This window comes from Arachis hypogaea, chromosome 2 (genome assembly GCF_003086295.3).
Source record: "Arachis hypogaea cultivar Tifrunner chromosome 2, arahy.Tifrunner.gnm2.J5K5, whole genome shotgun sequence".
In the NCBI taxonomy this organism is placed as follows: domain Eukaryota; kingdom Viridiplantae; phylum Streptophyta; class Magnoliopsida; order Fabales; family Fabaceae; genus Arachis; species Arachis hypogaea.
The window spans coordinates 96,542,708-96,614,796 of NC_092037.1; the positions used below are offsets into that span (position 1 = coordinate 96,542,708).

Below are 72,089 nucleotides of genomic sequence, written 5' to 3' on the forward strand. Positions count from 1 at the left end.
TAAAGAACATAATGTTACATACCCTCCTTTTTGGCTTTGTGCATCCCTTCTTCTTGTGTCCCACTATACTACAGTTGGAGCATCTTTGAATTTGACCCCTCCGGATAGGTGATTCTGGCTTTTGTTCTCCTCATCTACAGGCCCTCACTTCTTCTTCTTTATAGGTCTGTGACTTGGCCTCCTATAGGGAGGTGGCATGACATCATCATACTGAGTTCTCTCCCGTAAATTCGGTCTATTAACAAGGTGTATCACCTCCTGGTAGCACTTCAGGTAAGCATCCTTCTTATAGGAATCATCCACATAGGATTCCAAATCAAGTCCTTTGAAGCTGATGGCATGAGGACATGGAATGCCATTCATCTGCCACTTCCTGCAAGAACACTCAATAGCATCCAGATCCACAACAAATTTATCTAATCTACACATAACCTCATATTTACTAGCAACTGACCAGTATGGCCTCCAGTCCCTAGCTAAGCTTTCCCGTTTCTCCAATTTCTTCCTAATTATTGGCATAATGTTTTTCTAATAATTCTAAATTCTATCTCTATTGGCAGCCCATCTAGTTATCAGTACACCCTAATATCCTCTAACATGGTAACACTAGGTTTTTCTCTTGCCTCTACTATGACAGCATTGAAACTTTCACTCATATTATTAACAAGGGTGTCACATTTTGAATGAAAAGTAAACTTGGAAAGGACCAAAACCTAGATGGAATGCTGTTCATTGACAGCTCGCAGACATTTCATTTCCTTCTCCCAACCCTTTCAATGACTTGCCTTAGCACACCTCCACATTCTGTTCTTCAGCTCCAAACCCAAAAATTTCTTCCTGAAATTGTTATAGAGATGCCTGACGCAAAATCTGTTGTCCACCCCTGGAATGACCTCTTCAAAAGCCGACAATAAACCCTATAACATGAAGGTGAGCATGCATTTGATTAGTACATAAATCATTGTTTCATTAAGCACAACTTGAATTTGTTTAAGCACAAGCTTAGTGTAAAATGTAACATTACCTTCTGCTGATCAGACATAAACATCCATTTTTCAATTTTCTCTAGACCCAAATTCTCGACAAGATGACGCAGAAACCAGACCCAGGAGTCCTTTGTCTCGACTTCCACAACTACATAAGCAATTGGAAGAATATGGTCACTTGGGTCTCTTCCAATTGCAGACAACAGTTGTCCTCCTTGAGGAGTTTTTAAGAAGCATCTGTCCAAGCCAATAAGCGGTTTACAGTACTGAAAACTTTTCTTGCATGCATCAAAGCAGACATACAATCTTTGAAAGACACAGTAATTTAACAAACTTGGATTCTATCTCTCCTGAGCAAAATCCGGGGATCGAATCACTTTCAGGTACACTGATGATCTTGGATTTGTTCTTAGCAGCTCACCACAGTAATCATTAATTCTCTTATACTACTCCTTAAATGCACCCTGGATTTGGCTCAATGTCTCTTGCTTGGTTTTTGCTGCCATTGCCTTAGTCACTATCATATTCCACGTTTTGTAAACCTTTACCACTAGATCCTTTATCTTGATTCTTGGATTGGATTTCACTTTCTTTTTAATCTGGTTGCCTAGCCATTGAGAGTGCATTATTCTAACCTTGTGTGTCTGCATGCAGGTATGCTGCAAATTCATGCTTCTTAGTTGCCATGTTGATTCCTCTCCAACCTTGTGTGCATATAGCCAAAAGGGACAATCTTTTTGACAAACAGCCTGGACCCTTACCAAGTCACACTTCTTAAACTTAATATTACTAGCTGTCTGAACTGCATAGGCTGCCATCATGTCCTTAAATTCTTGGCTAGATTCATAAAGTGTTTCCACCTTCTATTTGTAGTTTCTCATATCTTTTTCAGGTTTATGGACTGAAAACCTCAACCCCTCATAATCAGCATTCTCCTCTGCATCATCTGCCCCCAAGTCATGTCCTCCAATCATATAATCGTTCTCCAAGTCATCACTGTCTGTTGCTTCCTCATCCTCTAAGTCACTTGTCACAACCCTCTTACCCTTGTCCGCAGTAGAGTCCATTGGCACAGATTTTTCTTCATCAAATCCACTATCATAGTCATACTCCTCCTCACTGTCAGTGAAGTTGGGTCATCACTGTCTTCACCATTAGTTTCATGGTCACCTCCTCCAATCTGTCCTTCCTGGCCTCGCTCTACTCCAACACCCTTATTTTGACATTCGGTTTCAATCGCATCGCCAATAGCATCAGTCTTCTCTTGACCTCCTCCAAAAACCACTATCTCAAGACCACCACCATTATATTCTTCACTTTCGACGCCTCCAGCATCTCCCCCCACGTCAATATAACCAACTTCCGGAAACCCATCGGCATCCCCAACTTCATGCACCACAAACAAATCAACAAAACCCCTAAACTCGACTATGTTGCACATCTCAATTGCATCTGAGTCACCTTTCAACAACTTCAAGTTACTCTCAAAATCATCCGCGTTTGAATCTTTATACCATAATGCTGTGATGGGAGACTTCAAGTATTCAAACTGCCTCAACTCTTCGTATGCCTCAAACACAGACCACCGATCACCGTCAATGCCTTCGATGACTGTAGCTTGACCCTTCAAATACTTGAAGACACTGACGATTGGATTTTTGACGGTTTAGAAATTCACTAATGAAATCTCGTTGTAAAGTATAGTCTCTAAACCAACAATAATCCTCTCATACAAAAATTTGTTTGTCACAAGTACAAACCCCTAAAATCTATAAACCGAAGTATTTAAACCTCGGGTCGTTCTCCCTAGGAATTACAATAAAGTGCCTTGTTATTGGTTAGAAATGTGTTTTGGGGTTTTGGATAAGAAGCATGAAAAGTAAATGGCAATGAAAATAAACTAACAACTATAAAAGGCTCTTGGCAAGGTATGAAAATTAGAAGTCATATCCTAGTTATCCTTCTCAATTGTGATGAGAATTGTTCATTGCTACCACTTAGTTAACCCTTACTAAATAAAGGAAAGTCAAGTAGATGAATTGACTTGAGCCACAAGTCCTAGCCAACTCCCAAGGAAAGACTAGCTTTAGTGCACTCCAAACCAATTAGCAATCTCTCCAATTATCAATCAACAAAGGAATTAGATAACTCAAGTGTCACTAATTACTCTACCTAGGCCAAGAGGAACAAAATCTACACTATATCTAGAAGAGGCATTTCAACAAACACATAAAGTGCAATAGAAGTAAACATTATTAAATGCAAGAATTAAAGGAATCTACAACTACAAAAATAAGAGATCAACAATGGAAAAGCAAAGAAGAACAATTATTATGAATTACCTCTTATTGAATTGAAAGAATGTAGAAAGAACAATACTAGATCTACAACAAAATGTAAGAACAACATAAAGGAAATTACAACAAAAGAGTAGAAGAAGATGAATCTAACAACAAGGAATTGAAAAGAGAGAGGTAGAAGAAGATGAATCTAAATCTAAATCTAAGAACTAAACCTAATCCTAATCCTAATTCTAGAGAGAAGTGAGAGCTTCTCTCTCTAGAAACTACTTCTAACTAATCCTAATGTGTGTGTAATGAACTAATGAGTGGGAATCCCCTTTGCTCTTCAATCCTTGGCTTTAAATAGCATCTTTGGCGCCAAAGTTGGTTGCAATTGGGCCCCACAACCCTTCAGAATTCGTTGGTCACGTTTTCATTAAAAAATCATAAAATGGCACCGACGCGTACGCGCACAGCACGCGTACGCGTCCATGGGGTAATTCGCAGGTGCGCGCAAGCGCCAGGTGCGCGCGCGCGTCCATGGGCGATTTCAACTTCTTTGACTTTTCATGATTTCTCCACTTTGCATGCTTTCCTCTTCACTTCTTTGATCCATTCCTAGCCTTTTCAATCTGAAATCACTAACAAACATATCAAGGCATCTAGTGGAATCAAGGAGAATTAGATTTAGCTATTTTAAGTCCTAAAAAGCATGTTTTCACTCTTAAGCACAATTAAAAGGAGAATATACAAAACCATGCTACTTCATTGGATAAATGTGGGTAAAAGGTGATAAAACCTCTTAAAAATCAATACAAGATAAACCGTCAAAACGGGGTTTGTCAGACACCATTTTCATATCCGAATGCACCCCCATAATGCACCCTCATGTTAAAGAGTATCATCTTCTACTCAAACAATCCTATTAGTCAACACATTACATTACTAAACAAAATAACAAGAAAAACAAAAACAATAAGCACAAACCCTAGAATTATACAGAGGTTCGCGCAGCCTAGATTAAACCCTACACCAGTTAGATGCATCAACGAAGGCAACATTGCATGGATAGCAAGCTTACCTCAAAAAGGGTTATCTGCAGCAACGAAGGCAATTGACTAATGCAGCAACACAACCTCGCTCGAACTACCAATAACGGAAGGTCTTCAACCACTAGCCTAGACCGTTCTCGTAGGAACGCTTTCGTAGGGTTTGACACAAACATTTCAGAGACCAATTGTTTTCTCAAAGACTGACTTACTTGAGGAAGGTGAAATGATTTGGCGAGGATGACATGAAGGGAAAGAAACCACTAAGGACAAAATTGTCTTTAAAATTTATTTTTTGGTGCAAATGACGATTTTAAAACAAACTGGAACTTTCGAAATCATTTTGTAGGCAAAAAAAAGGCCGGGGACGAAATAAATTTTTAGCCTCTACGTTATGGACCAAGATCGTACTTAACCCATTTAGTAAACATTAATATTCTTCATATTTTATTCTTCCATGGTATTTGACGAGTTAAACCCCAAAATAGTCCCTGAGATTGGCGTTTTACACTAAAATCGTCCCTGAGATTCCAATTGCACCACTTACGTCCCTGAGATTGAAAAAATGCACCATATTAGTCCCTGACCTATTTTCCATTAACGACGTGATGACATGACATGATGACGTGGACTATAAGTGACACGTGTCACTTCATGATTTGGCCACATGTAATGGTATGATGATGTGGTGACCAGTGACACGTGGCATACTAGCGTGGATGGTTATGCCATGTGTCACAATGTTATTTGGCCACGTGTCCGGTTGTGTCACGTGTCGCAGCAGTATTCGTCCATGTGTCATCCATTATGCCATTGTTGTATATGCACCAAATTAGTCCCTCACTTTGCATTACGTGACTCATTTTAGTCCTTGAAATTGAATGTCGTGCACCAAACTAGTCCCTTCACCAATTTTTTCTCATTTTTTCTATAAATTCAAAATTCTCAATATTTTTAAATGTATTAATTTCAATTCTATTTTTTCACATGTTCTTCAAATAAAAGTGTTTTTATAAAATATTTTTTCTCTTGCAAAATACCCTAATCTCCGACTTGGAGTTGACGTGAAGGCTTTTCAAACACCTTCATTACCATCTCCGACCTCTTTCAGTACTTTTATAAAATATTTTTTTCTTGCAGATACCTCTAATAGCTGCCGTCTTGGAGTTGACATGAAGGCATTTCAAGTTTCCTCATTACCATCTCCGACCTCTTTCGTCTAGACTACAGAGGTCAAAGGTGGTAGTGAGGGTGTTTGAAGTTTCTTCAATTTAGCTCATTTATATATAACGAAAATGTGTATTTCATAAGAAAAAAATGTTTATTTTAATGATTAATTTCTTGTTAAAAACACATGTTTTTTTATGAAAAAAAATGTGTCTAATCAATCATATAATTATTTTTTTATAATAACATACTTATATATTACAAAATTTACCAATGTTAAATTATTAAAAAAATTATATAATTAAAACTAAAATCTTAATATTTTTTATAAAAGTACTTGTATTTAAATGATATATGAAAAAATAGAATTGAAATTAGTGTATCCAAGATATTAAAATTTTAAATTTGGAAAAATGAGAAAAAAATTGGTGAAGGGACTAGTTTGGTACACGACATTCAATTTCAGGGACTAAAATGAGTCAATTAGTGCAAAGTGAGGGACTAATTTGGTGCATATACAACGATGGCATTATGGATGACATGTGGACGAATACTGTTGCGACACGTGGCACAACCGGACACGTGGCCAAATAACATTGTGACACGTGGCACAACCATCCACGTCAGCATACCACGTGTCACTGGTCACAACATCATCATACTATTACACGTGGTCAAATCATGAAGTGACACGTGTCACTTACAGTCCACGTCATCATGCCATGTCATCATGTCATTAATGAAAAATAGGTCAGGGATTAATATGGTGCATTTTTTTCAATCTCAGGGACGTAATTGGTGCAATTAGAATCTCAGGGACGATTTTAGTGCAAAACGCCAATCTCAAAGACCATTTTAAAGTTTAACTCGTATTTGACCGTCAAATTTTCAATATTTATTTAAACAGATGAGTGAGCAAACCATTCGACATAAATATTACTTCATACTTAAACTTAAAATTCAATAAACAAATATTTTAGACATTTATTTGTATCTTGGAACCTATAATGTTACGGGGGATTACCACAGTTCCCTATATAATTTCAAGATATTATTCTTATGGTGTATGTAGGTTAGAAATTGTATCATGACTTGTTAATTAAAAATAGGTTTAATTATTTGGTCGGTCCTTATAGTTTATTGAATTTTAAACTAAATTTTTATGTTTTTTTTAATTGAATCCCTATATCGAATCAAATTTTATAATTAAATTCCTACTGTGACATAAATGTTAGAATTAACAAAATATTTTGTTAAACAAAACGAATATACCTAACACTAGACAGAATATTTTCTATAGTTTAAGTGTTTAACAGAATATTTTGTTAATTCTAACGTGTTTATTATGGTAGGGACTTAGTTACAAAATCTGATATGGTATAAGAACCTAATTAAAAAGAAAAAAATATAGGAATCTAATTAAAAAAATATATATAGGGACTTAATTAAAAATTCGATTTTTCTTCTGCATTCACACCAATCCGCCTACTCAACTTCTTATATTAAAAGTTATTGGTGTATTTGTTTCAATAATCCTGTTGTCCCTTACTATTATGGAAAAAAAATCGGATAAAAGATGCACTTCTTTGGGAATGAAAAAAAAAATTAATCTACTTTGATAGATTTGGTATTTTGGTTTACATTTTTTTGACTCCTTCCCTTTTGACAAAGAAAAGGTTAATCCATCATTTTTTTTATACATCCTATTTTTTCTTTTTCTTTTTTTGAATGACCGACTGAATAACTAAACCTTAAAAATAAATTGAAAGTGAATCTTAACCTATTAATTAGATCAAATTAAGGTATCAGTATCTTTATATAAAAATGGTTACCTTAACAAATCCCATATGTTAATATATATATACAAGATGAATATTAATGGGTGAATTCTACCTAATTTTTCCTAAAATAATATATAATTAATTCTTTATAATGTGTTAATTTTTAATTAAATGTTATTTTAATCGGATAACTAACTATACTTATAACTTGAATTATTTTAATTTAATTAGAGTTAATATCTTAACCATAATAGAACCATTTTATAATAAAGTTACTATTTAAAATAGATAATTATATAATTTCTTAAATATTAATAACTAGAGCCTATTTTTTCCAAATCATTCTTTCCCAAATAAAAAAGGAAAAATTGAAAAGTTTCGTTCTCCAAATCAAGTACTCTAAATCTCTCTGTAATGGCTTTCACTTCTTTCCATTCCTTCATCATCGTGACGTCTTCCAAGCATCACCATTTTATCGAATGTCTCATTCTCTTTGACATTGTGCTGTTACCGTCCTCCAAAGCATCATTGTTGCCGTCGACACAAGTAGCGCCGTTGTCCTGACGATCTCCTTCCCTCTCGCTATGTTTCTGTCTTTTCTCAGCCCTTAACAAAAATTTTATTTCATAGCCATCTTTCTGATGACTATGATCGATGCTACAATTCAATTAACGACTCATAAATATCTATTATTCAACTATCATAGAGCATTATTATAAAATATTAGAGCACAACAATTTTTAGGGACTACATGTTTAGAATATTTAATCACCCAACTAATAAATTACATTCGTGATAAAAAATTTTGTATTATATGCAAAAATTGATATATTATGAATAAAAATATTTGTATTATGTATAAAAATTTATATGCTATATCAATAAAATTTTTGTTCACATAAATTTTTACATATAATACAAAAAAATTTTGCTACGTGCAAAAATACGTAAAAAAAAAACAATAACATATATGCGTATATATATATTTTTTAAAATTTGTGTTAACTTAATTAGACTTTATTACAAAAATATTTGTATGTCATCACTACTTATTTTATACCTAAATCAACAAATCACATCTCAAAGTCCATTTCATTACATGTAGTTTGTCATTTATTAATTCACAAGCTTTAATGATGCATTAGAGATCTGGCGAGTTCACATGTTTTTAGATATAACAGATAAAGCTTCATTAATATTGCGGTATTTCCACTATTGCAATATTATTTGAATTATAGAAACTGCTACTAGTTATTAAATATGGTTCTAAAAATTGAATTAAACAGACCGAATAAATCAGTCTAATTAAAAATCAACGATAAAATAGTTTAATTTGATGTCTAAAATTGTAAAAATTGTCTAAAAATTGTTGAATCAATCAATTTCAAAAATTGACCAATTAGACTAGATCAGAAACCGGCCTATCCTTTAGAAACGATGCAATTTTGCTTAATTTAAAAAAAAAAACCATCCCACCCGAGTCACGCCTCTCTCCCTCCAAACCCACCCCTCCTTAGTGAGTGTCACTCAACACAGCAAAGAAAGGGAAAGCAAAGCCATTTCTCTTCAAAGTTCAAAAATCAAAACCCAGATTTTGTTCTAGCTCGACACGTCATCCATCCATCCATGACTTCTCTATTCGAAGCTTCAAGTTGCTCGCCGTCGCTTCACCGTCGTCTTGCTATTCGCCGTCATCTCTTTGTCGTATTGTTCTCCGTTAAAGGTTAGTAGCACTGCTTACAGTATTTTTTATTTTTTTCTTTTATGTTCTGTTAATTTATTCTAAACATCTGATTAGTTATTTTTCAATGTAAAATCATTGATTTTGTGGTATTGTTAAATTATTGCTAAAAATGAATTTATTATGTTGCTGCTGATTTTTAATTTTTGAGTCTACTATTTTTGAATTTTTGTTGATAGATTTATTGATTTTAGGACTTAGGGTGATTATTTATTGCTATTTTTAAATTTTGTTGCTAATTGTTCTTTATTTTTTACTCTGTTTAGTTTGTTGTGTTATTGATAATGGTGTTTTTGATTGAGTTGATGAGAGCTGCTATTTTTCATTGTGGTGCTGCCTTATTGATTTCAGTTATGGTCTTATGGATAATTATTTGATCTACTGTTTTTAACTTTGTGAATAATTTATTGATTTCAGTTATGGATGATAGTATTAATCAAGAAGCAATTACTCTGTGAATAATAATTTACTTGTCAATTCTCCTATTTCAAATGATATATACTACTAATCCTAATCCTCCTAGTTCTAACGATAGTCAGTTATAAGGTTCTTTTAATTTACGAAAAAAAACAATTTAATTTAAAAATTTGTTGCTCTACAAGTAGTGAATAGAAAATTATAGTATCAATGTTTATTTTGTCTCAAGTTTTTAATGGAGGCAGAATTCATAGAATGAAAAAACAAATTTTCATATTGATATTTAATATTTAGATATTTTTTTACTATTTAACTTTTGAATTTATATTTTGATAAAATTATATGATTTTGGTTGATAATATTTCATGTAGTGTTTTTAAATTTAAAAAATATTTTAAAATTTATATTAGACTATAATTATATTTTAGAATAATTATTTATAATTTATTTATTTTTTATTTTAAAATAATTTTTTCAATTGAACTACTATTAAACCGAGTAGTCCAATAAATCACTAACTAAAACATTTCTCAAAACCTTGTTATTAAAATCTTTCTTTTAAGGATATGCCATTCATTTTTAAAAAAAAGGAATAAAATAAAATATTTGTTTGTATGCTAGCTAGGGTGGTTACATGTCTATCGAAACAGTTCTAGGTTGGGCACACATGGTTCGGTTGGGCACACATGGTTCGGTTTTTTGTCCAAACCAAAAGCAAAAACAAATTGATATAATAGACACCTAATTAGAGGTTTAGACCTTAGTTTTGGTTTTTGGATCTAAATGGTTATATATATAGAAATTTATATATTTTTACTTAACCGTTTAAATATTTCGAATAAGTGATTTTGTAATATAGTGATTGAATTTCTATGATTAAAAAAACAGAAAATTTGATCCTTATCATTCAAGAAAATAATTTAGTATAAAATAAAATAAATTTATATAAAATTCACATTAAAAAAGAGAAAAATCTGAAATAATAGGGAACTTTACCGATTAGGTTAACATTAATTTCATAATTTTTGGAACCACATAACATATATATTTTTTATTGAATAAATCTCTATATCTAAATAAAATATTTAATCAAATCTAATTAAGTTGTTATAATGATTTTTTAAATTATATGCCTTTTTTTTCCGTTTTTTTTTTCTTTCGTTATCGTCATTACCAACAACACTAATATTTTACTAATATTTTTATTGATTCTGATTTTTTTTTGTACCACCATTTGTGTGTTAACTGAAATCTATTTGACGCTACTGATAAGTATTGACCAAATTTTTAGCAAAGAATAATGAAATTATTCATTATCACTTTATTCAATTGCATTAGATTCCACTACTCCATTCTATTCAATTAGTTCAATTTTGAACAAGCAGTCAAAAGGACTCCATCATCAATAAAAGTACATCGAATTCTTTGGATACAAATGAACATCAAATAAACTAAAAAATGAACTTGGTCAATATTTAATAGTAGCACCAAGTGAACCTCAATTAACACACAAATGAATCGAAATTAGTTCAGTTTTGAATAAGTAGTAAAAAATACTCAATCATCAACAAAAACACATCCAATTCACTTCTGAATCCAAATGAACATCAATTAAATTAAAAAATGAACTAAAATTACTTGAGGAATAAAAAATTTAATCAATACTTATCAGCAGTATCAGGTAAACCTCAATTAACACACAAATAATCCGTAATTAATTCAGTTTTGAACAAACAATAAAAAAGACTCAATCATCAACAAAACATATCGAATTAATTTCTGAATTCATATGAATCTCAATTAAGTTAAAGAGAAAAAGAAAAAATGCAACAACATACAACAGCAATAAAAGAACAATGATTAAGAACAAATACGCGAACAAGAACAAGAAGAAGGAACGTGATAAAGAAGAAGAAAAAATGCAAAGAAGAAGGAGGAATACGAAAAAGAAGGAATGCGAAGAGAAAGAAAGAATAAAACAAAGAAGAAAAAGAAACGCAAAAACGAAAAATGATATATTTGTGATAGTGAAGTATGTGTATATATACTGATCGCTGGTGTAATGAAAATTATTTTTGTTAAATTTGAGTCAACTTAATTAAATTTGATTGTCAAAAGAATTTAAATGTATAACTAGATTATTTTTTATTTTTCGTAATGTTTTCTTAACATCTTTTTTAAACACAAAAACTCTAGAATCCATATTATGGCACGTGATGAAATGTTGCTTTCAACATTCAAGAAGATTGACCAAATTATTGAATATATAATATAATAAGTATAAATTAATTAATAAATTATTTAAATTTAAAAATATTATTTATTATAAAATTAAATAAATAATTTTTAAATATAATTTTTAAATATATAAATAATAAATATTAAAATATAATTAATATATTAATAATAATAATCTTATGATATACAATTAATATTATGATTTAAATAATTTTTATAATAAAATAAAAACTAATAAATATATTAATATATAGTAAATTTTTTTGAGTAACAACTAATTTAATTTTTTTTATTTTTAAATTAAATTAATAATTCTATTTGATATCTTTGTATTAAAATATATTATGAGTAGATTATTAATACTAAATAAAATAAAACATAATAAATAATATTATTAATCTATTAATAATACATATTCTCATAAAGTACAGATTAATGAAAAAAATTATCAATGTAAAAATAATATAGATTAACTAAAATTTTAAATTTACTAAAATTTAATTAAATTTACATATATTTTAATTACTCAAAATATTATTAATAGATTAATAATATTATTGATGCTTTGAGTTTATTGAGTTTATAAATAGTTTCATAATATATATATATATATATATTATTCTTTATTTTATTTATTATTAGTAGTCTATTCATAGTGTATTTTAGTGTAAAGATATCAAATAGAATTATTAATTTAGTATAAAAAATAAAAACAAATTAAATTTGTTATTACTCAAATTTTTTTTATTATACATCAAATAATGTGTTTATTAGTTTTTATTTTATTATAAAAATTATCTAAATTATAATACTAATAGTATATCATAGGACTACTATTATTAATGTATTAACCGAATTTTAATATTTATTATTTATATATTTAAAAATTATATTTGAAAATTATTTATTTAGTTTTATAATAAATGATGATATTTTTAAATTTGAATCATTTATTAATTAGTTTATACTTATCATACCGTATATTCAATAATTTATTAAAAAAAATATTAATATAATAAAAAAATTAAAAAGACATTATTTAAAGAATAGAGACAAATAAATTCCCAACCAATTTAAATTTAGAGATAATTAGGCCGGATTTATTTGGTTAGGGATTTAGTTATACTTATTATATTATATATTTTATATTTTTTTTAATGACAATATAATTTTAGAGGAGTTGAATTCCAAATAAATAATAAAATTTGAATATTAATAATAATGGTACTGATAACTTTGATTTGAACACTCTGCCATTTTAATAAGTCAAACATAATCTTAAAAGAATCTATCTATTATGTATTTTGAGACCATATATGATAAAATTATTATTAATAGAATATTTTAAATATTTTTAATAAATATATTCAAAATTTAAATTTTTTATATTTTTAATAATTTTTTAATTTATAATTTTAATATATATTCTAAAAACACAAAATCTTTAAATCCACTTAAAATAGCATCAGTAATTAAGAAAAGACCTATACCACCCACTAAAATAGACGTGACGGTACAAATGTATTTTGTTAGAGATATTTAGCAACACCATAATTTATTTGAATGTAAAATTTTGTTCAATTTATTCATTGTTAGTTTTTCTAGAGTCTTTAAACGAGTAGAATATAGCAATTACAAATTTTTGTTAAAAAAATGAAAATTTTAAATTTTTAATCTATTTATTGTGTCATCTAACACTTTTTTTATTAAGTATTAACGAATAATAGGGTTTCAATATTAATAATAAGAGTTTAGTTATTATGCGTTTTAAAAATATATGTTAATATTTTAAATTAAAATATTTATTAAAAATATAAAAAATAACTTTTTAATATATTTATTTTATATTTATTTAAAAAATTTAAAATTTTTTATTATTAATAATTTTATCATGTATTTTAAATGTTAGCTCAATCTACCATCACATAAGTCAAATATAATCATAAAAAATTTAAAATTTAGAGGATTTAAATTTTTTTTAGTTTTTCACGGTATCCAACAGATCAAAGACTAATTTATCACAGATTCGAACTCTATTTAAAGATTTATCGCTAGCTAATGGATTGTTCTATCATATATTTCGGGTGCATAGTAATAGTAACAACAATGATAAGAATAATTATTATTTCGGAAATGTAGGGAGAAAAAAAAATTAAATAATCAAAATGTATTTTATTTAATATTTATTAATTTTTATCAAATAATTAAGATAAGTTTTGATTATTTTTGGTTAATTTTTTTATTATAAAATATTTTTGTTATTATTTTTATTATAAGTTAAATAATAAAAGTCAATGATAAAACAATTTTCATTTCTATTAATGTCAAAAAGATAAAAAAAAAGGTTAGAATTTGTCTTATCTAATATTTATTAAGTATTATGTAATATTTAATAAATACTAAATAAGATAAATTTTGCTAAATTTTTTTTGTTACTAAATATTTCTATTTCATTTTCGTATAAACAATGAATGGCCAAACATACATAATTCTATATTTGATGGGAAAAAAAAGTAACTACATAAAATTTATAATTTATAGTCATAAAATTATTAGTATCTAAATATATATTTTGTTGGGTATAAATAACAATCCAAAGACTACTAATCAATATCCAATGTGTGTAATACCTCTAATTAATGACAATAAAAATACTTTAATATTAAAGTTAATGTAATTAAACATTTTATGATGTGGATAAATTATTAAATTCTAAAAATTGAAAATAGAAAAATTAGTAAAGACATATCGATGAAATCATAAAACTCCTAAATCGATAGGTGAAAAGATTGGTACCTAAATATCAAAGGGCAGAGAAGTGAGTTTCTACGGCGGTTTAATTATTCTGTTAATTGTTATAGTTTTACAAAATTTTTAATTAAATTTTTATATATATTTTTTATTGAGTCTTGGTATTAAAACTTTTTTATAATTAGGTTCCTCTAATTCTAATAGTAATTAACTTAATTATATAAAATCTCAATTAAAAAAAAAATAATGTAGAGATTTAAATAAAAAAATATAAAAATTTAATTAAAAAATATATTTAAAACAGAGACTCAATTAAAAAAATATAAAAATTTAATTAAAAATTTTATAAAATTATAAAGACTAATAAAATAATTAAACTTTTCGACGTGCAATTCTTTCATCGGACTTACTTGAAGAGAGGAATATGGACAGTAATCATCATTATACGTGGAAATTGGGGGTTACAGAAAGGAGCAGTGAGGTCCTTATCCTCGTTGGAGATCTGCAATTGTGAGAGGTGTGGCGGCGGTGGTTGTCAGCGTGAAGGGTGTGTGTCATCAGGGATAAAAACAGAGCCGCTCATATAATTAGTGACGGTGATTGTGATAGTGCTTTGAGTGTATTAATTAATTGTCTATGAGATTTTTGGTTTTATAAGTGTGAAAAGCAGGACCACTCAAAATTAGCAAAAGATTGTAATCTGTTCTTTCCACATCAGGGTTGTGGGGACGATTGTGCAAGAATTAATTTATTTAGTTTTAAAAAGATGATTTGTCATTCTAATATGAAAAAAAAATTTGTAAATTATATTAGTGAATGTTTTAATATATGATAACACTGAAATATGAAAAAAATGTGTAAATTATATTAGTGAATGACTTAATGTACGGTTACCGAAAAAATCATCTTACCTTAATCTCCATCCATTTTTAATTACACGCCTGTATTTATAGTTTTCTTTAACAAGTGTCATTTATCTATTTGTTAGTCAACTCCTTAATTAGACTTTAATCATTATTGTTGACCACCTCTCTTTTAATCACCAGAATATATATATGTTATTATCTACCGATTTTATGTGGGGAGTAGAAGAAATTAAAAAGTTTTTAAAAAATATTTATAATTATTATTGTTTATTTTTATATAAAATATTATTAAAAAATTTATTTTTAGTAGTTATTTATTTTGTTTTTAATTGTAATAAAAATAATCACTAATATATTTATTTGTAATTAGATATAAGGGTGTTATATATATTCTTTATCGTTAAAAGATTTTAGCCACAATTATATATATAATTAATGATAAATATTTTTTTAGTGACTACAAACAATATATAATTATCATTATGACATATATAGTAATAACGATAAATATATAATTATTATAATAAAAAAATATAAGTTAAATATGATTATATTATTATTATTATTATTAAAAAATTGTTACTAAATGTAATTTTTTTTGTAAATTAAACGTTAAATGATATTAAAATAGGCTCTATAAAATTATAAAGATCATATATAGCTTTAATTAATTTGTTTGCTATTTATGAAAGTAGAGTAGTTGGCTCAATAAGTTAACTAGATAACAATTCAATGAATTTTAATTGTACCAAAAATATCTCTGTGAATAGTGAATGAAGTGACAAAAATTAAAAATATATTTCCCTATATATATTTATGCAAATTAAAGGACTATGGGGGAAGTAGAAGCCACCATTGGAAATCACAAACATGGATTACCTTACACTACTACTACTCATCTTATTCTTTATTATCTCAACCCTTTTCTTCTCCTTCATCCAAACCTCTAAATATTCAAAGCTTCCACCAGGTCCTAAACCATATCCCATCATTGGAAACATCTTAGATCTTCTTAATAGTTCTAATTCTCTTGAATCATTCATCAACCTCTCTAAAACTTATGGACCTATAATTACCCTAAAATTAGGCACCCTTACCTCCATAGTGATTTCTTCTCCACAAATAGCCAAAGAAGCACTCCAAAAAAATGATATCATCTTATCTAATAGAACAATCCCTTATACCTTTTTGTCAACAATTGAGGATCATTGCAACAAGAACTCAATTATATTCTTACCTTCATCAACCAAATGGAGACTCCTTAGAAGAGCTTGTGCAACAAGAATATTCTCACCCCAACAACTTGACTCCACACAAATCCTAAGGAAGAGAAAGTTTCAAGACTTGGTAAATTTTTTGCACCAATGTTGTAAAAAAGGTGAAGCTTTAGATATTGGTGAGGCTATTTTTAAAACAATACTAAATATAATATCAAACACTTTTATTTCTAAGGATTTTGTTCATTATTATGATAATGATGAGAAGTTTAAAGTGTTCAAGGATATAGTGTTTGGTTTGACTGAAGAATCTTCAAGGCCTTGTTTGGGAGATTTTTTCCCTTTATTAGGGTTTCTTGGTTCACATAGTGCACGTGCAAGAACAAAAGATCGCTATGCAACGTTGTATGCAGTTTTTGATGGTGCCATGGAAGAAAGAATTCACATGAGGGATTCAAAAATTGATTCTAGAGAGTGCAATGATGCATTGGATTCCCTTTTGGATCTTGTCAATGAAGAGAGTTCTCAATTGAATCGCCATGATGTTGTGTCTTTATTGATGGTGAGTATTTTAATTAAATTTTCATACCATATATATATATATATATATATATATATATATATATATATATTTCAATTCATCCTCTTTTATTTGTCACAAATTAAAGAATAAACCTTTTATTTAGGTTAATATATAGGAATTATTCAATTAATTAAAATTATGTACAAAAGTTAAACGTGTATCAATTTTCACAATAACCTTAGTTTATAAAGTGGTATTTATTTAGTTTGTGATATATGAAGGTTATAAAGGAATGTTAACAAAAATGATATTTTTGGTATTAAAATTGGACACCAAACTTTTTACGAAAAGAAAAATTATAGAAATTAATTTTTAGTTAGTTAATACGAATAATTTAAGGTTAAAGATTTATAATTTAGGATATAAAATTAAGAATTTATGATTTAAAATTTAAAATAAATAAAATAATTTTTAAAAAAATTAATTGACTAATATTATTAAAAAAGTTACTTCTCCTAGCATTGTTCTTATCAAAATAGGTATATAGGTATTTGCTGTATTTTTTTATGGTAGGTATCTTAAGTAAACCCATTCATGATCTCAATTGAAGGTTAAAGCACATGTTTTATCAATTGATTTTTCAGACAATTGTTAAAATTATAAATTAAAAAAAATTATAAAAAATATAAAATTTAAAATTTTAATATATTTATTATGTATTTATTAAAATAATTTTTTTTTAAAAATTTCTAATAATAATCTTATAAATATGTGTTTTTAAAATATATGTTAACTAATTTATTTATTTATCTATTTATCATTGAAGTTTGATAACATCATCTAACCAGAAAAGGCTTCATTTATTATTTAATTACTTTGGATGCCTTGCTGTTGTTGAATGACAATGCTAGACTTAAAATCCACATGTCAGATTGTCAGGATCAAACTTAATTCTCAAACGGTGTATGTGTCATCAATAATTTTGGAATCATATGCATATCAATTCAATTTCCCCCTTGCATGGTATTTGTTTCTGGCACCCTTATTTTATTTTATTTTTATAAAAGTATATTAATATACCGGTATTTTAATTATATTTAATAATCGTGATTTAATTATAAAAGCATGAATTTTGCTAGTAATTGGGTATTTATGAAGATTAATAAGATAGAAATGTTTAAAGTCTTTAATTTTTTGTTAACCGAAAATGTTCACCTTAGTATTGTTAGGAAAATTCTAAAGGTAGGTATTGACTATTGATAGTTTGATACCCTTGTTTTTTAATTTATAAAGGAATATTTGATAAATATGAGTTTTCCAAAATTTAACAACAACAAATATATTAGCAATTTTTGTTACTAGAACATGTGTTACTAATTTTTAACCACAAATTAAAGCTCACCTTACCCTGGAAATAATAATTTGGTGAACTTCATGAATTAACCCTTTTAATTTATTGATGTTATATTAGGATTTATTTGTTGCTTCAATAGACACAACATCAAGCACATTAGAATGGGCAATGGCAGAGTTAATACATAGTCCAAAAAAATTGCTTAAAGTTAGAGAAGAACTTGAAGAATCACTTGGAAAAAATGGAGAAGTTGAAGAGTCACATATCTCAAAGCTGCCATACCTTAATGCAATTGTGAAAGAAACTTTGAGGCTTCATCCACCAGCACCATTTCTAGTACCCCACAAAGCAAATGATGACGTAGAGTTAGGAGGCTTCACTGTTCCCAAAAGTGCACAAATCCTAATTAATGTGTGGTCTATTGGAAAAGACTCAAGGGTTTGGGCTAACCCTAATTCATTTGAACCTGAGAGATTTTTGGATAGTGAAATTGATTTTAAGGGCAAAAATTTTGAGTTGATTCCATTTGGTTCTGGAAGAAGAATTTGCCCTGGATTACCTTTGGCTTCAAGGACCTTGAATTTTATGTTGGCATCACTTTTGTATCACTTTAATTGGAAGGTTGCTAATGAGATGAATCCAGAAGATATAGATATGAGTTATAGTTATGGAATTACCTTGCATAAGGCCCAACCATTATTTCTTGTACCTATCAAAGTTTAATTGTTGATAATTAATATGGTTGGTTGAATGGTTAGTTTATCTTTGATTGAATAAATGTTGGAAATTCCAACATTTTTTATATATTTTATAATTTATTAGTTAAAATTAAATTTTTAAATAAAATTTTAATTTATATCGTGATAGTTTTTAATTTGACGAATCAAGAAATATTGTAAAAAAAATTTAGTTATTCATGTAAATAATCAAGTACCATAATAAATTATTATTATTATTATTATTATTATTATTATTATTTATTCTTCAATTAAGTGATTTTAGATTCAAGATTTAGGATAAATATATGAAGAATTATGTCATAAATTATGGATGTATTATGTAGACTTATTGGTATACACTATACACATATGATGATATCTTTAATGTTGTTTTCATTAGTAAGGGAATATTTTTTATAGTATTTTTTAAATTGATAGATTAATGATTAATTCGTTGTAAATTTAAATTTTATTTAAAAATTTATCATTAGCGATTAAATTATCGCATGTTAGATTTGTTATTTTTTTTTTGTCTTACAAGCCTTAATAAATTGAGTTGCTTTTGAGAATTAGACGTAAAATATAACTACGAAATAGAATTTGTGTTGTTTTTTTTTCCATCACCTCTTTCTCGCCGCCGGGAGAGGGGAGGGGGTTTGATATTTCACTAGCCAACGCAAGAGATAACAAGTTCAAATTCCACTATTTGTACATCATTTTTTTGGACTATTTTTTTTGTTATGAAAGTAAAAGTAGTGATATATTTTAATATTGTAATTTTTTGTGTTTTTTAAGATTATAGAAAGTACACAAATTGGGAGTCCAATTTCTGTATCTCGAATTTTTTAATTTTTTTAACACAAATCGAACGGTCTGATTTGTGTACCTCTAAAAATCGGATGGTTCGATTTCTGTACCTCTAATAAATCGGATGGTCCGATTTTTACTTTTCTAATTAAACGATTTCACATTTAAGAATAACATCCCAACAATTCACATTTTAAAAAAACACCATTACCACTCCAATATTAAAAAAAAATTTCCATTATTTTGTCTAGGCTTTGGTAAATATTTGAAATGAATTGGATCCTAATTTTACAAATTACTTTCATTGATCAGGTTTTATATCTTATTTTCAAAATTCATCATGTATATGATATTTTATTTGGTAGATTCTGTAATATTGCATAATTGAATTCATGTGTAAAATTATTTTACACTGACAATGTATCAAAATTAAATTCTTTATATAAAAAATATTAAATAATCAATCGATAACCATAACTCAAAGTATTCTATCCGATTCGTACAAGAACCCGCTCCGCACTCGACCCCATTTGCAACGGATCGGGTTGGTACCCACAGAAAGGAGACTACCGAAGTAGCATATTTTTTTGTGTCTGACTGAACCAGCTTATATGTGTTAACTATCGAACTCAAAAATCTAAAAATCGAATCGGACTAGCCAGTTCGAATGAGTTAATCGAGAACCGAATCTATGGCCGGGTTGGTTGATATAAAAGATCGTCTAACAAAAATTAATAAAAAAATCGATCGAATCGATAATAAACCAGTAAACTAGTAGAATCAATTGATTTTTTTATGGATTTCCAATTTAGCCTTAAACCTTCTAAACGATGTCGTTTTAATTAAAAAAAAAAACACGGCGAACGTCTCTCCTCATCATCACTTCTGCACTGCTGCTCGGTTGTCACCTCTAGAAGGTTTACTTGGCCCTCTTTTCCTCGTTCTCTTCTCCTCTGCTTCGCTCGAGGGTCTACTCGGAGCTTTTGGCATCGCCGTTGCAAACGGTTGCTCGTTGGCTCTATTTTTTGTCGGTCGCAAATGGTTGCTTGATCCTCTTCAAGCGCGTTCGCTATCTCCTTGAATCTCTTCTTAGAGCCTCGTTGTGAAATTTTTTCTCGGAGCCTCGCTGTTTCAAACTAATCCTCTTCTACAGTTCCTCTCTCGCTGTGTCTCTAGTAAGTCAGTGCTCCTCCGGTTTCAATTTCTAAGATTCTGAGTTGGGATTGTGTTATAAGTTGGGTTGTTACTTATGTGATTTGAATGTTGGGTTTAGATTCTTTTGCTTAATTTTTTGAGTAAATCCCCATAGTGGTCTCCAAGATTGACGCCGTGCACCAAAATCGTCTCTGAGATTCTAATTGCACCAATTACGTCTCTGAGATTGAAAAAATTGCACCATAGTAGTCCCTGACCCGTTTTCTGTTAACGATGCGCTGACGTGGCTTGGTGACACATGTCACCTCATGGTTTGGTCACGTGTCACCTCATGATGACGTGTCGGTCAACGACACGTGGCATGCTGACATGGATGAGTATGCCACATGTCACATTGCTATTTTGTCACATGTCAAATTATACCACGTACCGCAATGCTATTTGTCCACGTATTATCCACTTTGTCATCGTTACATGTACACTAAATTGGTCCTTTACTTTGCATCAAATGACTCATTTTAGTCCTTGAAATTGAATATCGTGCACCAAATTAGTTCCTTCATCAGTTTTTTCTCATTTTTTTATAAATTTAAAATTCTCAATATTTTTAATACACTAATTTTAATTATATTTTTATTATACATATTTTATAATAAATTTTTTAATTAATAATGTTAACTTGTACATTAGAGTACATGTTAACTAAAACCAAAACTTTATTATTGCTTCTTGTGTTTATTTGTGATGTTTTAATACTGTTCAAGTCATGGTTAAAATAAGTACTTATATTAATTAATAGTGTAATATATGAAAAAGCCACCTAACTAAGTTATAAATAAAATGAATTATTATAATCGATAGTATAAATCTATCTTATTAATTTAGTGAAAAGTTAATTATATGGAAAATCGGACATTCTTAAAATGGATGGAATAATGAATTTATATTAGTTATTAAGTGCCTTATCAAATATTCCTAAAATATTTATTAAAGTGTTAAATATTAAAAAAATTGTATTAAAGAATATTATTATACTCTTAACTTACACTATTTATTAAATCAATATCAATATGTCACATAATTCTTTTAATAAAATATTGTAGAAAAAAATTGTATAATTAAAACTAATATTTTAAAAATATTTTATAAAAATAGTTGTATTTAAATAAATTGTGAAAAGATAAAATTAAAATTAGTGTATTCAAATATATAATGAAAATTTTAAATTTATAAAAAAATGAGAAAAAACTGATGAAGGGACTAATTTGGTGCAGGGCATTCAATTTCGGGGACTAAAATGAGTCATTTGATGTAAAGTAAGGGACCAATTTGGTGCATATGTAATGATGACACCGTGGATGACACGTGGACAAATAACATTGCGATACATGGCATAATCTGACACGTGGCATACTCATCCATGTCAGCATGCCATGTGTTGTTGACCAACACGTTACCATGAGGTGACACGTGGCCAAACCATGAGATAACACGTGTCACCAAAAGTCCACGTCATCAAGCCATGTCACCGCGTCATTAACGAAAAACAGGTCAGAGACTACTATGGTGCAATTTTTCCAATCTCAGGGACGTAATTAGTACAACTGGAATCTTAGGAACGATTTTGGTGCACAGCGTCAATCTCGAGGACCACTATGGGATTTACTCTTATTTTTCTGATTTTGGCTAGTTGTAAAAACCGAATCGACCTGGCTGGTCAGACCAAAAAAGAAGTGAACCGGTCATGAGATTGGTTCAGGTAAAGCATAAGACCGGATAAGAGAAAGAACCGGTAAAAACCGGTTCCATTTTTCAAAAAAAAAAAAAAAAAACCTAATCCCTGCTAACGTTCTCCCTCCCTGCTTCCCCAATCCACTCTCACACTCTCACTCTGTACAGTCTGAAACGGGCGAAAGGGGAGAACGCGGCGCCTCCACCTTTTCCCTCTCACCGCATGGTCGCCGGTTCGTCCTGCGCCTTCACTGCTGTCCAGTCGTCTGTGCCTCTGTCCGCGTCTGTCGTCTCCGTTCGCATCGCGTCGTCCCTGCGCCTTCATTGCGTCCGGCAGCTCCTGCGCCTTCACTGCGTCACCTCGCCTTCCCTGTTTCACTCCTTTCCTTCTTTGTGGTTTGAGCGAAGCCGTCAAAAACCGCGAAACACAACACCCTGAGATCTGCGACAGCTTCAATCTCTCTCTCACTCTCGGCTCAGATCTCCACGCCGATCTTCCTCAGCTTTCGTCCCTGAGGTGAGGTTTTTTATAATTATTATTCGATATTGATTTTGTGAATGTGCTTCTCCTGCAAAATGTACAACCATATCTGATTTTGTGAGGGTATCACAAAAGAAAACGTAGTTTTAGTTGAAGAAAACAAAGATAAAACCGATTCTGATTCTGATTTTTCATGAGTTTAGGGTTAATTGATGTTGTTTAGAGTTTATTTGTTTTATATAGTTGCTGTTTTGTGGCTTTGTGGGAATGTTGATTATTGATTGATGCTGTTTTCTAGAGATATGCATAATGTTGATTTATACCTTGCTTGATTGAAATATGCAGTGGTTGGATAAGCTGTGAATTGATTTTTTTTTTTGTTTTTTTGATGATTGAAATCTGCTTATTGATTTTGTGCATGGACTTCCATGTTACCTTGGTTATGTATAATTCGCTGGTGTTGATTGTGCAGATGCAAATTTGGGACTTTTCAGGCCAAACAACCCAGTTATTCATCAATGACAAAATGACAAATGATTCTCTTTGTCAACTTGGAAAGGAGGTAGATGTTGATTTGTTTTTTTCCTTTTTATGTTCCTTTTATGCAATTTTGTTGTTCACGAATTTTTAAGTTGGTGGTCCAAGAAGCTGGTAAGAAACCTGTTGTTAGTAGATAGTTGGATATTCAAGTGAATGTGTGTTTCTGATTGTTCTTAATATTAAACATTTGGTTCAAGAACTATTCATAGTCAATTGTGCTTATACTGTTATTGTTTGTCCATGTTTATTTAGATTCTGTTGACTATTTTTTATTTTTTTATTTACGTGGGAACGAGTCAACCGATTCAACCAGTGATCTACCAGTTGAACCAATGACCTATTAATCTGATCGGTTCGATCACCGATTCGATTCTGACAACTATGGTTTTTGGATTCTCTGGCTTTGGATGATGAATTTTCTGTTTTTGAATTTTTGTTGTTGAATACTTGGTTAGAAGTCTTTGTTAAAATTTGTTGTGATTCTGAATTCTTTGTTGCCGATCGTTTGAGCTTTTATGTAAGTTTATGTTTTTCATTGTTGCTCATTACTTAATTATTAGAAGTTATTGTTGAAATTTTTCGTTCTAAATTTTTGTTGCTGATGTGATGAGTATTGTTGCTGATTACTAGATTAGAACTTAGGAGTTAATTAGAAATTTTTTATTTTATGAATTTGTAATGATAAAATATGAACAAATTATTATGTGAAATTGTAAAAATTTAATTTTATTAGCTTAAAAATAAATAAATTTGAATATTTGAAATTGTCTATTAAATTTTTAATAATTTTATTATATATTTAATCAAACTAGTTCAACTACGGTTCGATCTTGGTTGAATTATTGAACCAGTTACTCGACCGGTTCGGTTCTCGCAATCTTGGTCGAACTAATTTACATTGATAAAGTTTTTGCTTGCTCAAGTAATCAATAAAATTATTTTGTTAAAAAGAATGTTATAAAGTTAGAATTATTCTTTTTTAGAAGAAAAGACAAATAAGTCCATGACTTTTTAATTTAAAGACTACATAAGTCTTTGACTAATTAAAAATATAAAAATGTCCTTCACCTTCTAAAATGCGAGACATTTAAGTTTCTCCGTCCAAAATATATAAGGACAAATAGGTCCATCGGAGGGACTTAAATGTCTTGCTTTGTAGAAAATGAGGGACATTTTTGTAATTTTAATTAGTTGAGGACTGATGTGTTTTCTCTTTTTTTTGGAAACAAATGCAAACGTCGATTTGATGTGTAGATTATAAGTTGGTTCATGTAATTTTTTTTTTCAAATATCTTTTCTGATACTCATTTTGCCCTCCTCAAATAACTCATTTGTGAGACAATTCATATAGTGAGAGCACATGCAGCAATGATCTGTAATGGGTTATACTGATGTACGCATTCAAACCAAAGATTCCCTACTCGTTGCTGCTGAAGTTCACTGCCTATAGAACAGTCAAAATCCGGTGGCTGATACTGTTACCACCATCACCACCACCACCTTCTTCAGCCACCGACACCCACTCATTCAATGGCCACATCAACTACCTTTCCTCCCAAGGTTACGACCACCAAATCCTCCTCACCTATGCCTCTATGCTCCATTCCCAAGTTCCTTCTGATCCCTTCACCTTCCCCGCCCTCCTCAAAGCATGTTCATCCCTCAACCTCTTTTCCCTTGGCCTCCTCCTCCACCAACGCATCGTTCTTCTTGGATTCTCCCTTGATTCTTACATAGCTTCTTCTTTGATCACTTTCTATGTCAAATTCGGGTTCCCTGATGTTGCTCGCAAAGTGTTCGACTTTATGCCTCAGAGAAACGTTGTCCCTTGGACTACCATTATTGGCTGCTATTCCCATGGTGGTCGTGTTCTTGAGGCTTTTTCCTTATTTGGTGAGATGTGTTGCCAAGAAATTCAGCCCACTAGTGTTACATTGCTAAGCTTGCTATCTGGAATTTCAGAAATTGCTCAAGTGCAGTGTTTGCATGGCTGTGCGGTTTTGCATGGGTTTATGGTTGATATGACCTTGTCAAATTCTCTATTGAATGTGTATGGGAAATGTGGAAGCATAGAGGATTCTAGGAAGTTGTTTGATTACATGGAGCAAAGAGATTTAGTTTCTTGGAATTCGTTGATATCAGCCTATGTGCAGATTGGGGATCTGACTGAGGTTCTGCTGCTTTTTAAGACAATGAGGGTGGAAGGGTTAGCGCCTGATCGGCAGACTTTTGGGTCAGTGCTATCTGTGGTCGCATCAAGGGGGGAGTTGAAATTAGGAATGCTAGTTCATGGCCAGATTTTGAGAGGTGGTTTTCACTTGGATGCACATATTGAAACATCACTGATTGTGGCATACTTGAAAGGTGGGAACGTTGACACTGCTTTCAGAATGTTTGAGAGGAGTTTGGATAGGGATGTAGTTTTGTGGACAGCCATGATATCAGGCCTTGTGCAGAATGATTCTGCTAATAAGGCACTGTGTGTGTTCCGCCAAATGTTGAATCTCGGAGTGAAGACATCTAGTGCTACTATGGCCAGTGTAATTACAGCATGTGGTCAACTTGGGTCTATTCATTTGGGGGCATCCGTTCATGGTTACATAATGAGGCAAGAATTGTCATTGGATAGTGCCGCTCAAAACTCTCTTGTTACCATGTATGCAAAGTGTGGTCACTTGGACCAGAGTTCAATTATATTTGATAGGATGAGCAAAAGGGATTTGGTTTCTTGGAATGCAATAGTTAGTGGATATGCACAAAATGGCTATGTATGTAAGGCATTGTTGCTTTTCAATGAAATGAGGAGTGATCATCAAAATCCTGATTCAATAACAATTGTCTCCCTCCTCCAAGGCTGCGCATCAACTGGACAACTTCACTTGGGAAGATGGATACACAGCTATGTTGTAAGAAACATCCTTCAGTCGTGCATCTTAGTGGACACTTCTTTGGTAGACATGTACTGGAAATGTGGCGATTTGGATGCCGCCCAAAGGTGTTTCAACCGGATGCCATATCAGGACTTGGTGTCATGGAGTGCGATAATTGCAGGGTACGGCTATCATGGCAAAGGAGAAACTGCATTTAGATTATACTCAGAGTTCCTGAAAACTAGTATTAAACCAAATCATGTGATTTTCTTGTCGGTTCTATCTTGTTGTAGTCATAATAGACTTGTAGACCAAGGATTGAGCATATACAAATCGATGAGTAGAGATTTTGGAATTGCACCCAATCTTGAACACCATGCTTGTGTGGTTGATCTCCTCAGTCGAGCAGGAAGGGTCGAGGAGGCGTATAACCTGTACCGAAAAGTATTCTTAGAGCCTCATCTAGATGTTTTAGGCATAATCCTTGATGCATGTCGAGCACATGGTAATAAGGAACTTGGTGATGCAATTGCCAATGACATTCTCATGCTGAGGCCTATGAATGCAGGGCATTATGTACAACTTGCACATTGCTATGCTTGGATAAATAAGTGGGAAGAAGTGGGTGAGGTATGGAATCATATGAGATCTCTTGGATTGAGGAAAATTCCTGGCTGGAGTTTCATTGACATACATGGGGCCATAACTACATTTTTCACAGATCACAACTCACACCCCCAATTTCAAGAAATAGTGTTTACACTCAAAATTTTGAGGAAGCAAATGATCAAAATGGAGGAACGTTCATTGTGTATATAATACTAACATTGTCTAAAATGAACAAATGAAAGAGAAAGAAAGGATGAACAGGAGCAGCGGAGAGCATTCATGGTGTTGATGTCGACAGTTGGATTCTGTCTCATTGGTTACATTGGCGGCAGACCACTCTATTGGCATCTCAACGAGTCCCTCTCTGCTGTCTCTTCTTGCCCCCCTTGCCACTGTGATTGCTCTTTTGAACCTCTTCTTTCTCTCCCTGATGGTACTTACCTCTTGTTTTTATGCCTTTCAAATGTTGTTTCTTATGCAGTTATGCATGAATGGTGGTTGCTTAAGTGTTTGTTTTCTTATGCAGGATTGAATAACTCCATTTTAGGTCAGTTCTTCTCCCTCTATTACTACTACTTGTAGAAAAAGCTGCAGCTATCAGATAATAATGCCATACAAAGTCACTTATGCAATGTGATACACACCATGATCATAGTTAAACACACATGCAAATATAGCTGTTATTAATCACACTAAGTAGATACGTAATTATTGTTCACCTATTACACTAAGTAGATACGTAATTATTGTTCACCTATTCAACTTTCTCTTGAATCAATGACTTTTTATTCAATTGATTTCTGCTTCAAAGATAGAATTATGAACTACTAATACACTGTCACCCCCATCACTCACTGTGGAACTGACATGAGCTTTTGAGAATAACGTTTCTCCAATACCGAAAATATAAAAAGAAAAATGCTTCTCTTTATACTGTAATTATCACTTTATGTAACTGATAACTGTACTACACGTGATAGATATGTAATTAGCTAAACACAAATAAAATATGGTCCTATTAGATTGTTACATCCAAATTAACTGATTCAGCCACAGCTACCTAGGAATATGTTGTTACTAGGGTCTTCAAAATCCTTGTGTGGTGTATGCTATTCTGTGTATACCAATCCCATTTGAGGTACCAAGTATATGTGAAAGTAGGTCAGTAATTGAGCATAATTTTGCAGACTATGATAATTGATAGAACTATTGACAAAAAGGAATAAAATCTCTGCACAAGTAGTTCTCATTATCCACCAATTATGCAGCTAAATCTATGCACAGGTATAAGGTATCAGAAGATAACCTTCATTTCCTTTTATCCTTTGAGGGCTAGCATTTGCATAGCTGAAAGTAATAGGATGCCAGCCTTTATTCTCCATCTTTGTTGTAGACTGGTTCCACAGGGTATAGGTCAACGTTCTACGTTCAAGTTGACCTTCAAGACCATGCATCTACAAAGAAAACACAGGGAAGAAGAAAGAATATCAGTGCAAATCATGTATTTCACTTTAATGGGGGGAAAAAGTAGAAAACCTTAACCACAAATAGCAAAGCTAAATAGTGATGGAAGAATCTTAGTATCTTACTGCAAGCAGTGTCTGATCATAGTGTTCATCTGGAATACAGTTGTGCTGCTTCTGAAGTTTCTGCACTTATGCCAAAACCATAGTTAACAATCATTTATATTGATAGGGAAAAGAAAGGGAAAAAAAAAAAAGAGAACAAGAACAAAACCCTATATAAGTACTCAAATCACGACAATGTTATCAGTATGAAAAAAACTAGAAGCACAGAAAGCTGCATAGTTTGATCAAGTCCACAGAGGTCACTGATTTTTACAAGGATCTTTTAACACATACGACAAATAAGTAAAAACATAAAATCCCAGGAAAAATGTCAATCATGTATTAATTCTTACACATGAATCAACTGGTTTGTATATGGGGCTTTTGCAAATATTAGGTTATTTGAGCGTTTGAGAAAAAAGTATACAGGAACCATATCATAGATATTCTACAGCTGTTCCAGGGTTGTGAAAGTAACTCATCTGACTATATTCTGTGATCAAATACCAAATTAAAGGGGGAAAGAGAGACAATGGGATGAAATTTAAAATAATAACTTCGGCCTGCAATTATTTGATATAATTAAGAATAGAAGTATGCCTTTATAGTAGAGTATTGAACTCAGTTTAAAAGAAGCAAAGAATATTATGTTTACCAACAGTTGTATTTCTAAATTTATATATGTATTTTAACCGTTTAACGAGATAATTTTTTGATATAGCATGTAGCATGTAGTTGATGAAAGTCATTTTTTATAATATACATATATAAGGCATGACGGTTGATTTGTTATTGTACATTCTTACATTAAATCAATTTTTCAAGATTAATTGGTAGTAGTTAAAGGTAACTTTTCCATGTGTAAGTTCAGAGAGTGAAGAAATAAATTTTAAAAAAAGAAAAGAAAAAGTTTGAAAAAGTTATCTAATAAAGAATCATTAAACACTACACCTCTAATTAAGTCATCTAATAAAGATACAATGGTACAGCTAATATACAACAGTTAATATGAGAACTTAGAAAAAGTTGTTACTAATTTATGTACTTATTTTATTTTATATACTTAAAAATTATGTATATTATAGTAAATGAAGCACAAATGGATTACAAATTAGCCATGCACTTTAATTTATCTAACAGAAAAGATATATATATCTTGACCTGGACAGCAAACAAGTGAAAATTTGCCACACATTTTATATATTAAGTGAATACCAATTCACTTTAGAAAAATAAAAAAATACAGAATTTTTTAAAAAATAATATACTATTAAAGATGACTCCATATTTTTTTATTTTTTGGTAAGGACAAGTTCATCTATTAATATCACTTTTTTTTTACAGAATATTAATATATATCATCCTTTTTTTGGGTTAAATAGATTGAACAACTCTTAATTTTTTTGGCATTATAACATCGCAAACTTATAAATAACTCACATGCAACATTTTAAGGGTTTATATTCACTACTTAGCTTAAGGTTCCAAATTTTTTTTTTTTTTTTTTGGTGGTTAATCGGGGTTAAGGTTCCAAAATTTATTACTAAGCTAAAGCCTCTGCAGCATATATATAATCTTTTTATGTTGTTAAGATATATATTACCTTCTTTTTTTTTTGGATAAATGATATATATCACATTTTTTTTTGTCAAATAGATTGAAAAGTCCTCAATCCTACACATTATAAATGCATCCACACTACACTCATACATACAATATTTAAGGGTTTCATCCAGACATCCACCACTTAGTCTAATCAAGTGACACAGATGCACTTGTTGCAAAGCATACATGATGATGACCACCTTGAATGCATATATATATATATATCACTTTATTTTTTTCGGACCAGGCATATATATCACCTTCAATGCTATGTTTTTAATTTTTTATGGGAATAGCTTGGAGAGATTGGGCTTTATGCAAGGTAAGCCCAAAATTTTCAGACATATCTAGGTCTTTTGCCTTTTGCCCATTAACTAACTTCCAATCATAGCCATGAACAAGAGTGCCCAACACTATGTAGTATAGTCCTATAGTCCCATAGGACAGATTCTTCTTCCGGCCCCAAAAGGAATTAACTCAAAGTCAATCTTACTCTCCAAGAATATTTCAAGCATAAATTCATTAGGGTTTTGTCCAAATATTTGAATCTCTCCCCATAGCCCATACATTAATCCAAACTACTTGTGCATTTTTAGGCACATTGAAGCCACATAGTTCAACATCCTCTTGTGACTTGTGTGGCACTAGTAATGAGATTGGTGTATGTATGAAATCGAAAAGTTTCCTTCACCACAGCTCCTAGGAAAGGAAGATTTGAGATATGTGATTCTTCAATTTGTGGTTCATCCTTGCCAAGGTCATGTTCAAGCTCTTCTTTCAGTTGCAATTTTTCTAGGTTGCATAGTAATTTTGCCATTGACCATTCTATGGTAACTGAAGTTGTGTCTAATCCAGCCACAAAGAGATCCTAACACAATCAATTTGTAAAATACAATGATATATCAAAACTATTAACAAATTGAAAAAAATGTTTTGAATACCTAAAAGAATTGCATGGTAAAAAGCCTATAAAAGAGTGAAAATTTTCATAGATGAACTCTATTTTATGCATAATTTTTATACACCAAATTTTCGTGGGTCAAATGGGATATAAATTTGTAAATGAGTTTATGTGTATCATGTTAAATTTAATTATATACTTGTTTAGAATTTTGAAATAAAACAAGAGTGAGGGTGAATGTTAATGCCTTCCAAAGAAAATAAGAAGTGCAATATTTTTTCAAAATTAACTTGCTATTAAAGTTAAAAAAAATAAATAAAACACTCTAAATCTTAAGTTATAAATACTAAATCTAAAATTTTAAATTTTAAATTTTAAATCTTGAATCTAAACAATTGATTTAAAATATAATAAATAGATAGCTAAGATTTATTTAATTAACAAAAAAAATAACACTTCTTAATTACTTAATAAAGAGAGTTTAAGGAGAAATCCAACCCTTTTTGCAATTTTTTTGGGTTGCGTGGTAATTCTGCAATTGACCATTCTATAGTAACTGATGTTGTGTCTAATCCAGGCACAAAGAGATTCTAAGACAATAAATTTTTACTTCTTAATTCTATACCAAATACTTTGTTTTCCATGAATTTAGTTAATTTTGGTGGCTCGAAGTCTCAGAATTCAAGGAAATAATTAGTGTATTGCTGAAGAAGCTGCAAAGCCGCCTAATGTTGTGGATTTCTTTCCAAGTTTGAGGATATTTGATCCATAAGGTGCACGTGCTAGAATGACCAAACATTTTAGGAAGATGATGAATACATTTGATGGTATTGTTGAAGAAAGATTGCGAATTAATACTGTAAATAAAATAATACTACACATAATTTGTTTATATTGTAAATAAAATAAGATATAAGATGTATTTTAATAAAAATATTACAAATTAGTAACAGCGATGACAACTCTAAATTTCGTCATCCTCTCCTTTTTTCTTTCCTTCTCTTTCTTCATTTTTTTTCTTTTTCTTTTCCTTCCCTTTTTGCGTCCTTTTTTCTTTTTTCTTTCTCTCTCCTTTTACATTTTTTTATAATTTTTTTATTAAAGTAAGAATAATTTAATAATAAAATTAAAAATTTTATTAAAAAGAACGATTTTAATACTAAATAAAACGTTTAGAATGAATAAAAAAATAATATTAGTGACGAATTTAATTTTAATCCTAAACTTTAGAAACCAAATCAACACTTATTCTTTACAAATATATTTTAAAATATTTTAGCAATATTTTTGTATAATATGTATCACTAAGAGTTATTAATTTTCTCATCGTAATTTAGTAATATGTCTTAAATGTTACTGACCATCATGTCTATTATACGTTATAGTGATGAGTAACTAATATATATATATATAAAAAACTATATAATATAATTTGTAGGGAGAATAGTGAGGACAAAAAATTATTAACACTCATATGATATGGTTTTATCTACGGCACGCTCCTCGATACATGATATTTATCCAGCTTGTGCGTTGTGGTCCGAAAAATACAATAATTATAAAAATAGAAAGATATCAGACTTAACAAGATAGATGGATATTATTTTGGTCGACAAGTAATATAAAGTGGAAACAAGCCACAATTATTTAAAAAATTTTGTAAGAAAAAAATAAACTAAAAATATAATTTTATTAGTTTTACGATTTTTTTGATTTTTTTTATAAAATTCTAAAATTAAATTACTAAATGAAAACACGTTTAAAACACATATCTATGACATACCACTTTCAATTATATAAAGCGTTTTAAAGATATAACTATTAGTACTACCTTCTCTTATTAACTTAAATTTTTGGATGAATAATTTCATAATATAATATTAAAACTCTATGTCCGAAAACACAAGAGTTCAATTTTTGGTGAACAAAAAAAATAGCAAATCTAGATTTGGCTTATACTGCACGCATCTCTCTATCTCGAACTTGAAAAAATTAATAAACTTATGTCCATAAGGTATTTATTGACATTATCTTGTTTATATTATTAAATAATTTTTTATTTTTATATTGTTTTTTAGTATTTATATTTTATAAATCATTCCTACAAAATTTCATACTAATTTAGAATTATTTTATATATTAACATAATAATAATAAGATATAGAGAATGGGTATATTTAAAATCATATTTTATTTAAAAAAAATTGTAAAACCTATATAATTTGTTATTCATTCTTATTTTTTTCTGTATAATAATTTTCTTAATGGGAATAGATACCTTTAGTCCCTAATTAATATTTATATGAGATAAGAACAATTTAATTAATAAGTAACTATCAAATTATTAAAAATAAGATTGTACATAGATGGAATCAAATTAAATAGGATCAAAATCTTGATTCAATTACACTAATTTCATTAGATCAGATTAGATCTATTAATCTATCGTACTTTTATGTGTTTAAGTTTGATCTGATCCTTAGATCAAATATCAAATATATATATATATATATATATATATATATATATATATATATATATATATATATATATATATCACAAAAAATAAATGGAGCTCTATTATATACATCAATAGATGAAATTTGAATAGCTCTAATTCGTCAAAGATAGATATTGGTTCCTTAGTAACTATAAAATATGGACACTTCATTGAGTTACTGTGTTTGTGTGTTAGATATATTTTGGATACGAAATTTATCGATATTTGTCCGATACGTGTGTTTGCCGTGTCTAACCGTGTCTTAATAATAAAAAATAAAAAATATTCTTCGAACACACTTGAATACACTTAAATACCATTACATATATCAGCGTATTCAGCCTTATTATTAACATGTATTCTTGAAATGAGTTTAAAAATAATATATATTATTATTATTAAAATAAAAAATATTTTAAATACTTTTATATAATTAAAAGAAAACACTAAAAAAGATTAAAAAATTATTTTATATTTTAATATCAATAAAATATTAAAAATTATTTATTGTAATTTATCTAAAAATATTTTATATTTTATATATATACTAGATCTCTTCTTATAAAATTTTAAAATTTGTATGTCTGTATATTTCGTGTCGTATCGTATCATATTCCGTATCTATATCAGTGTCTGGAAATTATAGCTTAGTAAGATTGTATATATAAATATTGAAGTGAGTGTTCGACCAGTGTGGAGTCTAACCAACTAACCAAATGGAAATACTAATAATATTATTCATCATATCTTTTGTTTCGGCAATAATTCCTTTGTTCCTTTTCATATCATCATTCTATAATGGGATCCAAAGTTCTAAAACTTACTATTCCAAGCTTCCACTTCCACCGGGTCCTCACCCCTACCCCATCATTGGAAACATTTTGAAGCTTTTTGGCACCAATAACCCTCTTGAGGCAATCACTCATCTTTCTAAAACTTATGGACCTATAATGACTCTCAAGTTGGCTAGTATAACCACCATTGTCATTTCTTCTCCACAAATAGCCAAAGAAGCACTCCATAAAAATGATGCACTTTTCTCCGGTAGGAAGCTCCCAGTTATTACAACATGGTCACAATCACTTGAGGACTTCTCCAAAACTTCATTGGTATTAATTAATTGCAAGCTAGAGATATTATATTATTGTTAATTTCAATTAGAAAGTTAATTTTTTTTAATTAATGTTAGCTAATATTTTTTGAATTCTAAACCACCTTAATAAAAAATATTTTTAGTGACAAATTAATAATAATGACAATGACATAATGGTCATTAAATATTTTATTTAATTTATATTTTTTTGTGATTATTAAAAATTTTTTTACTGAAAATTATATAATTATTGTTAAAATCTTTCAGTGACAAAATATAAGATGAGTAATATCTAACTTTTTAGCGGTTTATTGCTTTAACTGCAAAATTATAGGCTTGTATTATTACGTCACCATTTTGTATTCTTTATTCTCCGATGAACCTAAATTAAAATTCAACAGGTATGGATGCCAGCTTCAGCAGCTAAGTGGAGAATCCTTAGAAGAGCTTGTGCCACAAAAATATTCTCCCCTCAGCAACTAGACTCTACACAATGCATCCGCAAGAGAAAGGTTCAAGACTTGCTAAATTATGTTCATGAATGTTGCATCAAAGGTGAAGCTTTTGATATTGGTGAGGCTATATTTACAACAATCATAAATTCCATGTCAAACACTCTTCTTTCGATGGATTTGGCTCATTATAATTATTTTGATAATAATAAGTTTCATGAGTTTAAGGAGATAATGATTGGTCTAACCAAAGAAACTGGAAGGCCTAGTGTTTCAGATTTTCTCCCTTTCCTCCGGTTACTTGATCCACAAGGCACACGTTCAAGTACCAAAATTAATTTTGAAAAGATGCTAGAGTTCCTTAACAGTGTTATTGAAGAAAGAATGCATTCATCAAGTGATGAGTCAAGAATGAATTTTAATGAATGCAATGATGTGTTGGATTCCTTTCTGGATCTTATCAAGCAAGAGAGTTCTGAATTGAACCTCAATGATGTTATATATTTATTCGTGGTAATTATGTTCACTCATCTTTTTCTTTATCAAAAATCAATATTTTCAAATTCTTTAGAATAATCATGAATTTGACGTACCTCAATTTTATTGGTTGATTTGTGTTACGAAGCCACTCATCCTAAACGTTTAATTTGATAAGAGAAGGTAACATGAATAATTATATCTCTAACAATTTTCTTAAGTAAATTTTTTTTTTAATTTGTTTGATTTTTTAATAGACTTTTTTTTATTTGTCTTATATTATTTTTTTTCTTTTAGGATTCACCATGATCAAATTCTAGATTTTTTTGACAGAATTTTGATACTATATATGTTATAATATCATTCATTTCAAAAATTTAAACTGATAAAAAAAATATGCATTTAAGAGAGAAATTATATCTCTAAAAGTTTAAAGTTTAAGCATTGAATTTATATTATTGGTTATCAATTATTTTCCTTCATTTGTACGCATGTGAGAGAGAAATTGTATTTGAAAATATGAATGTCTAAACAAACAACTTTTTACTCTTTGGATTTGGATTCTCTAAAGTTTAAATTTTATTTTAAAAAGTAAAGTATGATCTTCTACCCTTGAATAGTTTCTTTTTTATATTTATTCTTGATTCCACCTATGAAATAAATAGTGAGAGATCACACTTTACTCTTTAAAATAAAATTCAAACTTTAGAGTATTCAAATCATTACCCTTTAGATTAGACATGTAAGTGTTTGAAAAAAAAGAAAAATAGAATTACAATTAATAACATATTTTATAATGATAAAAAAGTATAATGACAGGTAAAGAAAAAAAAATAATTTAAAAGAGCCAATAGAGACTAAAGACCAACACAATATATAATTTTAGAGAGACTACTAAAAAAATAAAAATTATCTATATTAATAAAATTGGAAACATATTTAAGTGAATGTTTGGCTTGACAAATATATAACTCCAGTAAATAATAGCGGCTATATAAAGGACCACTAAATATTTGTCATTATCTATCAATTAGGGATGATAATAGGTAGGGTTTGGATCCAACTCTAATCCTATTTAAAAGTTGAGATTTTTATATAAATTCAACTCTATCCTACTTACGGGTTGAAAATATTCCAATCCTAACCTTATCCTTCTTAATCTGTAGGGTATCCGACCCTACCTACAAGTTACCAAAAATATGCAACATTATTATATAACTTGATGAAAATATAAAATAGAACTGATTTTTAAGTAAAAAAAATGTATTAAATTATTAATCAATAATTTTTTTTAATGACTAACAATTTTTTACATTTAGTGAGAGATCTTTAATTCAACATCCACTTGTTATTTGAGTCTTTGCTATCAAATCTATTATAAAATTTATTCTTTAATAATATTAATTCAGGATTTATTTATGGCGGGAATAGACACAACATCAAGCACACTAGAATGGGCAATGGCTGAGTTGTTACATAATCCAGAAAAAATGTTTAAAGTTAGGGCGGAACTTCATCAAGCACTTGGCAAAAATGGAAAAATTGAAGAGTCTAACATCTCAAAGCTCCCATACCTTAATGCAATTGTGAAAGAAACTTTGAGGCTTCATCCACCAGCACCATTTCTCATACCCCACAAGGCAATTGATTATGTAGAGTTAGGTGGCTTCACAGTTCCCAAAAATGCACAGATCCTAGTTAATGTGTGGTCAATGGGAAGAGATTCAAGCATTTGGGCTAACCCTAATTCATTTGAACCTGAGAGATTCTTGGATAGTGATATTGATTTTAAGGGAAAAAATTTTGAGTATATCCCATTTGGTGTTGGTAGAAGAATTTGTCCTGGATTACCTTTTGCATCAAGGTCCATACATTTCATATTGGCATCTCTTTTGTATCACTTTCATTGGAAGTTAGCTGATGAAATGAAGCCACAAGACATGGACATGAATTATACTTTTGGGTTTACTTTGCATAAGACCCAACCTCTTCGAGTCCTCCCTCAGAGTTTAGTTGTTAGTTAATTAAATATTTAAAAATATTATTTGTATATTAAAATTAATCATCATGTATTTATGTATAAATATATGTATTATTTAATTTATTTTTAATATATATTTTAATATATTTTATATTAGTGATTAATTTTAGTATATGCCTAATTACCATAATTGCTAAATATTCGACTAAAATTTTATAATAGTAAATTAAAAAAAATCATAACAAAAAAAAAGATGAAATATGAGTTGGGATTTATGTATTTTAGAGCAAGCATTATATATTATAAAAGAATTTGATGTAGATTAAAAATTAATTTTAAATTAATTACTATACATGTGTATATTAATATGTCATTAGAATTATTAAATTTATATATAATAGATAAATAATTAAATAAATTTATTTGAAGAAGTATATAATATTTTTTAAAATATCAAATTTACATTTTTATACATAGTCACTGAGAGATAGTATGATTATCCTTGATTAATTTCTCTGTTATAATAATTATAGTTTCATTTCTATGAACCAGTGGTGCCTTTAAATTATAGCTTGAGCAATCATCGTCCTTTCAATTATTCTTGGCTTCTAAACTTTAGGAGATTTTCTCTTGCTTCTCTCCAATTTTGTTTTATACCTTTTTTTTTGCGCTGCTTTTTTTTTTGGAGTCCACTTGGAGATAATAGAGCTAGCGTATTTTTAATATGGAAGAGAGTGTGGGGTGATACAACGTTATAGAAAATAGGGATATTTTTTTATATGTGGTGTCAGAGAGACTGAAATTAGACCAAAAAATTTAGAACAACGAATTTGAACAGTCCAATTAAAAGGTATCTAAAAAAACATTTTTTAATAAAATTCAGAGAATTCGTTTTCTTTTTAAGAAAAAACAAAAAAAAAAACAAAAAATGTAAACGGAGGTTCGTTCTCATTTAAAAAAAAAAACAAAAAGTGTAAACGGAGGTTCGTTCTCATTTTAATAAACGGAGAGTCCGTTTTCATTTTAAGGAAAAAAAAAACTAATTGGACGGTCCGATTAGTCAACGAATTTTTTAACAAAGAATTTGAATGGTCCAATTTTTTCCTGTTATTATTCAAAAAATCCTATCCCACACCTGTATATACCATAACTAAACACAACTCACATACTTCTGTAATATCGAAAAAAATGAACCCTAACTTAATTTGATTTAGTTGAATTTTCTATTTATTTATTTTTTATAACCGACATACAAATTTAAATACATCAATATTCAACTCATCAAACCACTAATACAAAAATTACCCAAAAACCATTCATTTTGTTTGTCAACAGTAATTTTGTGCACTTTATAAATCACTTACCAACAGGTGTATTTTTAAATTTATGTATGTATCTCAGTATCTTGTAATGATGAACTAATTTTTTGATATAGCATGTAGCATATAGTTGATGGAAGTAATTTTTTATAATATACATATATAAGGCATGACGATTGATTTATTATTGTACATTCTTACGTTAAATCAATTTTCAAGATTAACATTTGGTAGTAGTGAAAGGTAACTTTTCCAATACAAAATTAATTATACATGAGATGATTGTAAAGAAGTGTAAGTTCAGAGAATAATATAAAAAAAATAAAAAATAAAAACAGAAGAGAATCAAATTGAAGGAGAGAAGAAAAGGGAAGAAAGTTGTTCAAATTTTTCTGTTTTCTTTCTCAAAATGAAAATGAGGTTTACAGCTAAGAACGAATCACAATTTAGTTGATAAGATAAGATATGTGTATGATTATATCTCTAATATATTTAGATCGAATTTTAGAGTTTTTGATTGTAAAAATTGTTATACTATGTATGATACCACTTCTTCTAACAACTTAAACGAGTTAAGTATCGTTTTTGTTTTTAACGTTTGGAGTAAATTTTATTTGTGTTCCTAACATTTAAATCATTCTATTTATATTCCTTACGTTTATATAAAAATAATTCAATGTTATTCTGCCGTCAATTATACTAATAGATTAGATTGTATTTTTCAATTATTCTCACTTGGATGTATTCATTCTCAATTAGGTCTAACTTGACTGTATTCGATTTTAATATTGTACCTAAAATTTGTTTTTAGGTTCAATTATGTCCCTAAAAAAGTGAATTATATAAATGTTACCGGGATTAATTTCAATTTTTAATGAGTTATTATCCAGAGTGGATCATCGATTTTGACCTAAATATTTGTAATCTAACTTTAAGAAGAGATTTTTAAAATTTCAACTAATTTAAATTAAAACTCATGATGTATAATTAACGGCAAGATAACATTGAATCACTTTGATTGTTAGAGATACAAACAAGACGATTTAAACGTTAAAGAAACACAAATAGCTAGAACTTGTCTCAAATATTGGAGACAAAAATAATACTTTACTCAAATTTAAACGAATAAAAAAAGACATATAAATTATTATATTTCTAATACTTGCAATAAATATCTTTTTAGTTCTTACCAATAATAAATTCACTATTTGAAACTAACCATCTAGTCAGCTAACTACTTTTGGTGCCAAAGTAACTAAGCCACGTAATAGATGACTTGCGTCTTTTGAGAAGAGAGAATTCAATTTAAATACCTAAGAATAATTAAATTCTATAGGAGAATGAATTCTTTCGATTATTAAAAAAAAATTAAAAGAGTAAAATATGATCTTTAATTCTTTAATAATTTTTTTTATATTTTTTTTAACCTCACTTATAAAATTAATAATAAAAGATGATACTTTATTCCTTTAATTATTAAAAAAAAATAAGAGAATTTATTCCTAACTCTACATCTCTAATTATTAAGCCATCTAATAAAGATACAATAGTACAGCTAATATACAACAGTTAACATGAGAACTTAGAAAAAGTCGTTTCTAATTTATGTACTTATTTTATTTCATATACTTAAAAATGATGTATATTATATAGTAAATGAAGAACAAATAGATTATAATAAATTAAGCCATGCACTTTGATTTGTCTAACAGAAAGACATATATCTTGACTTGTACAGCAAACAAGTGAAAATTTGCTACATTTTATATATTAAGCGAATACTAATTCCTTTAGAAAAAAATAAAAAATAAAGAATTTTCTAAAAAATAATATACTATTAATGATGACTCTATATTTTTTATTTTCTGGCCAGTAAAGACGAATTCATATATTAATATTACTATCTTTTTTTACAAAATAGTAATATATATCAAAATTTGTATACATCAAATAAATTATACAGTCCTTAATCTTAGGTATTATATTATCACAAATTTATACACACTATACATTCTCACGCAACATTTTAAGGGTTTGCATCTATTACTTAGTCTCAACTAAAATTTAAACCCAGATGCAGTACCATAAGAGGTACCAAGATTTATCACTAAGCTAAAATCTCTGATGCATATATATAATATTTTTTTTTTGTCAGATATATATCACCTCTTCAATGCTGTGTTTTTATGGGAATAGCTTGGAGAGATTGAGCTTTATGCAAGGTAAGCCCAAAATTTTCAGACATATCTAGGTCCTTTGCCTTTTGCCCATTAACTAACTTCCAATCATAGCCATGAACAAGAGTCCCCAACACTATGTGTATAGTCCTATAAGCCAATGGTAATCCAGGACAAATTCTTCTTCCAGCCCCAAAGGGAATTAACTCAAAGTCTTGACCTTTAAAGTCAATCTTACTCTCCAAAAATCTTTCAGGCATGAATTCATTAGGATTTGTCCAAATACTTGAATCTCTCCCTATAGCCCATACATTAACCCAAACTTGTGCATTTTTAGGCACAGTGAAGCCACATAGTTCAACATCCTGTTGTGACTTGTGTGGCAATAGGAATGGGATTGGTGTATGAAAGCGTAAAGTTTCCTTCACCACAGCTCCTAGGAAAGGAAGATTTGAGATATGTGATTCTTCAATTTGTTTTTCATTCTTGCCAAGAACATGTTCAAGCTCTTCTTTCAATTTTTGCATTTTTTCTGGGTTGCGTAGTAATTCTGCCATTGCCCATTCTATGGTAATCGATGTTGTGTCTAGTCCAGCCACAAATAGATCCTAATACAAATACAATTATATATCAATATTACTAACAAATTGAAGGAAATTGTTTTGATTACCTCAAAAAAGGTTTTTATTGCATGGTAAAAAGAGTGAAAATTTTCACAGATGGGCTCTGATTCATGTATAATTTTATACATCAAACTCATCGCTAAAATTTCATGGTCAAATGGAATATAATTTCGTAAATGAGTTTGATACGTAATATGTTTAATTTTATTTAATTTATCTACTTTTTTAGAATTTTAAAACAAAAAGTGATGGTGAATATAATGCTCTCCATTAAAAAAATAAGAGATGTAACTCTAGCTGAAAATTAACTTTCTATTAAAGATAAAGAAACAAAAATAAAATATCTTAAATCTTAAATTATAAATTTTAAATCCTAAAGTCTAAATTTTAAATTCTAAATCTGAACCATTAATATGAAATATATAATAAATAAAGAACTAAGATATGTTCAATTAAAAAAAAATACTTTTTTAATTACTTAGTAAACAACGTTTAAAAACGAGTCAAAAGCAAGAGTAATATATAAATAACAGGATTATTGATAAGTATTCTAATAGTATTTGTTATAAAAGATAAACCTTTTTAAAGTAATATAATATATTAGTTTATAATTATAAACATTAAAATAAAGATTTTTTTTTTTGATAAAATTTTACCACTTTTTACTTCCTTAACAAAGTATTGTAGCAAAATCTTAGCTAAATTGAAACATATAGTTTTGTAGTACAAGATACTTACCAAAAGTAAATGCAATACATGGATGCGACTTATTTGAGAATTTTCCTCCAACATCACTTCAAGCAAATAATCTAACACATCTTTGTATTCCTTGGTGTCCATTTCGTCTAGAGCCCTTAATCGCAATCTTTCTTCAACAATACCATCAAATATATAAATTATCTTCCTAAAATGTTTGGTCATTCTAGCACGTGCACCTTGTGGATCAAATATCCTCAAGATTGGAAAGAAATCCACAACATTAGGCTTTGCAGCTTCTTCACTTATACCACAAACTATTTCTTTGAATTCTTGAGACTTAAAACCACCAAAATTAACCAAATTCATGGAAAACAAAGTGCTTGACATGGAATTAAGTACGGTTATAAAAATAGCCTCATTGATATCCAAAATTTCACCTTTTTCACTTTTTTTCCTTCACAAAATCCGCCAATTCTTTTAATTTTTTTTGACGAATAATTTGTGTGGAGTCGAGTTGTTGCAAAGAAAAAACTTTGGTAGCACAAACTTTTCTAAGCGTCCTCCATAGAGGTGAAGGTTGCATCCATCCCATTGAATGTATGTGGTGGTCAAGTGCTTTAAGAGTATCCGGAACCGTTCTATAAAAAAAAATTAGGTCATTTTTATGGAGTACTTCTTTGGCTAATTGTGGAGAGGAAATAACTATGGTTGTTATGTTGCCAAGCTTAAGAGTCATTATTGGTCCATAGGTTTGAGAAAGCTTAGCAAGTGCTTGGTGAGGTTGGTTACTCAATTCTAAGATGTTTCCTATGATTGGAAAAGGGTTAGGCCCTGGTGGAAGTTTAAGTGATCTTGGTGTTTTGATACCTAATCTTTTGGATATGAGAATTTGAATGCTAATCCACACAAAGCAAGCTAAAAGAAGAAGAGATAGATAGTCCATGGCTTATGATGATGAGTGTTTAGATATGTTTTTCACTTGCTTAGCTAGTCTAATTATATATAGAGTGCGTTTATATTACATCTCTTAAATATCATCTAATAATTCAAGTCTTTTATATATATCTCTTTTTCTTGGGAAAAAAGTTTTGAAAATTGATATTTTTTATATATAAAAATTATTAATATATGTTTAACTTCTGAAAAGTTAAAATCTTCCATCTTTGAAATTCTTATTATTAGTTTTAAAATTTTATCTAAATATATATAAAATACTGAATTTTTTTTTTGTGTGAAAAATGTAACTTAGTGATAAAATTAAAAAAGTTAAAACTTAAAACAAACAAGCTCTAAATAAGCCAAATTCTATATATGGAATTGATCAGAATTTTTTGTCAAAGAAAAGAACCGCTTTATATAATTGGAAGTGATATTACATATATATGCGTTTTATACGTGTTTTCATTTAGTAATTTTATTTTATAATTTCATAAAAAAAAAGAAACAAGCAAAAATAATAAAATTGTATTTTTTTACAAAATTTTAAAAATAATAATATTAAAAATAAAAACAAAAAAGATGTAGAACCCAAAAAAATTGTGGTTTGAACGATGCTCATTCATGATGAATCCACTATATATTACGTGCTGACCAAAATATTTTTTCATTTTTATAATTATTGTATTTTTCATACCACAAGCTGGATAATATCATGTATCGAGGTGGCCTTCAGCGTGCCATATTTTTGCCAAACACTACTAATCGCTACACGCAACTTGCCTTAACATTAGACCATTTTCAGTAAAAAACTCACCTCAGTTTTTATTTATGATCTACTTATTATAAAAAGTAATTTCACATTAGTTTTTACATTATAAATAATAAATAAAAATTCAAAGCATACATCTCTCTCTTTTTCATTAGGAGGAACTAACTTTAATTTTTATTGTGATCCTACTTAATTAATTAATTAAAATAATTAAAATTAATATAATTGCTATTTTTTTACAATAATATTTTTTAAATTTATAAATTTAAAAATAATTCATTGTTAAAAATATTAATATTAAAAAATTATATATAAAAATAATACACAATATATAATTAAAATTATATTAATATGTAAAATTACTTAATATAAAAAATATAATTAAACTCTATAATTTTGTAATGTGATTAACATTCTAAATTTTATAAATAAAAATAAACAACGCAGTAAAAAATTATTTTTTAATGTGTAAAAAATTAAATTTATTTTTTTATGTAAATAAATTTAATTAATTATAATTTAAATAATTAATATAATAAAAATATAATTATTTATTAAAATTAATTATAATTTAATTATTTTAATAATATTAATTAGAATATAATATTATTATTTAAATAAGTTGATATAATAATTAATTAATTAATTATAATTTAATTATTTAATATAATTATTTAATTAATTATTATTTAAAAATAATTTGCCACTTGGCAAGTTATCATTGGTGATATAGAATTCCTCTAAGGAGGAATTCTTCCTTCTTAATCGTTGTGCAAGGACCAATTTACTCCTCTCTCCAATGGTTTGAGTCTTTCTGTGTTAGAAAAAAATAAGAAAGGGATTCACCATTAGAGGTGTTCTAAGAGCATCTTTACCGGGCTAAATTTTGGAGTCCAGTTACTATTTTGTCAGAGAAAAAAGAGAATTAAAGCATTGGAGTGAAACTCACTTGAGTTCCTTCACTTATTTCAAGACGAAGAAATCTCTCTAAAAAGGGACTTTCATTAGCCAATCCACACTTGCCAAATAACAAATTAGGTAAAAAATAAATAATTGTATAAAATATTAATTAATTAAATAGTTATGTTAATTAATTAATAATTATATTAAATAATTAAATAATAATTAATTTAATAATAATTAATTATATTAAATATTGATATTTTTATTTAATTAATAATTCATATTAATGATTTAACTAATAATTAGTTAAATAATTAAATTATAATTAATTTATAAATAATTATAATAATTAATTAGATTAAATAATTAAATTTTTATTTAATTAATAATTTATATTTATATTATTATATTAAATTAGCTGTTGCAAAATTAGTCGTTGTAAAATTAGCCGTTAGAAACTAACCGTTACTATGTTATCATTATTATTAATAAATTAATATTTTGTTACTTTATATATACCATTTAGATACACTTCTATTCTCACACTCTCTATTACTCTTTTTCATCTTCTTCTAAGTTTACAAAATCAAAATTCTTATCTATCGAATATAAGTGCATGACCAAAATTCGCCATTGAAAGATTTAAGGGGAAAAAAAAAAATCAATGAAGTGTGGCACATATACTTGCTAGGATGGCCCTTACCAGACCCAACGTCATGTGTGGCTGGAAGAAACTCCATCTGAGATTTGTAATCAGGTTAATGTGCTCATCTGGATATATTTACTAATACCTTTCATAAATATTCATCATCATCATTATTATTATTAAAAATATAACTATCTTAAATACCTTCAAAAAAATTTACAAGTTGTTCTCTTAATAATAATAATAATAATAATAAATAACAATTTTGAAACTTAGATATGTATCGCGACTGCGTTTATTTTTGTTCCCAACAAAAGTCTCCAATTAAGGACTCGATTTTTAAAAAATATCTTATAAATTTTTTAGAAGTTGAAAATATATATACAAAAACTTTATATATATATTAGTTATAAAATCATTATTATGAAGCGAGGGAGGGAATCCATTCACAAGTTACGTACACCTCTTATATTGTAATTGATTAAGGTTACGTTGTTGTATTATTGAAAAAGAGATTTTAATTACACGGAATCTAAATAACTATTTTTAAAATTTATATCAACATTTAAAATTCCAGTTTTTTTTTTTTAAAGAATACCAAGATAGTAGTCTATATAGATGTATGAACTTGTACACCTTCCATATAACCTTATATTTAAATATATACACACAATATACATAAATGAAAAGGTTGCTAAAACAAAATAACATAGAGATCCATAGAAAATGTATGTGTTTATCTAGAAATATAATCCTAATACTTTTCTACCAAAATATCACAACCAAACACACCTTAAATCATCAAAAACTGAAAGACATAACATGAGAATTAATGATGGAGAATCAAACTTTATGTGATGTTTATGATTGTATGGGAATAGCTTTGAGAGATTGAGCCTTACGCAAGGTAAGTCCAAAATTCTCAGACATATCTAAATCCTCTTCCTTATCTTCATTTGCTAGCTTCCAATCATAACAATGAAGAAGTGATGCCAACAAAATGTGCACAGCCCTATAAGCCAATGGCAATCCAGGACACATTCTTTTTCCAGCACCAAATGGAATTAGCTCAAAATCATGGCCTTGAAAATCAATCTCACTTTCTAAGAATCTTTCGGGCATAAATTCATTAGGGTTTGTCCAAATACTTGAATCTCTTCCCATAGCCCATACATTGACCCAAACTTGTGCATTTTTAGGCACAATGAAGCCACATAGTTCAACATCCTCTTGTGCTTTGTGTGGTACTAATAATGGGGCAGGTGGGTGCAAGCGAAAAGTCTCTTTTACCACTGCCTTTAGAAATGGAAGTTTTGAGATATGTTTTTCTTCAAGTTGTTCATTTTTGCCAAGGACATGTTGAAGTTCGTTTCTAACCTTTTCAAGTTTTTCTGGGTTTCTTAGTAGTTCTGCCATTGCCCATTCTATGGTGATTGATGTTGTATCTACTCCAGCCACTAATAAAACCTGAAGTAATCAATTGGTCAAAATACAATAAATTGATAAAAAAAAAGTCAAATTTAACTCCAAATAGATAACTACTTCATAAAAAAAAGTGGATTAAACTTACATATGCCAAATTTGCATATTAAAAATATTATATGTACATAAAAAAATAATTACTATATTAGTTCTTATATAATTGTATATAAATATATGTAGTATTTAAATTATTTTTAATATATATTTAAAAAAAACAAGAATTGCATGTATTTATGCAACTAAAAATATATATGATGAGGCTACAATTAATATGAAGACTCAAGATAGTGTGACAGAAGAATTTTCTATTGATATAGGATTACACCAGGGATCATCGTTAAGTCCATACTTTTTCATATTAGTATTGGAAGTACTCACAGCGCATATTAAAGAGCCTGTACTATGGTGCATGCTTTTTGCCGATGATATCATCCTTATGGGAGAGTCAAGAAAAGACCTAAATAGAAAGTTGGAGTTATGGAGAGAAACTCTAGACGTGTACTGTCTATGCGCATAAGCCGTAGCAAGACGGAATATATAGAATGTAAGTTCAACTTACGAAGGAAAAACCCTAATATAGAGGTGAATATTGGAGATAACATCCTACAAAAAGTTAAGAGTTTTAATTATCTTGGGTGCATCATACAGAATAATGGAGGATTGAATAAGATGTAAATCATAGCATCCAAACAGGTTGATCAAAATGGTAGAGTGTGTCTGGTTTTATATGTGACAAAAAAGTGTCTGTAAAACTTAAAGGTAAATTCTATCACATTGCTATCAAACCGGTTATGTTTTTTGGTACAAAGTGTTGGATAGCCAAATAGAAGTACGAACATAAATTAAGTGTGGCAGAGATGAAGATGTTGAAATGAATGAATGGTCATACGTGATTAGATAGAATAAGAAATGAAGATATAAGAAAGAGAGTTGGAGTAACATCTTTTGTGGAAAAGTGCTAGAATCGCATTTCAGATAGTTCGGCCTTTTGAGAAGAAGACCAATAGAACACCGAGTCAGAAAGGTGGATGAGATGGAAAATTGACAAATGGTGAAAGGTAGAGAAAGATCTAAAAAGACCATCTATGAGGTGGTCAAACGAGATTTCCGTATAAACAGTCTTTCTATAGCTGACCTCATCTAGTGGGAAAGGCTTTGTTGTTGTTGTAGTATATATTTTATATTTTAATATATATTTTATATAATAATTTGATGTTTGATTTTTATATATGTATTTGTAATATGATTACGTTGTTTTCATATGGTATTAATGTGTTTGATTTCTTCTAAACTTGTTACTAGTTATTTTCAACCTACCACGTACCTGACTAATTAATAGTGATGATATAATCCATCATAATGCAATATTAGAAGTTAACTTAAGAGAACTAATTTAAAAACAATTAATAAAATCATATTATACTTACCAAGAATAGATGCAACACGTGGAGTCGGGTCACTTGAGAATTCTCTTCCAACATAACTTCTAACACGGAATCTAAAACATCTTTGCACGTCTTAGATTCTATTTCTAGACCTCTTAATTTCAACCTTTCTTCGACAAGACCATCAAAAAAATCTATCAACTCTCTAAGATACTTGGTCATTCTTGCACGTGCACCTTGTGGATCAAGCAAGCGAAAGATTGGGAAGAAGTCCACAATATTAGGCTTTCCGGCTTCTTCAGTGATAGAACAAAAGTTCTTCTTCCATTCTTGAGACTTAGAAGAATTATAATCACCCAAATCCATAGAAAAGAAGGTGTTTGATATGAAATTAAGCACGGTTATAAAAGCAACTTCGCCGATATCTAAAGCTTCACCTTTTTCACTTCTTTTCTTGACAAAATCCATGAGTTCTTGCACCTTTCTTTGTCTAAGAACTTGTGTCGAATCGAGTTGTTGCGAAGAGAACACTTTGGTAGCACAAATTTTCCGAAGAATCCTCCATTCGTTTGAAGGTTGCATCCATCCAACCGAATACAGATTGTGATCAAGTGCATGAAGAGTATCCGGAACTGTTCTATAAGAGGAAATTAGGTCATTTTTATGGAGTACTTCTTTGGCTAATTGTGGAGATGAAATAACTATGGTAGTTATGTTACCAAGCTTAAGAGTCATTATTGGTCCATAGGTTTGAGAAAGCTTAGTTAGTGATTGGTGAGGTTCGGTACCAAGTTCTAAGATGTTTCCTATGATTGGTAAAGGTTTTGGTCCTGGTGGAAGTTTGGTGGATTTTTGTGTTTTGATGCCTAAATTAGAGATTAGAAGATGAATAATTGCAAACACAACCATGGAAATTAAAAGAAATGATAATGAAAACTCCATGTTTCTTGGTTTGCAAATTATTTTTCTTTGGTTAGTCTCTTTATATTGAAATGATGAAACACATGTAGCACTATAGAGATAGAGTCAAAGGTTCATATTGATGGCAATTGAACTATGGGCGGATTTTATCTTTAAAATTAAGTCCGTTTAAATTTCGGGATAAACGAGTTGAACCCAATTAACCCAAAAAAATGACGGGTTAAACGGGCTAGTCCGCAGGCTAAATGGGTGGCCCGTTTATTTTTTTTTACATTTTTTTAAAAAAAATGTCCTTTTAATCGATATTTATCCCGATCTGATCCGAAAATTCGACTCATCAACAAAAAAATATTAATTTTTAAAAATTTTTGACTTAAAAGTGATATTTTTTGTCAAAATATTTTTTAAAAAATAAAATAAAAAAATAAACAAACTAACCCGTTTAACCCATCAAATTGAATATAAACGATCCGGATTAAAAAATTATGGCCAATAAAATAAATTTAAATGGACCAACCCATTTAATCTACGAGTTTAATAGATCAGCTTAAATAGGTCAGATTATCCGGTTTCTCCTAAATTGAACCAACAATTTAGTTCTGTGTGATGATTGGTATATATCGTAGACTTATTAGGCTGCTTAAGCCTATAAATTAATAATTTCTTTTGTTTTTTTTTTTAATTTGTAATGTTGAACACATATTATAAGCTGAGCTTCCACGCCTGTATATTTTGTCACGTATTATATATCACGAGAAGACTTTAGAGATTTTGGGAGCAGGTGTATACATGAGAAATGCTCAAACCAGCAAAATTTATTGTTTTTTATTATTATTTTTAATTATTAATTTTTTTAATTTAATAATATAATTTATATTTTTAAACATTAATAATTAGTTATTGATAAAAAATAATACATTTCATTAACCTTCCGTATTTGTATATTTTCTCTTTGAAAAGATTTGTGACGTTGAGATTCAAACTCCTAGCTAATATAATATGGATATATGTATATATTATTCGAAAGTTGGAGCTATTAACTAATTGCCGTACCTGTCGTATTGTCTTTTATATATATTATCGTGTGTAAATATTTGTGATATTGAGATTGAAACTCCTAGTTTATTATATATTCCTCGAAAGTTGGAGCTATATATTAATTAATTGATCTACTTAATCTATCTTATTTTAGTGCTATTCAAATTTAGAATAAATTATTATTTTAATTTATAAAAATTTAAAATATTAATAAATTTATTTAAAAAAACAAAATTAAATTTATACTTATAAAAAATAAATTTTTATAAATAATTTAACTCTAATTTCTAATTTTATTCCAATATAATTTAGTTATTATTTAATTTTTTAAATTTTATCTAAAATCTTATTTTTTTTATGAGTATAAAGTCATTGTTTTTCATGAATAAAGTTGTAACCGTTATAAATTTTTATAAATAGAAATAATAATTTATTATCAAATTTATTATTATTCATATTTTTCGAAAGGTTCAATATTATTAAATTAAAATAAATTATTCAATTTCAGTATTTAAATACTAAAATTTTATACTGAAACTTCATTAAAATTTTTTTTTTTTTCTAAATCTTTCAAAGTCGAATTTTAGGTCACACATTTATATTGAATAGATAAGAATTTGGCTTATGCATATGTTGACTCAGATATTTATATAATAACCAATAATAATATGCCTATAAAATTACTTAATAGTGGATCGTAGATTAGGATATTAACGATACTGGGTGACGCATATCATCATGATTTAGAAAGAGTATATGAAACCAACATTTAACCAATAAAAAATGAAATAATTTGACTAATTATAATTATTAATAATTAATTTTAAATTTTTTAAATTTAAAATTTAAAAAATTTAAAATTAATTAATTAAACTTAATTAAAGTCTATAAAAACTTTTTTTTCTCCCACATTAATTTACTTACCTCCAACAACCATACACATTTATCAAAAACCGTTCATTGCCTTCCATCTTCATCAACACCTTCGTCATCACGACCAGTCTTTGTTGTCCCCAAAATCGAGTACATAAAACTTCTGGATGAGGACGAAATACTTGTTGTATGTGAGATTTGTACAGAAACCAAAGGGACTGATCAAATATTCAGGAATAAGAAATGTGATCACTCCTTCTACTCTGACTGTGTCACCAAACACGTGGCCACAAAGATCGAAGAGAGCTTAACGCTTGTTCCTTGCCCTGGATTGAACTACAAGGGCATGTTGGAGCTTGATTCCTGCAGGCCCATGCTCCCAAAAGAGGTTCTTGATAGGTAGGACGATACACTCTGTGAAGCCCTGTTTCTTGCGGTTCCGAAATTCTATTGCCCCTTTAGGGACTGTTTTGCAATGCTGCTTGACGAGAATGAAGTCAGTAAATAATTACAGAAATATAAAAAATATTTATTTAATATAAAAAAATATTCTAATACTTAACAAAAGAAAAATCTAATTATATTTTTTATTTATAGGATTTAAAAAAATTATGAAATTCTTAAAGAAATAGAGATATTCATATTTACAATACAAAAAAATTCAAAAAATATATAAAAGAACATCCATTTAATATGAAAAAGAAACATTCTGATATTTAGCAGAAAAAATATTCATATATATTAACTTATTTTTATTAAGATGAATTTTGAGGTCCATCCCATTAAAAAGTTCGTAGGAGTTGGCTGAATCCCTTCTTAATTTCCTAGTAAAATTGTCATAATTGTTAGAATAGATAATCAAATCAATCACTCTATTAATTTATTAATTTATTGATTTAACTGGTTAAATCAGTTATGTTAATTTAATTATTATTAAATAATTATATAAAATTTTAATATTTTATCTTTTACAATAAATATTTTTAAATTTTATTTTTATATCAAAATAATTATTATTTTTTAAATTTTGATAACTAATTTATTATTCTATATCTATTATATTATTATATATTATGTGTAATTATTGAAAAAATAACATTAATAAATATTATATAATTATAAAAATAGAGTATGTCATAATTAATAAGAATCTTTGTTTTTTTATAGATGTTTAACAAAATTTATATTTATAGTAATAATTATTCATAATTAAAAAATATAACTAATTTAAAAATAAGTGAAAATAAAATCAAAATAATATAAAATAATTTTAACTGCATTTATTTACTATATATTAATTAAATAACATATGTATTATTAAGAACCATCATAACCTTAGTTTGAACTTATGTTTTTTAAAATTTTAGAATTTTTTATTGGTTTACACTAGTTCTCCTCGATTTTTGATCGATTTATATTATTTATGCTGGTTTTGATCGATTTACGCCGATTTTCAATCTTAAACGGTCTTAAAGTTGAACTAGTCTGATTCTCGATTTTCTGATCCAGTTTGATTTTTATAGCTATACATATCATTGTGTGCATATAGTAATTAGGTTACTGTATAAAGTTTGAATTTTGAATGAAAAAGATAAAATTTAAAATATTATGCATAATAATTAAATTACTATGCAAACAACTAAATTCTTAAAAGAATTAGGTGCGAAATGTGTTTGTGCATATTGATAACCTATAAAGAAAAAGGGTTTTTTAAATGATGCCCATTAAAAGTTATTTTGCAACATTTGAAAAACTAATCGAACTTTGTCTATAAATAGAACGAAGGTTTCTTTAATTTTCTATAATATTCTGAAAAATGGACCTGTCCAATCAATTTGACTGGAAATTAATGACATTTTTAGTTTGGTTTAATAGAAAAAATTGTAAATTTGAAAATCAGTCAAGAATCATTAAATCAGTTGAGAATTAGTCAGTCATACTGGTTTGAAATCTGTCTAGTTCTCTTTAAACGATGTCGTTTTATATTTTTCTAAAAAAATTAAAAAAAAAAATTTTTTCGATTCTCATTTTTATCCTTCGCTCTTATCTTTTTTTTGAAATAAGAAGCTCAACACAGTAAGGTGGAGCATTTAGAAAGTCCAGAATTATAATACAAACACTAAACAAAAAAACTGAAATTATCTCCGGCATTGCCATCAACAACTAGACTGAACAAAACCAACCCACTTTTTGTAGCTCCTAATCAACTTGGTAATAACTTCTGCAACGCATGTTTCTTGATTCTTGAAAATCCTGACATTTCTTTCCGCAACGCATGTTTCTTCGCTCCTCTCACCTTAATACCTCCAGAAATCACCAAGATTTCCTCTCAATCAAATAAAAAAGGTGACAAACCCTAGCGTCCAGTACCGTTGTCATTCTTCTCACTGCCGTCATTCCACCGTTCTTTGCCATTTTCTTTGTCTGGTCTAGCATGCTTCGTCGTCCACTGCCAGGTCCAATTCTTCGCGTCACCAGCTTCTTTTCCTGTTCTAGCTTCGTCGTCCGTTGCGTCGGCATGTTTAGTTCGTGATTGTCGCTGGCAGTCTTGCTCCCTCTACTCCCTCATTTTTCCGTTGCGAAGCACGCTCCGAAGGTGAGAATGGCAGGGGGATTTTTTGTTTTGAGGAATTTGAAGCTTCATGTTACTGGCTATGCTATTGACATTGTCCTCGTCGAGTTTTCGCTCGTTTGCAAGTTCTTTTTTGTTCTTGCCACTGCTCTTGGATCTTGATTATTGTCATGAGGTTATTGATTCTTTTCCTACTCCATTGTTTTTTTTTCTTCGGGGATGGAAGATTTAGCTCTTATTAAAAGCCTACTACCTACCATATTTAGAGTGTTTGTTTCTCATCATGACATTAGTATGAATGCAAGAAATAGTTTTAATGTGACAACTATTTATATAGGCAACTACTTTCATGAAGATGTTAAAAATATCTTTTTATGATGATCCTTGTTTAAAAAGTGTAACTTATTTATTTTGCAACACTTTAAATAAATATAACACTTTTACTTCAAATAAGATCAAGTCCTACAATCTATCATTCAATGGTCAAAATAATATATCTTTACACGATGACAATCATTAAATCTTTATTGGAATAGCCACCATTCATATATATAGCAGTTTGTAACTCTTTATGTGAGAGTGTAATCTGTTTAGAAAAAATAGGAAAAACATACTCTTTCCAAAAGTAGCAGAATTAATAGCTGGAAAAGTTTAGGAGCCAGCAATTTTTGTATTTTTTTGCCAGCACTTAACCATCAAAATAAAAGTGATAAATCTCCCACCATTAGATATTATTAGATGTAATCTCACACCATTAAAAACACTATTAATAGCCAATTGATAGTTACAAAGTACCAAAATTACTGACTCCTAGCATTTCTCTTAATAGCTAGGCCTCTGTTTTTTTTTTTTTCTCTGATGTTTTAGTATAGTATAGTGTTTTTCTTTCAAATCTCATCGTCTTCTTCGTTTAAGACACATGTAGAATGTGACATATTATCGTTGATTTAATTCGTGGTTACATGGTCGGCAAGTTAAGCCAAGAATTGAAAGTGTCATGTGATATAGAGAATGAAGGCGTACGCAACACAAACTTTGCGGGGAGAAATAAAATATGAGTTATGTTAGATAACTAATGATTTTTTTTGAACAAAATGAATAATTACTAATTAAATAAAAATATATTATACTTTTAAATTATTTATTTAAATTTTAATATTAAAATAACTATCTGTACACTTAATAAATAAATATCTGATATATCTATTGTTTATATTATTTAATATTATTTTCATTATATATATCTATACTTTTCTATAAAAGATATGTACAGCATTAAATTGTTTTGTTGTTTTTAACTTGAGGGATTAGGTCCCCACCATATATAATATTGTATTCAGTTTTATAACCAAAAAAAATACTTAATCACTTGAAGATTTTCTTTGAAAAGTTAACGTTGATGTTATTACTCATTTTACTTCAAAGCATCCGTCACTTTAAAATTAAAGAAAAAGAAGTTATCTCTATTGGAAATATATAACACCTCTTTCTTTTTAATCTAAAAACAAATAACCAAAATATATTTTACACCAAATTAATGCCTATACGGGATTTATTTATATGAATATATCTGTCAAGAATTTTAAAATGGGATATAATTAATTAATTTAAATCAAGCTAAAAAAAGATAAAACTAACCATTATAAATATGTGAAAATACATTAAGAATTCAGTATTCCATATCAAAGAATGCGAGATTTGTGCATTTTTAGGCACCATGTAGTCATATAATTCAACATAATTTCTGATGGCTTATCCATTCAATTTCAATTCTAAGAGTTAAACTCAAATATTTTTATATATATGTATATATATATTGATATGACCAGTAAACATCGGTTACGAGTTATAGCTCGGTAACGCCTGAGATCCAAACATAACTAACGATTCCATAACGGTCATTAATCAATAACGTCGGATTTTACAATTAAATCTCTTCTTAACAGTTACGACCTAAGGAAAACGGCCGACTTTTCCGCTAATATAAAGCAGACATGAAGAGCTAAGGGAGGTATGTCACTTATTCCAAAAATAAAGATCTATTATCCACTTTGCACTAACTTGAGCGTCAGAGTGCCTTTGCAGGTACCCACCCCGCCGTTCATCCTTTGCCGACGTATATCTTGGTTCACCCTTGAAGTCCACCGACCTTACCAGAGGACGAGCTATACTTCGGGATAATCAGGCAAGAACATTTGGCGCTAGAAGAAGGGCCGAATAGTCTTGAGATATCATTCACAAAGGTCCCAAAACATCCTTAAAATACGTTCATGGCTGATGTTCCACCCCCTACCTCATCCGAGCTCCTACGGATGGTGACCGAGCTTCAACAAGCAAATCAACGAATGGCAGAGGAAAACCAAAGAATGCAAGATCAAATCGCACAATTGGTTAATGCTCGGTTAGAGCATAACAATGATCATCATAACCGAGACGAAAATCATGAGCGTCAATCAATGCCAACCCATATTTCTGAAACACCTCAGCAGGAGGAGGAAGAGGCACAACCAGACGCTGAGGACGAGGAGCGCGACAACTCCGCCGGCCCATTCACGGCCGACATAATAAATTTTCAACTCCCTAGACAGTTCACCCTGCCAACGACTTTAACCCCATATGATGGGTTAGGAGACCCGAAGCAACATATTAAAAAATTCCGATCTATCATGATCGTTAACGGTGCATCCGACCCTATTCTATGTCGTTGTTTTCCATCATTTTTAGACGGTCCTGCACTTGACTGGTTTTGCTCTTTGCCTGCAGATTCAATATCGTGTTTCCAGGAATTAGCGAGGCAATTCGAAGATCACTTTGCAGCATCAGCAATATACCTGCACGATTCAGACTACCTGACGACCATCAAACAAGGGCCACAAGAAAGCCTGAAAGATTATATTGCTCGCTTTACAAAGGTCGCCATGAGAATCCCCGATCTTCATCCTGAAGTCCATCTCCATGCCATAAAAAGCGGCCTTTGTCCCGGCAAGTTCCATCATTGCTATAACTAAACCAAAAACCCTGGCAGAATTCCGCGAAAAAGCCAAGGGACAAATAGATGTTGAAGAACTTCGCCAAGCTCGAAAGACAGAAAAATCAGCTATCATCAAGGATGATGATAAACCACGGGATAGCAAGAAGCCCTTTAAGCCTGTCCCCCGCTACGACTCGTACACCAAGTTCAACGCAAAAAGGGATGACATCATCAAAGAAATACTCAATTCCAAGTTAATCAAGCCTCCTCGTAAAGCTGGCACTTACCCAGAGTCCAAAACTGTCGATAAATCCAAATATTGCACTTTTCATCAGAAGTACGGGCATACAACCGATGAACGTGTGATTGCTAAAGATCTCCTTGAGCGCCTCGCAAGACAGGGCCACCTTGATAAGTTTATTGCAGGGCATATGCAAAAGAACGTAACCTCGGCTTCTGACCCATCAGCAGCAACCCCATCATCAAAAGAAAAAGATAAAGCACCAGCCCAACCTCGAGGAATCATCAATTGTATTTTAGGAGGATATGCTGGGGGCGGAAATACAAACTCGGCCCGAAAAAGAACTTATGGGGCTATGTTAGCAGTAACGGACGCCCCTAAGGTTCCACAGCAGAATCAACACTTCCCAGAAATGACTTTTCGTTCCACCGACTTTAATCACACCGATGCTAATTATGACGATCCAGTGGTAATTTCTGTTCAGTTGGGAGACTTAATAGTCCGCAAAGTACTCCTCGATCCCGGGAGCAATGCTGATGTATTATTTTTTACCACCTTTGAAAAGATAAAGTTAAGTAGCAACATTTTGCAACCATACCATGGTGACTTGGTCAGATTTTCGGGAGAGCGAGTTCCTGTTCTGGGTTCCGTGTGGTTACAAACCATACTCGGTGAGCAACCATTATTTAAGACACAAGACATTCAATATCTTGTTGTCGACTACTTTAGTCCATATAACCTTATCTTAGGTAGACCATTTTTAAATAGATTTGTAGCAATTGTGTCTACAGTTCACCTTTGTGTTAAGTTTCCTGTACAGGATAATGAAGTGGCCACCATATACGGCGACCTCCAGGAAGCTCGGCAATGCTATAACGTAAGCCTGAAGCCCATCAAAAAGAGTAACATGGCGCAGGTCAACTCCATACAACCTGACCAGCCGAGATTGACAGAAATAGATCCAAGAGCCGACTTTGAAGATCGGCCTATGCCAAATGAGGACTTAATGAAAGTCCCCCTAACCGGTGATCCCACGAAATTCACTTTTGTAGGAATGACGATCAATAAGGAGGAAAAAGATTCCCTTATACGGTTTTTACGTGAGAATGCCGATTTATTTGCCTGGACCCCTGCCGATATGCCCGAAATAGATCCATCTGTCATTACGCACAAATTGGCAATCAATCCTGAAGCTCGGCCAATCTCACAAAAGAAAAGAAATCTCGGCGCCGAGAAACGCCTTGCATCTCTTGCGGAGGTCAAAAAGCTCATTATGGCTAACTTCATCCGAGAAATCAGATTCACAACATGGCTCGCTAATGTTGTTATGGTAAAAAAGAATAATGGTAAGTGGCGCATGTGCGTCGATTTCACTTATTTAAATAAGGCATGTCCTAAAGATGCTTATCCTCTACCTTGCATTGACACTTTAGTTGACAACTCTTGCGGTTATGGTTCGTTAAGTTTTATGGACGCATATTCTGGCTATAACCAGATTCTCATGCATCCATCTGACCAAGAGAAAACCGCCTTCATAACTGAATATGGTAATTATTGCTATAATGTTATGCCCTTTGGTTTAAAGAATGCAGGAACAACATACCAGAGACTAATGAATAAGGTCTTCGAGAACCAAATAAGTCGGAATATCGAAGTTTATGTGGATGACATGGTCGCTAAAACCATGGTCGGCAACTCTCATGTCAAAGACCTAGCCGAGATTTTTGTGCAAATCCGACGGTATAATATTAGATTGAATCCTGAAAAGTGTGCTTTCGGTGTATGCGGAGGAAAATTCCTCGGGTTCATCCTTACTAGCCGAGGAATAGAAGCAAATCCGGAAAAATGTCAGGTGATACTAGATATGAAAAGTCCAAAGTCAGTAAAAGAAGTTCAACGACTAACAGAGAGACTCACGGCTTTATCAAGATTTCTACCCTGTTTGCCATTAAAGTCTTTTCATTTTTTCCAATGTTTAAAAAAGAACACAAAACATTTTGAATGGACTGAAAGCTGTGAAACTGCATTTCAAAATCTAAAACAATTCCTTTCAAAACCACCTGTTTTACAAAGGCCGAAGGTCAATGAGCCATTATATATATACTTGTCTATTACTGATGTGGCAATTAGCTCTGTCCTTGTAACAGAAACAAAGATGGGTCAACAGCCGATCTATTTTTTAAGCAAGTCACTCCAAGGCGCCGAGCTTCGCTACCCAAGGTTGGAAAAACTAGCACTGGCTTTGGTCTTCTCGTCGAGACGACTCCGACCATACTTCCAGGGACACACCATCATCGTCAGAACCGAACAACCTCTTTGGCATATCCTCTCAAAACCGGAATTAGCAGGCGGACTTACCAAATGGGCTATTGAGCTTTCAGAATTTGATATTCAATACCAGCCAAGAGGATCTGTCAAGTCCCAATACTTAGCCGATTTTGTGGCAGAGCTCACTCAGCCAGGTCTGGAAGAAGAATTCTCAGATTGGACCTTGTTTGTGGATGGAGCTTCAAACCCTCAGAGGTCAGGAGCTGGAATACTATTGGAGAGTCCGGAGGGTATCATCCTCGAGCATTCTCTCCGCTTCTCCTTTAAGGCAAGTAATAACCAGGCTGAATACGAAGCCCTAATCGCTGGGCTCAGGTTAGCTGCTGATTTACACATTACCAGCTTAAAAGTCTATTGTGATTCTTTGTTAATGGTCCAACAAGTAAATAACGTTTTTCAAATTAAAGACCAAGTTTTATTGAAATATTTAGAAATTGTTCAGCAACTGCTAAATAATTTTAAAAAAAATAGAAATTTGCCATATTCCCAGAGACCAAAATAATAGAGCTGACATTCTATCAAAATTGGCTACTACACAATCACACACAGCAACACTACTGTAATCGACTTTAGATAAGCCGAGCATATATATTAGCACTTTGAACACTTTAAATGAGAAAAGTTGGCAACTACCTTACATACAATACCTAAAGGACGGCTCTGTTCCAGAAGGAATCTCAAATAAGAAGGGATTCCGACGACAAGCCTCTTTCTTCACATTAATGAATAATGTTCTATATAGGCGGGGATATTCCCGACCACTTTTAAAATGTTTGGACAGGAATGAGGCCGATCTTGTACTAGCCGAGGCTCATGAAGGAATATATGGGATACACTCGGGGGCAAGGAGCCTAGCACAGAAAATACTTCGAGCCGGTTTCTATTGGCCGAGCCTTTGGGAGGATAGCATAAAGAAGGTCAGAACTTGCGATCAATGTCAAAAGCACGCACCAATCATTAACATTCCAGCCGAGCATCTTCACCAGTCTATCATAAGTTGGCCATTTAACCAGTGGGGGATCGACATCCTCGGCCCGTTTCCCACTGCCCCAAGACAGATGAAATTTTTGGTTGTTGCTATCGATTATTTCAGCAAATGGATTGAAGCACAACCCTTGGCGAGAATCACATCTTCCCAGATGATATCCTTTGTTTGGAAATATATCATATGCCGATTTGGAATTCCTCGACATATTGTCACAGACAATGGTCGGCAATTTACCGATCATAATTTTAGGCATTTTTTACAAAACCTAAAGATAAACCAGCACTTCTCATCCGTGGAGCACCCACAATCTAATGGCTTAGCCGAAGCCGCTAATAAGGTCCTCCTGCACGCTTTAAGGAAAAAGCTCGACAATGCCAAGGGACTTTGGGCAGAGCTAATTCCAGAAGTATTGTGGTCATACAACACTACCGTGCACACATCCACTAAAGAAACTCCATTCCGCCTGGTATATGGATCTGAGGCAATGATTCCTCTAGAAATTTCGCAACAATCTTTACGAACGCAAGCAGAGAATCATGATCAAGCTCGCCAAGCAGAACTCGACTTAATAGAGGAAGTCAGGAATACAGCAGCAATTCGCCACCGAGCTTTACAACAGCAGCTTGGCCGAAGACATGTTAAACGAGTTCAGCCAAGATCCTTCAACATTGGAGATCTCGTATTGAGGAAAACTGAAGAAGCTCGCCGACCATCTTCCCATGGAAAGCTTACAGCAACATGGGATGGACCTTACCGCGTACTTGAAGTCCTCGGGAGAGGAGCTTACAGACTGGAACATTTGGACGGTACTAAGCTACTGAGTACATGGAATATCAACTCTTTAAAGCAATATTACAGTTAAGACAAAAAGCAGAATGCTAGTACTCTTTTCCCTCACTTGAGATTTTTCCCTAAAAGGGTTTTGCTCAAGAAGGTTTTAACGAGGCTAGCCGACCTGGATTATATTGTTAAGGTACTGCTTTGAATAAAATTCAACTATATTTACAAGAATTGTTAGCATGTTATTTATTAACTATCATTACCTTAAGTTTGCAAAAAACACAAACATCATGAGGAAACTAGTCATCACATTACTCCTCTTAACAGACAAAACAGATAAATACTCAAAATACAGTTCACAAACCCCTTTCACGGGCATCAGACAGAGTAATTAGGGTCATACAAAACCTAATTACACAGAGCTCTCAAACAGAATAACACAGTCATGGACTATGATTCCCAAAATAAAAACAAAAAACAAATTAGTTAACTAAGTTATCACCGCCTTCTTCGATGACCTCTTCATCATCTACAAGCTGCCCATCCCGAACCACCTTACTCGGGTCCAGCAGTGAAAAGTCACCATCAGAAAAAAGAAACTTCACCTGGGTCACAGCCCGTTCAAAGCCTTCAACAAAGGCGTTAAGAATATTACCCTCTCTACTCGCCTCAAACTCCTTCATTTGGGTGGTTAGATCAATAACTCGTTTATTTTTATCTTCAAGCTCAGTTTCTTTCTTCTTCAACAGCTTGGAAGCCTTTTCACAATTTTCTTTCTCAACCTTCAGTTCCCCTTCCAAGTCAGAAACATTTTTCTTTAGTTCAGTTAGGACTGTTTCTTTCGAAATCAGTTGTTCCTTCAAAACAGTGCACTGATCAACCTCAGTAGCAATTTTCTTGTGCTTTTTCTCTTGACTTCGTCCAATACAGGCCAAACGAAAACCCAACACCTGAAAATTACAAACTCAGCAGTGTAAAGCCTACAATACAAATATTTGATTAAGACGGATCAGCCAAATAAGCTAACATGAAGAAACTGATCAACTCCTACATCCCCAGCCTCTTCCACCCGAGCTATGTCCGAAAAACTTTGGACAATCTCGTCAGCAACAACATTGAATGGAAACCCCCGATTCCAAACAGATGAGCCATCTCCGTCATTTTCAAAAGCGTGGAGCTTATCCTGTTTTGCACTAAAACTGGACAGGTCTTCAAGTTGAATAACAGCTTCTTTGCCCTGTTCTCCGCCGGTAGCAGTATCATCAGTTTTCCTTTTCTTAAACACAATCCCTTTCTTCCGGGGAGGGGGCTGGTCAACTTCACCCCCAACATCCATCTTTTCAGCATTTGAAGACGGACCTTCAAAATTCTTGGATTTAAATCGTGCCCTAAGGGTAGAAGCCGACACTCCCGGAAATCTTCCGGCTGTCAGAAAGACAAAAAGTAATCATCAGTAAAACAATTATTCAATCCAAAAACTAACTCACCAAAACAAAATATAATCTCACCAAAATAATCCATCACAGCCGACCTATTATCCTCCCAAGGGAGCAACTCAGACACAGACACCAATCCGCCCTTAGCTACCATTTCCATCAGAAAAGATATAATACATTCATTTCAGCTAGTTATCAATTCAGGACCCAAGATATGTTGGGGTTGGCAACACCAATACAAGGGAAACTTCTCCCCAAGGTGTTCATCTAGATAAAAGGGGAATTCTTCATCCACTGACTTAACTTTCAAAAACATTTCCTTGAAATCTTTGAAGGAAGATTTATATAATTTGAAAACTGAAAAACCAGGTGTACTATTTAAGTTTACCCATAATCCCTTCCATATCCCTTTAGCTTGGAATAATGAAAAGAAAAGCTCCAGCTCCGGATTAATTTCCAGAAATTCCATCAAAACTTGAAAATACTTTATGTACACCCAACCATTGGGATGAACCTGTGACAAAGCACAGTTCAGTTGTTTCAAAACGTCACACTCAAACTGACTAAATGGGAACCGGACTCTCAGTTCTTCTAAAATGCAACTATACATAAAGAAATTTTCGAAGTCACTTTTTCGGTGAAAAACGCGATCAGAACGATTGCATGGCAATAATTCTAAGCGAAAACCAGGCTTCACTACCCTAGCCATATTAACTTGACTAACACTATCCTTATCGGAAAATAAAGAAGCCCTTATTTTTACATCATCATCAACCCAGTCGTACGACTCGTCGCCTTCGACCTTGGGCAACGATTTCACTCCCTTCTCACTCATTGTTCTTGATAGATTCAGAGGAATAGAAGAAAAGAAATGAAAAGCAGAAACAGATATGTCACTAACCTCTAGTACCCATAGTGTTTAAAAGATTCTGGATAAAACCCTCCAATCTGGTACAGAAACAAAAATGCTAACCGTTTGGTTGCTTAACTTCTTCAATCTATGATAAACATCAATACCATTAATTGAAACACACTACCAACGGTTAAAATTAAATCTTGGAACTTGCACCTATCTAGAAAAAGTAATAATTAAAATTTTACACATATCGATACTTGGTAATAATTACAGTAGCCAGTCTTTTCAGTTACTTTAAAAGAGATATGCTGATCTGGGGGCACAGTGTATCGAGCTATAACTCGCCTATGATAAAGCTCAACCTATCTCTTTAAAACAGGTCAAACTTGGGGGCTGTGATATGACCAGTAAACATCGGTTACGAGTTATAGCTCGGTAACGCCTGAGATCCAAACATAACTGACGATTCCATAACGGCCATTAATCAATAACGTCGGATTTTACAATTAAATCTCTTCCTGACAGTTACGACCTAAGGAAAACGGCCGACCTTTTCCGCTAATATAAAGCAGACAGGAAGAGCTAAGGGAGGTATGTCACTTATTCCAAAAATAAAGATCTACTATCCACTTTGCACTAACTTGAGCGTCGGAGTGCCTTTGCAGATATTCACCCCTGCCGTTCATATCCTTTGCCGACGTATATCTTGGTTCACCCTTGAAGTCCACCGACCTTACCAGAGGACGAGCTATACTTCGGGATAATCAGACAAGAACATATATTATATATATTAAAAACTTTTTTGTAATTCTATGATAGGAAAAGGGTTAGGTCCTTGTGGACAATTGAGGGTTTTGGGTTTTTAATGCTTAATTTGGATATAACTGCGTTCTCATATGATATAAGAACATGAATGCATATCCACACACAAGATATGAGAAGTGCAAGGTAGTAATCCATGGTTATTGGTTGCATTATTTTCTTCTTTGGCAAGTTTCTTTTACATAGAGAGATATGCATGAGGGTTATATATATATTAGTATTTTTACTCGTAATAATATTACGAGAATATAATTTTTTTAAAATTATATTGATTTTGCCTTGACATTATAGATTATAATACAAAAGATTTATAGAATTAAACTACTTTTATAAAAAGGTCATAAGAGAATAAAAGTCTCGTCGACTAAGAAGAACAGAGCCTCCGTAGATAAAAAAATCAAATAATAAGATTCTTAATTATTATTTTCAGGTGAAAGAGTTTAATTTTTTATTAATAATTAATTCTAACATTTGTTATCTAAAATTTAAAAGAATTTAACGTGTATACTTTTACATTTGATTAGGTGTTAAGTTTGTTGCACAAATAGAAATAATTAATTCTTATGCTTACTATTTAAAAATAATATTTTTTTCTCTTTATGTATATAAAAATATAATTAGATATTAGTATAAAAAAATTTATATTGATAGTTATAAAATTAATTCAAAATTATTTTTGTTAAAAAAATAATTAATTTTTTATTCTAACTTTTAATCACAACATTAGTATTCTCTCTAAATTACATATAATAAATATTTGAAAAATAAGAAAAAATAAAATTATAAATTAAAAAAATAAGCATTAAAATTTTAAAATTAAATTAAAAAATATGTATATAATAATAATAATATATTTTGTTTGAATTATATTATGTGGTTAATTTTTTTTTTTGTAAAACAGGCAAGGTAGAGAAAAATAGAAAATGGGAAAAAAGAGAGAGAAATATATAAAGAAGAAGAATGAGAGATGGAACTTGTTAATTTTGAAAGAAAAAAATTCTTTTAATTATAATAAAAAATATCTAGTGACACATTTTGATTATATTTATCAAATTACTAATAGACAGAAATAAAAAAAAAAGGTAGATAAGAGAATGCAGGAAGGGAATTTATTAATTTTGAAAGAAAATGTTGCCTTTCAATTTTAATAAGAGAATGTTGTGTAACATATTTTGGCTATTAAATTAATATTTTAATATTTAGCTATATTTTAATTTTAATTTAAATACAATTAAATGAGAGAATATTGTGTTGTACATTTAATTGTCAAATTTATAATTAGTCATTAATAATGATATATAGGAGAGATAAAGTAATAAAAGAATAAAAAAATTAAAAAAAGAAGAGAAAAGAACTCTTTAATTTAAAAAAAAATTAATTATAATAAAAATAATATATAATATATTTTAATTTTAAAATTAATAATATATAATGCTCCTATAATACTTTTAATATGCATGCATTTTAACAACTTAATTTAACTTTAAAGTTTCGGATAAATAGTTTTATTTTTGCTTTTAACCTTTAGAGTTGGTTACCTCTCTCTCACAAGTTAAACGAAGACTTGATGTATGGTAGAAGAATATATGATACATTTTGGACTACCTCTTTTTTCCTTTGTTTATTTGGAAATATGGCCAAAATTATGTACATATATAATTATATATAGCATTAAATTGTGACGTTATTTTTTACTTTGGGGAGGTAGCCCAAATAATATATTGAATATGGCATACGGTCTTTGAAGATTTAATTAGTGGACACATGGTCGGCAAGTTAAGGTGTACCACAAACTTTTGGCAATATGGGAAAATAAAAAGTACGTATAGCATTAAATTGTTTTGTTGTTTTTAATTCTTGGGAATTAGGTCCCCGCTACTATTCTAATTACATGCCAAAATCAATTATTAGGATAGAATATAAAATATATATTAAAAATAAATTAAATTATATATATTTTTTATATATAAATGTATAATGATTAATTTTGATACATAAATAATATTTTAAAAAAATATAAATTACTTGAAGATTTTTCTGGTAAAATTACAGGTAATGGCTGCGCATGCATTGATGTTATTACTCATTCTTTAAAATTTTAATACATTTAAAATATACAAGAAAAAGAAGTTATTCTTATATGAAACTTAACATCAACTCTTTCTTTCTATTCTAAACCCAAAACATTAAACCAAAATATAGACTAGCATTATAACCAATTTGATCGATGCCTATACGGGATTTATTTAATTATATGAATATATCTCGCACAAATTTTAAAACGTACGAGATAGCGTTAAATCTCAATTTGTCTCTTGAAATTTAGTCCGATATTTAGAATGATTTTTATAATTTTGTTGGCTTCAATTAGAATCTCCAAATTTATAATTATGGTTTCAACTTGTCTTCTGCGATCATCTCCGTCACTAAAATGCTGATTTGATATAATTGTATGACACGGTAGACATTTAAATAACGGCGCATTAGTTTTACGCTCAAACCCTTTAGAAACCACGCAGTTTTTTGTGGGTTAAAACTCTCTTTCTTTCTACTACGACGATCATAAATTGCCAAACATCAAAAAATCCTTACACTACGTGGTTTTCAAAGGGTTTGCGCGCAAAACAATGCGCCATCATTTAAGTAGTGTCCACCATGTCATGCAATTGCGCTAGATCAGCATTCCGGTGACCGAGATGATCGCAGGGGCAAGCTGGAGGCACAATTGTAAATTTGGGGGTTCTAATTGGGGCCAATGAAATTGTGAGAGTCATTTTGAACATCCGGCCAAATTTTAGAGGCCAAATTTCAGGGACCAAATTGAGATTCGCACGAGATACAATTAATTAATTTAAAATCAATCTTGATCTATTGGCTATAACTTGGCTCAAATAAACCTATAAATCGAAATCTGCTTAAAACTAAATAAACACGTCTTACATCAGTAGTATGTGAAGTACATGTTTTGCTCTCCTAACCGACTTATCGGATAAAATCAAATAACCACGTGTCAATCCAAATCGGCACAGAAATCTCTCTGCAAATTTCTCTACACAACTGTCAAAGTACTAATAGAAGACTCAACAACTCAATATACATACTAGTAAGCTACTAAGTTAGAGGTACGCAATACATTCAATTTTACCCTGAATTACTTCACACTCTTACTTATTTGAGCGTTAGAGTTCCTTTGCAGGTGCCCAATGCCGCCTCCTCAGCAAGTAGACGTTCCATTCTTCCGCTCCAAAAAAGGCTGGTCTGAGCTCCAGCAAGATAAATTATACCTCGGAACATCCAGATTCACACAGTAACAAAGCTAAAAGCCTAAAACATAGAGATAAAACAACATAGGCAACTATAAACCGGTTAACTATAACAAACTTCTCAACCATTAATATTGTTGGGTCTAACTTTCATAACTTTATTTTATTTATGGTCCGAATTAAATTTACATATATCACTTGATATTGTTATGCATGGAAACAGGAATAACTTGAAGAGGTTGTGCCTTGTGCAAGGTTATTCCATATTTCTCAGACATATCCATCTCTTCTGGCTTTACATTATTTGGAAGCTTCCAATCATATTCAAATAAAAGAGAAGCTAACACAAAGTGTATATTCCTATACCCTAATGGTAATCCAGGACAAATTCTTCTTCCAGCTCCAAAGGGAATTAGCTCAAAATTTTGTCCCTTAAAGTCAATTTCACTTTCCAAGAATCTTTCAGGCATGAATTCATTTGGGTTTGTCCAAACACTTGAATCTCTCCCCATAGCCCATACATTTGTTAGAATTTGTGCATTTTTAGGCACCATGTAGCCACATAGTTCAACATCATCTTCTGGCCTATGAGGCACTAAAAATGGGGCAGGTGGATGCAAACGTAAAGTTTCCTTAACAATTGCTCTTAGGAAAGGAAGCTTTGAAATATGTGATTCTTCAAGTTGTTGTTCACCTTTGCCAAGGACTTGTTCAAGTTCTTCTCTAACTTTTACTAGTATTTTAGAGTTATGGACTAGTTCGGTCATTGCCCACTCTATTGTGCTTGATGTTGTGTCTATTCCAGCCACAAATAAATCCTAATAATATCATTAATTATTAAGAAAAAAATCCAAAAGATAGATGCATGAAATGTATTGTAAGGTTTATTGACAAATGATTGATGAGCAAGAGATTGTTGATCCTCTTAATGATAGAGACAAAAGATTTTTTCCTTCATATATAATAAAGTTTGAAAAATATTAGATGTGAGAGAATTAGATACATCTTTCTCGTATCTTTTCAATATTTTTTCGTTGCGAGAGAATTAGATACATCTTTCTTGTATCTTTTATATGTTTGATATTAAAAATAAGAGAAATTTTTGGGAGCTCGTAACTTTAATATTTTTAATATTTTTAGTCGTTATTTAGTTAATTTAAATATTAAATTATTTTTAATAAATAAATTTTATTAATTTATGTATAGAAATTAAATTTAAAAAATATAAATATAAACTATATTATTTTATGAGCGTAAAACTTTTGATAAATATAGATATAAATTATTGTTAATTAAATACTAAAAAAATAATAATATTTATTGATTATATAATATATATTATTCTAAAATTAATTAATAAGATGTGAGAACGAAAAGATAAAGAAAAATGGTTTTTTATATTATCAAAAATACTAAAAAAGTAAAAAGTTCTACAAACATCAATAATGATCATAAAGTTGGTCTTTTATAATATAATTGTTTTAGGAATTTACAAAATAGGTGTTTTTGAGTTAAGCCTAAAATAGCCTAAAAGTACACTCAAATAATTTTTAAGATTTTAATTAAATTAATCATATTTTTTAATATGAAAAAAGTGTACACGGTTTAAAAATCAATGTAATGCACTTTTATCAATTTTAATAATATAATTAGTGCAATTAAAATTCTATAGATTTAGTGCACGCAACTAATGTTGGAACCACTTTATTATTATGATTTACATAATTTCTACGTTTATTTCCTTTTCAAACTTTTTTATTATTATTATTATTATTATTATTATTATTATTATTATTATTTCATAAAAAAAAGGAAACTAACCAGAAATAAATGTGGCACATGAGATCTGGTAACTTCTGAATTGCCTTCCAAAATGAGATCCACCACAGAATCTAACACATCTTTGTAATCCTTAGACCCCATTCTCAAACTTCTTGATTGCAATCTTTCTTCTACAAGACCATCAAAAAAATTAAGTAGCTTCCCAAAGTAAACTTTCTGTCTTGTGCGCGCACCTTGCGGATCAAGCAACCGAAACATTGGAAAGAAGTCAACAACATTAGGTCTTCCAACTTCTTCCATCACACCCCAAATAACATCCTTGAACTCTTGTGACTTTTGAGAAGTGTAATGAGCCAAATCCATAGAGAAAAAAGTGTTTGATATGGAATTAAGCACGGTCGTAAAACAAACATCACCAATATCTAAAGTTTCCCCCTTTTCACTTTTTTCCTTCACAAAATCCAGTAATTCACGAACCTTATTTCGACGAAGAGCAAGAACCTGTGCCGAGTCTAGATTTTGTGTTGAGAACACTTTGGTTGCGCAAACTTTCCTAAGACTCCTCCATTGAGTTGTTGGTGGCAACCAAACAATTGAAAATTTGTGGTGGTCATGTGCTGTAGCAGAATCAGGGATAGTCCTATTGGAGAAGATTTGGTCATGTTTATGGAGCACTTCTTTGGCTAATTGTGGAGATGAAATAACTATGGTGGTTATGTTACCAAGCTTCATAGTCATTATTGGTCCATAGGTTTGAGAAAGCTTAGCAAGTGCTTGGTGAGGTTGATTACCAAAATCTAAGATGTTTCCTATGATTGGAAAAGGGTTAGGCCCTGGTGGAAGTTTGGGTGATTTTTTTTTGACTAAGTTTGAGATTAGGACATGAATAGTTACCAACACAAAAGACAATAGAAGAAGCATTGAAACATAGTCCATTGCTATTAGCTACAATAATATTTTCTATTGCTAGCTTCTTGCTTGTGACTAATGAGAGTTTCTCTATATATATAGAGTTATTTTCCGTCCAATCAATCAACCAATTAATATCAACATATATATATAGAGGAAGTATAGAGAATCAATGGAATATTTATACAATGTATATAATGGAAGTATATAAGGATGTTCGATTTAGTAGAATATCAGATGTTTATTATCATTGGTACTCGAATGGTTATTTTAGATAGAATGAGTGTATTGTGTTTGAGAAATTAGTAATATTTTATTTTGAATATTCGTTTTTTAATTCATATTAGACCAAATAAATAATCTATTATACACATTATATAAATATTCCATTGGCTTCTCATACTTTTCTTATAAGAAAAGTCTAGAGGACCAGCAGTTTTATTGAATTTTGGTCCGCATATAACCAGCAGAAAAATGTGAGCCATTAGATAAAATCTTACACCAATCTCACACCATTAAATCATCATTAATGACTAGTTGATGGCTAACAATCACAAAAATTGCTAGCCGCTAGCATTGCTCTTTCTTTTATATATATATATATATATACACGGTATACGCATACACACATTATCTCTATCCTTATCCGATCCTTATCAATACGTAGTATTCACAAAAAATTTATTCCCGAATAAAATATGAAAACTTTGGCGTAAGTCACGATGATGTGAACAGATCGTATCCGAGGATGGAGAAAAATCATGCATGTATGCGTAGGAGAAAATTTTGTATTTTATTGTTCACTTTATGTTTTAAAAAGTGAGGCCCTACTCTCTAGATATATTGTGATAAAATAAATTGTCCTTACTTAAAAGATTTTTATGGGGTCATATATAACTAGTGATGATGATGTCGTTATATATAATGAAAAATGTTATGAAAATAATTTTTTATCGATATTGGATAATATTTTTAGTTAACATTTTATTTATATATTATTAAAATTTAAAATATAAAATATTAGTTAAGTATTAATAAAAATAAAAAAAAATTGTTATCCACGTAATATTGCTCCTATATAATAATATATGTAATGATTGGTAATTTAGGTGAATTGCTCAGATTTAACAGTGCACTGCAATTAGTTGAAGATGAAGCAAGTCTACTAAGCGGCGTTATGAGACTGCTAAGATTTGACTACACCAAATTTTTAATCTGCGAGAAGGACCGGAGAAAGGTTCGCACTAGGGACAAGGTCTATAATGAAATAGTAAAGGTAAAATGTTATTTTTATTTCTTCGTACCATTCCAAACTTATACTTTGAACACTACTCACAGCTTAATTTTAATGTTGCAGGAAATGTTCCATTTTAAAGAAGATAGTAGAGGAATTATAAAGCGTATAATATTCAAAATGCTAGGAAGAGCTTGGAAGGAAACGAAGAACAGATTATACCATCGCTTCTATGACAAAGAACTTTCACTTGAAGAAAATATTGAAAACCG

At 30.2% G+C, this 72,089-nt stretch overlaps 6 protein-coding genes, 1 long non-coding RNA gene and 1 pseudogene across 8 annotated transcripts; 4 read left to right on the top strand and 4 right to left on the bottom strand.

The window, feature by feature from the left end:
- Nucleotides 1-16,098: 16,098 nt before the first annotated feature.
- On the top strand, nucleotides 16,099-19,129 carry LOC112754135 (geraniol 8-hydroxylase). The gene is made up of 2 exons (XM_025801724.2): nucleotides 16,099-17,057; nucleotides 18,490-19,129. The coding sequence occupies exons 1-2, from the start codon at nucleotides 16,149-16,151 to the stop codon at nucleotides 19,093-19,095; spliced, it is 1,515 nt and encodes a 504-aa protein (XP_025657509.1). The 5' UTR covers nucleotides 16,099-16,148; the 3' UTR covers nucleotides 19,096-19,129.
- A 3,730-nt stretch (nucleotides 19,130-22,859) lies between these two features.
- LOC112754148 (pentatricopeptide repeat-containing protein At4g04370) lies at nucleotides 22,860-28,077 on the top strand. 2 transcript variants are annotated; one of them, XM_025801732.3, is made up of 4 exons: nucleotides 22,890-23,301; nucleotides 23,738-23,827; nucleotides 25,157-27,717; nucleotides 27,811-28,077. In XM_025801732.3, exon 3 carries the CDS (start codon nucleotides 25,197-25,199, stop codon nucleotides 27,492-27,494), a length of 2,298 nt encoding a protein of 765 aa, XP_025657517.1. In that variant the 5' UTR covers nucleotides 22,890-23,301; nucleotides 23,738-23,827; nucleotides 25,157-25,196; the 3' UTR covers nucleotides 27,495-27,717; nucleotides 27,811-28,077. The 2 variants fall into 2 exon arrangements, with proteins under 2 accessions (XP_072077526.1, XP_025657517.1); XM_072221425.1 differs by having other exon boundaries at nucleotides 22,860-23,301; nucleotides 23,738-27,717.
- Nucleotides 28,078-28,241: 164 nt separating this feature from the next.
- On the bottom strand, nucleotides 28,242-29,826 carry LOC140180407 (uncharacterized). Its single transcript, XR_011874631.1, has 3 exons — nucleotides 29,206-29,826; nucleotides 28,874-28,933; nucleotides 28,242-28,738 (listed from the first exon to the last, which is right to left on the bottom strand). It is a non-coding gene; the product is annotated as an uncharacterized lncRNA (long non-coding RNA).
- A 4,738-nt stretch (nucleotides 29,827-34,564) lies between these two features.
- On the top strand, nucleotides 34,565-37,938 carry LOC112754159 (cytochrome P450 76T24-like). Its single transcript, XM_025801740.2, has 3 exons — nucleotides 34,565-34,967; nucleotides 35,353-35,916; nucleotides 37,290-37,938. The coding sequence occupies exons 1-3, from the start codon at nucleotides 34,575-34,577 to the stop codon at nucleotides 37,902-37,904; spliced, it is 1,572 nt and encodes a 523-aa protein (XP_025657525.1). The 5' UTR covers nucleotides 34,565-34,574; the 3' UTR covers nucleotides 37,905-37,938.
- A 3,197-nt stretch (nucleotides 37,939-41,135) lies between these two features.
- Nucleotides 41,136-43,660, bottom strand: LOC112754179 (cytochrome P450 76T24-like; annotated as a pseudogene).
- Nucleotides 43,661-46,555: 2,895 nt separating this feature from the next.
- On the bottom strand, nucleotides 46,556-49,907 carry LOC112754191 (cytochrome P450 76T24-like). Its single transcript, XM_025801759.3, has 2 exons — nucleotides 48,846-49,907; nucleotides 46,556-47,403 (listed from the first exon to the last, which is right to left on the bottom strand). The coding sequence occupies exons 1-2, from the start codon at nucleotides 49,743-49,745 to the stop codon at nucleotides 46,798-46,800; spliced, it is 1,506 nt and encodes a 501-aa protein (XP_025657544.1). The 5' UTR covers nucleotides 49,746-49,907; the 3' UTR covers nucleotides 46,556-46,797.
- A 6,570-nt stretch (nucleotides 49,908-56,477) lies between these two features.
- Nucleotides 56,478-61,597, top strand: LOC140177425 (uncharacterized). The gene is made up of 4 exons (XM_072210526.1): nucleotides 56,478-57,189; nucleotides 57,233-58,765; nucleotides 58,853-60,062; nucleotides 60,490-61,597. The coding sequence occupies exons 1-4, from the start codon at nucleotides 56,478-56,480 to the stop codon at nucleotides 61,595-61,597; spliced, it is 4,563 nt and encodes a 1,520-aa protein (XP_072066627.1).
- A 6,429-nt stretch (nucleotides 61,598-68,026) lies between these two features.
- On the bottom strand, nucleotides 68,027-70,722 carry LOC112754168 (geraniol 8-hydroxylase). The gene is made up of 2 exons (XM_025801748.3): nucleotides 69,714-70,722; nucleotides 68,027-68,710 (listed from the first exon to the last, which is right to left on the bottom strand). The coding sequence occupies exons 1-2, from the start codon at nucleotides 70,608-70,610 to the stop codon at nucleotides 68,087-68,089; spliced, it is 1,521 nt and encodes a 506-aa protein (XP_025657533.1). The 5' UTR covers nucleotides 70,611-70,722; the 3' UTR covers nucleotides 68,027-68,086.
- Nucleotides 70,723-72,089: the final 1,367 nt, after the last annotated feature.

Coding starts and splice junctions, on each gene's coding strand:
- LOC112754148 (XM_072221425.1), top strand. CDS start 25,197: ATGTACGCATTCAAACCAAAGATTCCCTACTCGTTGCTGCTGAAGTTC.
- LOC112754159 (XM_025801740.2), top strand. CDS start 34,575: ATGGAAATACTAATAATATTATTCATCATATCTTTTGTTTCGGCAATA. Junction 34,968..35,352: donor ACTTCTCCAAAACTTCATTG/GTATTAATTAAT, acceptor AAAATTCAACAG/GTATGGATGCCAGCTTCAGC. Junction 35,917..37,289: donor ATGTTATATATTTATTCGTG/GTAATTATGTTC, acceptor ATATTAATTCAG/GATTTATTTATGGCGGGAAT.
- LOC112754135 (XM_025801724.2), top strand. CDS start 16,149: ATGGATTACCTTACACTACTACTACTCATCTTATTCTTTATTATCTCA. Junction 17,058..18,489: donor ATGTTGTGTCTTTATTGATG/GTGAGTATTTTA, acceptor ATGTTATATTAG/GATTTATTTGTTGCTTCAAT.
- LOC112754168 (XM_025801748.3), bottom strand. CDS start 70,610: ATGGACTATGTTTCAATGCTTCTTCTATTGTCTTTTGTGTTGGTAACT. Junction 68,711..69,713: donor ATGTGCCACATTTATTTCTG/GTTAGTTTCCTT, acceptor TGATATTATTAG/GATTTATTTGTGGCTGGAAT.
- LOC112754191 (XM_025801759.3), bottom strand. CDS start 49,745: ATGGAGTTTTCATTATCATTTCTTTTAATTTCCATGGTTGTGTTTGCA. Junction 47,404..48,845: donor ACGTGTTGCATCTATTCTTG/GTAAGTATAATA, acceptor TGATTACTTCAG/GTTTTATTAGTGGCTGGAGT.
- LOC140177425 (XM_072210526.1), top strand. CDS start 56,478: ATGGCTGATGTTCCACCCCCTACCTCATCCGAGCTCCTACGGATGGTG. Junction 57,190..57,232: donor AAAAAGCGGCCTTTGTCCCG/GCAAGTTCCATC, acceptor AAACCCTGGCAG/AATTCCGCGAAAAAGCCAAG. Junction 60,063..60,489: donor GCCCTAATCGCTGGGCTCAG/GTTAGCTGCTGA, acceptor TGTTCTATATAG/GCGGGGATATTCCCGACCAC.